Source organism: Thermobia domestica, unplaced genomic scaffold, assembly GCF_964235325.1.
Source record: "Thermobia domestica unplaced genomic scaffold, izTheDome1.hap1.1 HAP1_SCAFFOLD_882, whole genome shotgun sequence".
In the NCBI taxonomy this organism is placed as follows: Eukaryota; Metazoa; Arthropoda; class Insecta; order Zygentoma; family Lepismatidae; genus Thermobia; species Thermobia domestica.
The window spans coordinates 1208-73296 of record NW_027656592.1 but is presented as its reverse complement, the minus strand read 5'-3'; the positions used below and the strand labels follow the sequence as shown (position 1 = coordinate 73296).

The 72089-nt window shown below is 38.0% G+C and overlaps 1 pseudogene across 1 annotated transcript; it reads left to right on the top strand.

Moving 5' to 3' along the window:
* The first annotated feature begins 29536 nt into the window (after window positions 1–29536).
* On the top strand, window positions 29537–54776 carry LOC145677443 (solute carrier organic anion transporter family member 74D pseudogene; annotated as a pseudogene). Its single transcript, XR_014129839.1, has 3 exons — window positions 29537–29722; window positions 52529–52734; window positions 54523–54776. The product of XR_014129839.1 is annotated as a solute carrier organic anion transporter family member 74D pseudogene (transcript).
* Window positions 54777–72089: the final 17313 nt, after the last annotated feature.

Below are 72089 nucleotides of genomic sequence, written 5' to 3'. Positions count from 1 at the left end.
GAGGCTATATCATCGGAGCGCCTTAACGCCGAGAAAACACACTTCCACCATGTAATGAGGCTATATCATCGGAGCACCTTAACGCCGAGAAAACACACTTCCACCATGTAATGAGGCTATATCATCGGAGCGCCTTAACGCCGAGAAAACACACTTCCACCATGTAATGAGGCTATATCATCGGAGCGCCTTAACGCCGAGAAAACACACTTCCACCATGTAATGAGGCTATATCATCGGAGCGCCTTAACGCCGAGAAAACACACTTCCACCATGTAATGAGGCTATATCATCGGAGCGCCTTAACGCCGAGAAAACACACTTCCACCATGTAATGAGGCTATATCATCGGAGCGCCTTAACGCCGAGAAAACACACTTCCACCATGTAATGAGGCTATATCATCGGAGCACCTTAACGCCGAGAAAACACACTTCCACCATGTAATGAGGCTATATCATCGGAGCGCCTTAACGCCGAGAAAACACACTTCCACCATGTAATGAGGCTATATCATCGGAGCACCTTAACGCCGAGAAAACACACTTCCACCATGTAATGAGGCTATATCATCGGAGCGCCTTAACGCCGAGAAAACACACTTCCACCATGTAATGAGGCTATATCATCGGAGCGCCTTAACGCCGAGAAAACACACTTCAACCATGTAATGAGGCTATATCATCGGAGCGCCTTAACGCCGAGAAAACACAGTTCCACCATGTAATGAGGCTATGTCATCGGAGTGTCTTAACACCGAGAAACACACTTCCACCATGTAATGAGGCTATGTCATCTGAGTGCCGTAACACAGAGAAAACACACTTCCCCCATGTAATGAGGCTATATCATCGGAGCGCCTTAGCACCGAGAAAACACACTTCCACCATGTAATAAGGCTATATCATCGGAGCGCCTTAAAACCGAGAAACACACTTCAATCATGTAATGAGGCTATGTCATCGGAGTGTCTTAACACCGAGAAATACACTTCAACCATGTAATGAGGCTATATCATCGGAGCGCCTTACAACCGAGAAATACACTTCAATCATGTAATGAGGCTATGTCATCGGAGTGTCTTAACACCGAGAAACACACTTCAACCATGTAATGAGGCTATGTCATCTGAGTGCCGTAACACAGAGAAAACACACTTCAACCATGTAATGTGGCTATGTCATCGGAGCGCCTTAACGCCGAGAAAACATACTTCCACCACTGTTTCTGAGGCTTTTTGTTTGTTATTATTTCGTTTAATTTTGCCAGAAGGAGTCTAGTTCAGACGTCATTCTTCCTTTTCCGATTCTTAGTAGAAGAAAAGGCAACATACGGAGCAAATAGAACCATTTCGAACTTGTAAAAGCAGTGATACGAATGAGGTAAATAAGAACAAAAGAGGCCAGGGCGATCGTCTTGCAAGCACATACGTGAATTTCAATGGCAATGAGCACTCTGAAGTAACTTTTTGAAAAATTAGAAATAATTGCTCTGCAATCTCGTATAAAAATCAAGCCGATCAGATTTCTCCTTCCTGATGCGCAGCTTTCAACGTGAAATAAAAGCTGGGATAGGATTAGCGAACCAGAAAGTTAGAAAAAAAGCAAAATTTATTTTGTAAGTTTTTCAACGAAAAAGTTAAGAAAAAGGTCATAAAACATCGTGTGGAGTACTGAATTCTATTATTCACAAACACGGATACAAGGTAAAAACAACTGAGAAAGATTAAAAACTTCGAAATATTGGTACAAGGCAGAATGTAGGGATGCGCACGAGACAAGATTTGCGACTGTCTTGTCTCGAAAATGTGCTGTAAAAGTGATGTCTCGACTCGAAATTTTTCTATTGGAAGAGCCGTGTCTTGACTCGAATTTTGTCAGGAAAATTCTGTCTCGACTCGTCTCGTGCGCATCTCTAGCAGAATGGAGAAAATAAGGTGGAGCGTCAGGACGAAAGGGTTAATGCGGACTATACTGCATAAAATATTTCTAAGGTTGCAGGAAGTGAGCTGACAGTCATACTAGAACTGCTATAACGAGAGTTAATTGTTTATATTTGTACGTACACGTGAACCGTAAATCATATAGGCTATGTGACACACAGCGTGTCACTGTTGCGAAAATTGATAAGGAATTGAGTTCCGTAAAGGCTACTCCTGAAAAATTTATCTTTAAAAATATCTCTCAAAATTTATCTTACGTAACACATTACTTATCAACATTGAAAGCTGCGCACTTTAAGAAGTTTATTCCCCTCAAAGCATTCACAGAAGATAAGAAGCTATTATCTTGATTTCAGATATAGACAATCTATGTCATTTTTCTTAATAATTTTATCAAATTAATTGCAAATACAAACCAGTTATGGAAGAGATTTGTGTTATGGGAAAACTATAGATGTCGGCTACAATTCAAAATTACTTCAATCAAAGTTAACGTACGGTAAGTTCGATTCTTTATTTCTGGTTATTTCTTGTTTAAAGTTTCTTCACAATATTGTAATGGCTTTACTTTGAATATGTTATTAAGGACGTTCATAACAAGGGATTTTGTAAGTAAATTCAACACCTGTTTACTGTTTACACATCTGCCTGCAGTATTTAGGAAAGAGCAGATGTCTAATTAAGCCCAATGAAGTAAATTTGTCAGTTTCAGGACACAAGTTTGCACACAAGCAGTGTTGCTAATACCCACACCTAAAAATTGATATTTTTCATTTTAATTGCTATAAGATTGTTAGCGTTTAACAGGAAAATAAATAAATAAAAAAATGAAGTGTCTCAAGCTGAAACATATTCCTATAAATAGATCTTAGAGAAGGAAATAAAATGATCAGGGTGCGTAGTGATGAGTTCTGGAGCAAGGATGTTATAAAATAGAGGATCTGCCCATACGTATCTTCATCATATGAGCTCAATGAAGCCCAAAAACAACCGAGCATCGTCTGAACCGGCACGTTTGATTGCCTACTGTCGTTTCCGCCATGATTGTTGGCTCGGAAAATTGCGATCTTAGTGGTTCGGAGTGGGCAGAGTAGATGTGGCGAAGCTATAACGTATGGCTTCACGATTGTTATATGGGCAGATACTCTATTCTGTAACATCCTTGTTCAGGAGTGACCCGGGAGAAATTCTTCTCGGAGCCATTTTCTCCGATCGTGCTCACGTGGATTACGCATATTTCTTTCACGCTCCAGCCTAGCCGACTGTTTTTAAGTTGGTCCCAAAGAAGCGGGTGAGGTTAGATTTACATCGAAGTTGCACCATCCGAGTGTGATGTAATGTCAAGTGGTGTTATTATAGGGGATCAAGGTGGAACGAAACGAGCCTTGCGGGGCTTCTAACCCCCCTTCGCTCGCTGGCGCTCGCTCAACTATATTTCATAACGTAAGTAAATCACTTTTTGTGCATTATGTATTACGTACACTCGCAAATGGGTATTATTTTCATCTTATTTTAATTATAAAAGTGTTATGAAAATTAAAAAAAAAATAAAAACTTTCTTTGGGCCGGGTTTCAACCCCCGCCAAAATCGATTTTCAGGACCAGCCCGTACGCTAGCACACTCGGCCACGAGGATCGATAGCAGTTAGTGTTTGATTTTTGCTATATATATGCTACGTGGCGAGAAACGGATAACTTCATACCAATTAAAACAGTGTATTTAGCTCCTATGGCTAAGGTCGAACGTGATTAAAATGAAATGAAATCTTTAAGTTTTACGTCCCATGGTTATGCCGGTTAGGGTAAAGGAGACGGTGATGATGAGTGAAATGGTGGAACGAAGAAAGTGGGAGGAAACGGGAGAACCCCGAGAAAACCCACGCACACGGTGTTTGTCCACCACAAAGCCTACACGGCGCGAGCTGGAATCGAACCAGGGACCCCAAGCACCGAAGGTGAACGCTATAAGACTGAACCACCGCACCCGTGATTAAAATATATGCGTGGATTACTAGTATTGTTGGAGTATTTTCCCTCACTTCTCATATATTGAAAGTCTCTCTGGGCAGGCACGTAGCCAGGATTTCGTAACGGGGGGGGGGGGTCCGTGACATGAAATACTGTGGACATCACACCAGGGGCTCGATCATTCTAAACTATTTTACTGGAACATATATTGGTTCGTTTAGCCAGGATTTCGTAATGAGGGAATGGTGGCGTGACATGAAATACGGAAGGTCCAAGATCTCGATCAATCTCAACTACCTTACTGGCAACATATATTGGTTTGTTAGGACAATAAAACGAGGTATGTTAGTAAGTATTTTAATAAACTATGAAGAAATCTCGAGTAAAAAAATAAGAAAGTATTGAAAAACAGATTTTACAATATTTACGTTTCTTCCTCTGTTCATTCAAATAAAACAATTTTCCTTTCATTATGACCTCAACTATTATAAAAAGTGCATATTCAATAATATCTTGTAAAATATTTTACAATAATTGCGTTTCTTTCTCTGTTGAATCAAATGTTAACAGAACTTTCTTTCCACATAACTTTTTTTTTTTTCCATTATTGCGTCTACTACTGTTTGCTCGAAATGGCAGGTTAAAGGAGCACTAGAAAAGTTTTTCTAAAATAACATATTTGATACTGCAGAGAAGCGATGACGAAAAATTATAATAAAAAATGTCTACTATTACAGAACGGCACTATGCTTTCGCTATGTTTTCAAAAAGCTTGAAATTTTCTTGACTAGTAGCAGAAATTCTGAGAATTCCGTAACTTTGCTAGAAATTTCAAATTCCATCACTTTTTCAGGATATCACGCTCATTCGCCACCATGTATTGCAAGTAATACAAATCCCCTCATAAAAAAGAGCAGTGACGCCGATTTCCCTGTAACTTGGGGGGCATTCATAAAAAAATACATATAAGAATTTAAAAAATACATTTATAAAAATACATGGGGCCACATGAGCTTTGGGGAGACCCGGCGCCCTCGACCCCCCCCCTTTCCAAGATCGGCGCCCTTGAGAAGAGTAACCAAATGCTTGATGTAGCTTTTTATATTTAAGACTGATTCTTCTTTTTCCTCGTTTCATTTTGTTTCATCCTTCCTTATTTTTTTCATTTCTGGTTTCGAAGAAGGGGGGTCCGGACCCCCCTTTGGCTACGTCCCTGCTCGGGGAAAATCTGAAATCACCCCGTAGTTAGAGAGACGAGTTGTTTTCTGTTTTTGTAAACAATAGAATTGTTGCAGTACGATTACCACGCCACCTGTTAAGATGAAATTGAAATTGAACTTATACTGCCATCTAACTTTTTATTATGACACTCCTATGTCAAGTGTAGGCCTATACAATATCATTAATAACCATTAAATTATATTGCGTTAATTCATTAGTTCGTTCCATTTGGAACCAATGTATATAGTTCTTATTTAAAGGTTGAAGATGAAATTTTAAAAAAATGAAATCTTTTCGTTTAACGTCCTACGATTATCCCTTTTAGACTAACTAGGGATGATTCCATACTGGGACCGAGTACCTGGAGAAAACCTATATATTGTCTGAAAGCTCTGGCCATGAGAAGTACGAAACCGATTTCAAATCACGGGCAAACCCGCAGCCTGTGGTCCCGGATTCGATTCCCGATCGGTGCTGCCTAATTTTCAGCGTCCACCCGGAGTCCTGAACAGTGACGAAGTGTCCTATGAGACTCTGAGGCCGGGTCTACCATATTTTCTACTGTATATTTTCTTTATCTTTGGTTTCTTATAAAACAAAGTCAATACTTCAACATTTCGTTTTTTTTTTCGGTAACAAAATAGTAGGTTGGAAACACTCGGAGTCCCTTCCGTCTGAGCCTCATGAGCTCGCTAGACAGGTTTACGGGCTTTGCTGCTCAGGGAGCGAAGCTATTATCGCTGGGGATTGCATGCATTGTTGGGAAGGTGCGAAGGCTTGCCTCTGGGAATTTAGCTTTAGCGTTGAAGGCATCTTTCAATGCTAATATGTTACAAAATGATTTTCTTAATACAGAGTAAGAAGTTTCTGTGTACAATTATGTATTTCTATTAGTGATAACTTGTTTAATTTAGGTATAGCCTATACTCTCAGAAGTTATTCAGAGTAGCAGTTTTTTTCCCCTATATGGGGCCTGGTCTATAACCAAACGGCTAACCCGAGTATAAGAGCTTCGCTTCGCTCAGCTCAATAACTTATAGAATATATCTGATACATTAAACATATATATAAATTTATCAAACGCTATCCCACAGGATAAAATAATTATATTTGTGTGTATTTTGGTTGAGTTTTCCGTTTCATAGAATCAGTGGGGTGTTTATATTTTGTTTCGGGGGGGCTTGCTTGTGCGGGAGGGGCTTTGCTAACTTTATTCCTGTAAATGTGAAAATTCTGCAATACATATAAAACAAAAGATTGAGATAAAATTTCGGTGGTGCTTAAGACCGGAAGCTACCCCTTTAAATATGTCACTGCATAGAATACAATATTAAATATCTTGCGTTGATTCAAATGAAGTTCCTTCTGAGCATTAACATTTCTAGGGAAGTCATTATCACATGATATATTAATTAAATGCAGTATTGTACTTATTTCAAGTTGGAGATGCAAGTAACAAACGCTTATCCAAGAAATTTGGCAGCTAACTGTAGGAATGTCTTATATTTTTCTCTCTCTCCATTTTCAAATATGCAGGAAATGAAAACGGCAACTGAGGAGGAAATTTTCCTCATTCCCCCTTCAAATCCCAGACAAAACAAAATGTGAACTGCACTTCAAAATATTTGTAGTGGACCTAAATGGGAATATTCCATTAATACATTTTGCGTGTTTTCCTCATGTAAAGATTTGTTGAATAATAATAATAATAATAATAATAATAATAATAATAATAATAATAATAATAATAATAATAATAATAATAATAATAATAATAATAATAATAGACTACTTTCCGTCTACTTTTGCTTTTGTATATATATATATTCTTTCTTGTTCAATTAAACAACAACAACAACAAAACTACCACGTATACCTCTACATGCACATAAATTCAACTCTAAACAGTGTTACAAACACGAGGGTCACTATGAAAGTTTTGAGATGTGAAATATCTTACATACTTAAAATCAATTTAACACTTACATTTTCTCAAAGTATTCACCATTACACTGTACACACTTTTGCATCCTAGAAAACCACTTTTGGAAGCAGTGTTGCCAGTCTTTCTTTAAGTGTTGAGCTACTACAGCTTATTCAGGGCTGCAAAATCTCTTCCCACGCATGCGATCTTTGATCCTGGGGAACAGAAAAAATCACACGGGGCCAGGTCAGAGCTATACGGCCGATGAGTCATAACTTTGACCTCCGTAGATTCTAAAAACTGAATTGTGATGTTGGCCGTGTGTGCGGACGCGTTGTCATGATGAAGCAGGATTCACGCAATCCAGTTCTTGGACGCCATTCCCGAAGCTTCTGGAACACTTTTGTTAGGCAAACAGTGGTGTACCACTGAGCAGTAACAGTTCTTTGTTCTTCAAGTGGAACAGTTGCAACATGGCCAGATTTGAAGAAGAAAGTTGCGACCATGTTCATTCCCACACTTCGTGGTCCCTTCACTTTAGTGCGTGGATTTTCGTCTGGAAAGATCCAAACTGTAGACTGGCGTTTATTTTCAGGGTCAAATTGATAGATCCAAGTCTCAATGTCATAGACGCGTCAAGAATTGCCTCCATCAAATCTTGCAAGCATTTCTTCACACCATTCTGCACGCATGTGCTTCTGCTGTTCAGTCAAAGTATGATGCACCCAACGAGATGAAACCTTCCTGAGCCGAAGATGATCATGAATAATTTTTGTTACTGCTGGCGATCCAATGTTCACTGTAGATTTAATGTCCTTGAAAGTTGTTCGAGGATTTTCTCGAATCATTTGTTCCACAGCGGCAATGTTTTCATCTGACACATCTGTTGCCGAACGTCCAGCTCTCTCTTCATCTTTAAGAGATGTCCGGCCTCTTCTGAATTCACCAAACCACCGAACAATTGTAGCACGGGAAGGAGCAAGGTCCCCTGATGCCTCCTGCAAACGGTCAAGGCTTTGAGTCTCGTTCAAACCACTTTTGAAATCGTAAAGGATCATTGCCCGAAAATGTTCCCTTTCGAGCTTCATTGTAGACAGCCGAATACTGCTCACATCAAAAAACAAGTGAAGGCGATACGGCCATGCCAATAAGCGAGGCGAGTTGAAACTTGCTTCGCTTCTTCGCTCTGGATACCACTATGGAACGCACCTATTGGAATTCAAATATTGCGCCACAACAATGCGTATCTCAAAACTTTCGTAGTGACCCTCGTACAGCTAAGAACATTCTTTAAAGTAAATGGATTTGGTAGGTTTTTAGTATTGTTTTGTTTAACTCAATAAGGAATATAGAGTTCTGAGTAATTTTATACATTTTATAGTACATTAAATGTTATTTGTGTTATTAGTTTGTCGGGTCTACCCTACTTGTGGGATTACGCTTCATCCCTGGTCCTGAATAAAACACGTAATGGCCACTAAGTCTAGAACGCTCCTGACACACCTGTTAGAAACAGGACGACGCAGTGCGCTGATCACATGTTCGTCATTAGGATAAACGTAGTTCAGCTGATCGCTAACGTATTGCGTTGGAGCGGCTCAGGCCTGCAAAAAGAGCTGTTATGCCAAGTGGTTCGGTTTTTATATTATATGTATGCAGGATATGGACCTGTTTTTCGGTACAAATTTCTAAAACTTTTTTTTTTATCATTTTACAATATTTTTCAACATTCGTATTCGAAATAACATGTTCCGTTGTGGCTGTGAGTGTATTCCTTTCGTTCCATCTTGGTGCAGCAATCAAACAAGTGTACTGAGAAAAGAAAGTGAGAAAATTAATTTTCTCGAAAATTGTTTTCTGTTTCCAGCAACCATAAACTCCTCCTATCCCTAAGATACAAACTACCACAATTCAACACTGTTTCTATCAGAGGCGTGCGCAGAATTTCATCAAAGGGGGCCTAAACACTCAATGTCTTATCCTTTCAGGACACGTGTAATTTTTATGCATATATATTCCTCAACCCCGATCATTTCTTGCTCAAAGCGGGATTAGAACCTATAAACATCCCTTGCATACGCCCAGGCTCGTAGCTAGACCCAAAATGTAGGGGGGCGCCAAAGGCGCCGATCCTGGGGCGGCCGAGGGGGCCCGGGCTCCCCCAAAGCTCATGTGGGCCCCCACATTGTATTTATGAATATACAATATTTGGCATAATTTGAATGCAATTTGTCTTAAAATCCTCATATATATGCCTTCTGCATCTGAATGCCCCCCCCCCAAATTTACACAAAAATCGGCGCCCGGTAGAATTTTGGGGGTCGATCCTTCCATAAGGACTGTATCGAAAAGTAACTATCAACATTGGTGGCGCTGGGGGGAACGGGCCATGCATCTGAGAGTAAGTCCACGCAGTCCGCGTAGCAGTTGCCTACAGCGTGTTGAGTGACGTGTGGGGAGTTGCAGAGGCTATGGGACGAATTCCACAGAAAGTGAAGTGCAAAATTGTGCACATATGGTGTCCCCAAAAAGGAGTCACCTACAATGAGATAGCAAAACAGATGAAAGTGCATCATGCAAGTGTGAAAGGTATTATTGAAAAAATTGGTAATCATTATACTTTTACAGATTTTCGAGATCGGAGCGAAAAAGGGGTACACGTAATCCAAAACTGGACCGGAAGGTGGTGAGGTTAATCAAACAAAATCCATCATTATCTGTTCGCGATTTGGCGAGAAAAGCAGTACCATGGTTCAAATGGTTCCCAATGGTTCAAAGAATTAAAACAAGGAATAATTTGAAAATCTACAGAAAACAAAAAAAAAAAAAAAAAAAAGAAAAAAAAACAGTCATCAAATCAGAAATTGAGAACACAATCACTAGCTCGCAAATTCTATGAACGAATTGTGAGCAGGGAAGAACAATGTGTTTTGATGGTCGATGAACCTTGCGTGAAGAAGGACTTTATAACACTTTCTGGTCCTCAATATTATACATAGGTCAAAGACGAAGATGTGGATGACTCGATCAAATGTGTTTCAGTGAACAAAAATGAAATCTTAACTTTTACGTCCCACGGTTATGCCGGTTAGGCTAAAGGAGACGCTGATGATGAGAGATGAGTGAAATGGTGGAATGAAGAGTGGGAGGAAACGGGAGAACCTCGACTATGAAGTCCACACGGCGCAAGCTGGGATCGAAGCAGGGCCCCAAGCACCGGAGGTGAACGCTCTATCACTGAGCCACCGCGCCCACTTTCAGTGAACAAATTTGGACCAAAAGTGCTCGTGTGGCAAGCAATTTGTTCGTGCGGCCGTAGCCGGCGATGGTGCGGCTTACGATCTGGAATTTTCTATACACAGGGAATTTTTAATGCCAAAATATATGAAAAGGAATGTCTACAGAAAATATTGCTTCCTCTGTATAGAAAGCACAGTGTTCCCCCATCGTTTTTGGCCGGATTTGGCGATGGCCCACTACGCTAAATGTCCGGTAAACTGGTACATTAAACACAAAGTGGATTTTGTTGCAAAACATGTGAACCCACCCAACTGCCCTCAGCTCCGAGCTATTGAATGGTATTGGGCACTTGTGAAGAAAAATATCAAACAGGGTGGTAAAGCTGAAAGGAACATGACTGAATTCAGAAAATACTGGTCTGCTGCAACAAGAAAATGCAGAAGCTTATTGGTGGTGTTCGACGAAAGCTTCCTTTATTCAACAGACACGTACTGTAAATGTATACTTTTCTCTCTGTGTATTCAACAAATATTGTAGTGTAACAAATTGTATTTTTTTTTTCTGTACATCTTCTTCCATTTCTATACCTGTTCATCATACATGTTGATAGTTACTTTTCGATACAGTTCTTACTATAGTTCATCACCATATTATAGTTCATTTTGCAAACCTACCGTGAAAATTTTAGGGGGGAAATAAAAATTTGGGGGGTGGTTCCCTAAACCCCCATGGATACAGGCCTGCATACGCCACTAACTCCTTTTCAATGAACACTTCATTCTCAGTCTATACAACATTGAAGGAAGCAAAGGCAATGTTATAGCTGAAGGTTATTTATTAATAATTATGTAAATGACGCTTGATCTTCCATTCGACAATGGAAACCAATTTAGGTAAACAGAATAATAGGCATAATTTTAGTCTGTAAGAGTGAATGGTTCCAGCGCATTGTATTGTCACTATACTGATGACTTCCTTTAACACTATATACAGTAAAATCAATCTACAATGAAACTCATTAATAGAGAGAAAAGTTTCCTATCTTTCGAAAATGAAATTTTTGAGTTTTACGTACCACGGTTATGCCGGTTAGGCTAAAGGAATGGTGATGATGAGAAATGAATGAAATGGCGGAATGAAGAAAGTGGGAGGAAACAGGAGAACCCCGAGAAAACCCACGCACACGGTGTTTGTCCACCACAAAGCTCACTTGGTGCAAGCAGGGTTTGAACTCGGGACTCCATGCACCAGAGGTGAACGCTCTACCACTGAGCCACCACGGGCCATTTACTATCTTTCGAATTGTAGTTTCCAAGTAACTAAATCTTTAATATTAAGCATCCGCATCCTTAATGTTAGCACCACACACATCTTAAGTGTTGCAAACTACAGTTGTAAAGCTCCCTCGTGGCTAAGCAGTTAGCGTATGCGCCTTTGGCGTGGTAGATCTGGGTTCAATTCCCGACGAGAGCACATGTGATTCGCATCTCACGTTAAGTTTTAGGTCCACGTCTCATATAGCCTCGAGGCTGAACGGTGCGCTAAACTCAAAATCAAATCAAGCAAACTATAAATAATATGAAATGAAAGTTTTCAGCTATATGTTCCATGATTATACCTCTTAGGCTAAGGGAGACGATGATTTACCCTTTTAGGATTTTTAGTGACTTTTGTAGTATCGTCTTTGACCGCTTATTTCGGTTCTATAACAGGTATTTAAGCCGAGTTCTTTATTGGTAAAGTCAAGAATGGACCAAAGAACACCCTAGATGCGTTTTGGAACCGGATGGTCAACTTGGCGCCAAGTGGGGGCAGATGTAAAATTAAAAAAAGAAAAAATCACGCCTTTAGCTTTGAAGATACCAGATTGAAATTTTGATACAAATTGTGTGTACTTTTTTTTTTTTTTTTGAGATCCGAGAGGCGCATGTGTTCCGATGGGGTGATTTTTTCAGAAAAAATTCCGGTTCTTCCCGATTTTTCCGCTTCAAGTGTAAGATATGGACATGCGAGTAGTACCGTTAAAAAGTGCTTGTTATACTGAAAAAGTGCTTGTTTGAACCATGACCCTAGGCCAAGGCCAAATAGAAATGAAGCAGTAAAATTTTATATGTATATTTATGTGTATACAGCCTGAATTCAGATTTTCAACAATTTTTCCCACCCTTTGTTTTTAAGATACAAGATTGAAATTTTGCACACATATTATGTACATAACAAAATTCTTTTTAAAATAAAATTCAGATCCCCATGTTAACCCAGGCCCGGGTCAGAGGGGCAAAGTCTCCCGAGGGATTTTCAAAAAAACATTCCGGGCTTTTCCCGAATTTTCCGGTTCAGGTGCATGATACCTACACGTGAGTAAAACCGTTAAAAAGGGCTCTTTATGCTGAAGAAAATGGCAGTTGAATCATGACTCTAGGTCAAATAATAATGAGGCAGTACATTTTTTAAGTATTTTTATGTATATATATACATACATATGTATATTTATATATGAAAAAATGGGTAATCTTCAGACATTAAAAAAATTCTTTCGACGTCAGTTTTCAAGATACAAGATTGAAATTTTGCACACATATTATGTACATAACAAAATTCTTTTTAAAATAAAATTCAGATCCCCATGTTAACCCAGGCCCGGGTCAGAGGGGCAAAGTCTCCCGAGGGATTTTCAAAAAAACATTCCGGGCTTTTCCCGAATTTTCCGGTTCAGGTGCATGATACCTACACGTGAGTAAAACCGTTAAAAAGGGCTCTTTATGCTGAAGAAAATGGCAGTTGAATCATGACTCTAGGTCAAATAATAATGAGGCAGTACATTTTTTAAGTATTTTTATGTATATATATACATACATATGTATATTTATATATGAAAAAATGGGTAATCTTCAGACATTAAAAAAATTCTTTCGACCTCAGTTTTCAAGATACAAGATTGAAATTTTGCACACATATTATGTACATAACAAAATTCTTTTTAAAATAAAATTCAGATCCCCATGTTAACCCAGGCCCGGGTCAGAGGGGCAAAGTCTTCCGAGGGATTTTCAAAAAAACATTCCGGGCTTTTCCCGAATTTTCCGGTTCAGGTGCATGATACCTACACGTGAGTAAAACCGTTAAAAAGGGCTCTTTATGCTGAAGAAAATGGCAGTTGAATCATGACTCTAGGTCAAATAATAATGAGGCAGTACATTTTTTAAGTATTTTTATGTATATATATACATACATATGTATATTTATATATGAAAAAATGGGTAATCTTCAGACATTAAAAAAATTCTTTCGACCTCAGTTTTCAAGATACAAGATTGAAATTTTGCACACATATTATGTACATAACAAAATTCTTTTTAAAATAAAATTCAGATCCCCATGTTAACCCAGGCCCGGGTCAGAGGGGCAAAGTCTTCCGAGGGATTTTCAAAAAAACATTCCGGGCTTTTCCCGAATTTTCCGGTTCAGGTGCATGATACCTACACGTGAGTAAAACCGTTAAAAAGGGCTCTTTATGCTGAAGAAAATGGCAGTTGAATCATGACTCTAGGTCAAATAATAATGAGGCAGTACATTTTTTAAGTATTTTTATGTATATATATACATACATATGTATATTTATATATGAAAAAATGGGTAATCTTCAGACATTAAAAAAATTCTTTCGACCTCAGTTTTCAAGATACAAGATTGAAATTTTGCACACATATTATGTACATAACAAAATTCTTTTTAAAATAAAATTCAGATCCCCATGTTAACCCAGGCCCGGGTCAGAGGGGCAAAGTCTTCCGAGGGATTTTCAAAAAAACATTCCGGGCTTTTCCCGAATTTTCCGGTTCAGGTGCATGATACCTACACGTGAGTAAAACCGTTAAAAAGGGCTCTTTATGCTGAAGAAAATGGCAGTTGAATCATGACTCTAGGTCAAATAATAATGAGGCAGTACATTTTTTAAGTATTTTTATGTATATATATACATACATATGTATATTTATATATGAAAAAATGGGTAATCTTCAGACATTAAAAAAATTCTTTCGACGTCAGTTTTCAAGATACAAGATTGAAATTTTGCACACATATTATGTATGATCTGTCAGGAAAGTAAATGTACACCTATTTTTCGAGTCTGGCATTCCTGCGCTCCATCCGTGGAGAGTATGAGAATTAAATCAATCAAATGTTTACTGAGGGGCAAAAAGAAAAGCTTAATCTGAATAAGACATTGCAGAGGGGCACAAGCTGTGAAAACGAATAGTGCATAGTGTAAATAAAGGACGACACCGAAAGAGAAAGCCAGAAACAGCTGTTAAACTTACAAAAAAAGAGTAAAAATTGTCGAAGTGGGAACATAAAACACAAATACAACAAATACACCGACAACTAAACGATCACCATGCCATGATCTTGGTATAGTGGTTAAGGTGCTGGCTTACAAATGCAAAGGACGCAAGTTCGAATCCTCGGCAAGGACATTTTAAAAAATTTTTGTTAATAATACATACAACTCATGAGAGATGGTAAAAGAGGTCGTATTTAGTTTTTCGTAGCAATTATTATTGGTAATGTTTAGTACTGATAATACTTTTTGTCTTTGCGTATTGCTTTTGTTCTTGTCTTCATTTCGAAAGAGAAGAATACCCGAACAAATGCCACCAAAATTCCTCATATTTTGAATGTAAACGCCATTTGCAATTAGTAAAGAATAAAAATTGAACGTTCTGAAGTAGCTGCAAAAAGTAAAAGGAAAAACATGGAAGTCGACCATACTCATGGTTACTAAAAATACAATTTCTACATGCCTTACACCTCCCGACCACATTTCTACGTTAGCAAGTAAGAGGCTTGTGTTTAGGTTAGACTGGTCAATATGTTTTGCAAAGGGGCCCGGTTTAGCTCTGACGCACCACAGGTACGAGAAGGGAGAAAAACACTTTTTCTCTCTCCCTCTGTGTGTCTATTTATCTATCTATTTGTATATATATAACGCTATTTGTGAATGCCATAACCACCCTAATTTTCAGCGGATTGAGACGAAACTTGGCACAAACATTAATTGTTGAAATATCTTGATGAGTTCGTTAACCAGAATAATCAGATGAAAATGTTCAAAATGGTGGCCCTTCAAACTCTTAAAAAGTTCCAAGGGAACCAAATTTCACCCATAAATAGGTATTCAGAAAGTTTGAATAAATTTTTCTCTTTTACTGAAATATTTGTGTGCAGAAACTTATTGAAATATTGGACCCGATTAATCGCCTAAAGAAGGTTCACGCCCTTTTGCTACGGTCAGGGTTTTTTTTTTTTTTTTTTTTTGGCAGGAGGAGGTTATTTTCCTATCGGAACAAGATGATTGTTAGCGATGATATGAAATTACACATTGAAAGTGAAGTAACTTGTGTAACGTGTTATTTGAAAGAATAATATAATAAATGTGCATTCCTCTAACACAGAGAACTGTAAATTATGTATTTCGAGTTCGGGAGCCTGAATGGCGAGGAGTGTTATTTGATTTGCTTTTTAGTAACACATTGCATTGCAAATAAAGGTAGGCAACATTAGTGGTAAGTAAAATAATAATAATAATAATAATAATAATAATAATAATAATAATAATAATAATAATAATAATAATAATAATAATAATAATAATAATAATAATAGGTGTTGTTTGTGGCAAGGCAATATCTTCCTCAGTTCTTCTTCAAACGTAATGATTGTAACGCCATATCTCCCTTACAAACAAAATATTAGCAATTTATATCGAGAGAACGGGAAACTGTAGAGCGATGGGAGCAACGTTGGACAGTATGCACTCATAGTACTCAGAAAAGTAAGCAATTTCAATGCAAAAGGAACGAAGAGTCATTGTCATGGGTACTCATGGGGCCACGGCAGAGCCCTCTTTAGGCAAAATGTCGATAGCTTATATCGAGAAAACAGGAGTTGACAGTGGGATGGGACCAACGTTGGACACCGTGGACCCATAAAGCGCATCGAAAAAATTAGGGAGGCGGGCGCCAGCCAGCCTTACTTATTTCCACATAATAATATAAAATTATATTGTCGAAATACACACACGAGTTAGCTACTAATATTTCATATTATTATTATTATTATTATTATTATTATTATTATTATTATTATTATTATTATTATTATTATTATTATTATTATTATTATTATTATTATCTACAGCGTCTTTTCATTACGTGAGCATGTTTGACATGAAACCAAAGAGAAAATCCATCCTGTAGCGAAAAGAAACAATACTTTCTCTCAAATGGATAAAATATCAAGCCGAGATTGATTCGAACTCGCATGGACGGCGCGAAAAGCCAGTGCTTTGTCCACTATTTTTTTAACTGACTCACTGAACGCGTTTCAGTAACTTACTTATTGCTAATTTTACTTGCTTCACTCGTTTAACTTGCTTTTTCTAATAACTTATAACGACAGGGACACGAACACAGAAACATCGAGAACAGTTAAAAATGATAGATGCTCTCCCGCCGTGAATCGAACCCGAGACTCCATACACCCAAGGCTCACGTGCTAGCCTCTAGACCAGCGGCGATGGCAACGCTCACTTCCTGTGTCGTTAGGGATTACGACCACTGTCTTGCCAGCTATCACTTCTGTGGGTTGTATACTATGATCACATGTTTCTTCTTTGCTGGAAGAGTAAAACCTACATTATATGTAATACATGAGGTATTTAGACCTACATGCTCTTCATATAATGTAATAAAAGGGTCATGGTGTCGGATTTTAATACATGACGTATTGCAGGATACAACATGCTTTGCATTACTTGTTTGTTTGTAGACAGCTACTAGCTTAGTGTTCTGAAAGGTTGTGTATAAACTAGGGATAGCCCGTTCCGGAATTATTACTTTTCGGACTCTCGAAAGTAAAGCCGGACAAATTCCGGAATTCGGAAAATTCCAATTTTGTAATAATTTCGGAATTCGGAAAAATCCGGAATTTAGAAATTTCTGATTTCGTTAACATTCCGGAATTCGGAAAATCCGGATTTTTTCGAAAGTCGGAGTTTTCCTCAATTCCGGAATTTTCTAAATTCCGGATTCTTTCCGAGTTCCGAAATTCTTCTGAATTCCGGAGTATAACTGAATTCCATCATTTTGCGAAATCCGGAAAGTGAAAGTTCCGCTTCCGAAAAATGAATTTATTTTGGTTAATATGAATCGTGGCGGAAATAAGTCTTTGACCAGGTAATGGCGACTGCTTTGAAAGAAATGGGGAGTATGAGAATTCAATCTGTCATATTTGTAGTTTCGTGTGGAGAAAGAACGAACTTGTGAACCAGTGGTTTAAGAAAAACTCAAGTTATTAATGTAAACTTTGCCGACTTCATAAAAGAAATACGAAAGACATTTTGAATCGAAAAATATAACATACAAGTTTGCAAGCGGAGACAAAGAAACCTAACGTAACCAGACTAAAGACGGATCGTTTACCGCGTAGCGATCGCGGTTCAGTGGTCAAGGTGCTTCTGCGAATGCACGTTGCAATTTTTTTTCTTACTTTAGAATTTTTGATGGCGATTGATCAGCGATAACATACGTTTTATTATATTCAGATATTTGAATACTCGGATGTTTCAATACTTGAACTATCAAATCTTCAGGAATAATAATAGTAATAATAATTATTATTATTATCTCGTAGAAGATTAAAAGCTAGAAGCTAAATTATCGCTCAGGTCATACCATTACAAGTAGAAACGTGACATTTGGAAAGAATATTTCGGTTTGGTTTAATGTTGCTCACGAGAAGAGGAGTTTCTCATCTCGTTTCTAAAACAAATAAAATAACATGAGAATTAACATTTTACATTCGAGACGGGTCAGGGCTAAATCAAAATTTTCGTCTCTCTTTGGAGATGAGAATCGAGACGAGACGAAAAGTATCGTAAACATTTCCCGTCTTGTCTCGATTCTCGAAATAGTGTATGTCCATTCTTTAAGTAACAATTGCTCTGTAGACTGAATCTCATAGGCTATTTCGTTACACTATATTTCAGAGCTCATTGAATTATGCTCTGTGTAGGTATTTTGTAGCAAAGCTTTTATATTTACCTCTGCATATCCTAAAAATTAGTTTATTATATGCCTTGCTGTTGCGTGATATTCAGTTATATTTATTACAGTTATTTTCCTCAAAACATACAGTAGAATACTTTCTACATGAAACTTCAATGAAAGGTTCTAGTTTAAAATGTTGGTAGTTGCAGAGGTGTGTCTTGAAGGTACGGAACCCTTTCCCCGAAATCTCTACTTTTAAGTAAGTTTTGCCAAATTTCAGGACAAGTTTTAAACTATTATTATTATTATTATTATTATTATTATTATTATTATTATTATTATTATTATTATTATTATTATTATTATTATTATTATTATATCAACTCCATGTATAATCTTTAAAAGATATACGGTTTGTATCTGAATAGTAAAAGCTAATTGACTGTCGATCTCGGTCGTCTGGAAGTCTTCAGGAGGCAAGGACATCGGTCACGTTCTGGGTTTGAGTTCCGAAGGGGCAAGTATTCGGGCTCGAGCAAAAACTTGTTAAAAGTTATAGGCTTCATCCAAACATATTCAAAACAGCTGGGACCGGGTTTGGACTTCTCAACGGCTCGAGCGGCTCGGCTTCCAGCTCATTCAATATCGAACCGAATCGAGAAGTGAGCCGAGCCAACAGCTCACCACACCGAGCCGATTTGAGCCATCTGCTTAGTTGAGCTGAGTCGAAACGTGCTGATGAACTAGTTTCAACTTAGCTGGCTCGAAACGGTTCACATGAGCCGAGTAGGTGACCCATCCCAACCGAGAAACCTCGAGCCATCGGCTCAATTGAGCTGAGTCGATGGCTTGTTCCAACTAAGCCGGCTCGGGTCATCGGCTCATCCCAACCGAGCCGACTCGAGCTGTTCGCTCAGTTGATACGAGCCGAGCCGGTTGATATCACTACCCGAGTTGGTCTTCTGCTTGGGCTCACGAATTCGACCGTGCAGACCTCAGCCTTGATTTTAAGAACTACAGTATATACTTATATTGGTGATTACGACATTTGAGGCTGTCTCGTAATAATAATATTAATAATAAACTCTTGTCTTGTCGTTATCTAGACGAAACGAGATACACTAAAATTGCCCTACGAGATGCACTAAAATTACGAGATGAGACGCACCTCTGTCGTGAGCAACACTAAAAGTATTCCACATTACTGCTTACATTTCTCATGGCTTTTGCTTTCCAGTCTGATCAGGCCAATATTTCAAAACGAGTTAAAACGAGCTGAACGAGCGAGCGAGCTATTATCAAACTCAACTCAACTCGAAACTCGACCTCGAAAACAGCGACTTGGCTCGGAACTCAATTCAAGAAAATTACCTTTGACTCGACTCAAATTGTACTCGAGTCGAATTGAATTTTGGCTCGACTTGTGCTCATCCCTATTCGTGTTTGTATTTTATGTTTCCACTTCAACAATGTCTACTCTTTTTTCTCCTTTTACCTGCTGTTTCTGGATTTCTCTTTCGGTGTCGTCCTTTATTAACACCCTGCACTATTCTTATTCCCAGCTTGTGACCCGCTTCAATGTCTTATTCAGTTTAGGCTTTTCTCCTTACATTGACTTCACATGTGATTGATTTAATTCTCACTTTCCGCGCACGACCGATGAAAATGTATTATTATTATTATTATTATTATTATTATTATTATTATTATTATTATTATTATTATTATTATTATTATTAATATTATTATTATTATACTATTGAACTTGCACGGCGAAATTACTGTATAATACGATACTATTTCTGTAATTTTACTCCATTGTATGTTATTTAGTTTATTAATGGGCACTAAATTGTCTCCAGATCAACGAAAAATTAACTACGGCATGCACTTTGGTGGAAATATCAATACAATAAGATTATTGGTTCGTTCCAAACATGTTCATGTAATGATATTTCCACCAAAGTGCATGCCGTAGTTAATTTATTCGTTGATCTGGAGACAATTTAGTGCCCATTAATAAATTAAATAACATACAATGGAATAAAATTACTGAAATGATATCGTATTATACAGTAATTTCGCCGTGCAAGTTCAATAGTATAATAATAATAATAATAATAATAATAATAATAATAATAATAATAATAATAATAATAATAATAATAATAATAATAATAATAATAATAATAATAATAAAACATTTTCATCGGTCGTGCGCGGAAAGTGAGAATTAAATCAATCACATGTCAAGTCAATGTAAGGAGAAAAGCCTAAACTGAATAAAACATTGAAGCGGGTCACAAGCTGGGAATAATAATAGTGTATGGTGTTAATAAAGGACGACACCGACAGAGAAATCCAGAAACAATAGGTAAACGAAGAAAAAAAAGAGTAGAAATTGTTGAAGTGGAAACAAAATACAAATACGAATAGGGATGAGAAGCAGTCGAGCCAACATTCGACTCGACTCGAGTTCAATCCGAGTCGAGTCAAAGGTATTTTTCTTGAGTTGAGTTCCAAGCCAAGGCGCTGTTTTCGAGGTCGAGTTTCGAGTTGAGTCGAGTTTTATAATGGTTCTCTCGCTCGTTCAGCTCGTTTTAACTCGTTTTAAAATAATGGCCTGATTAGACTGGAAACCGAAAGCCATGAGAAATGTAGGCAGTAATGTGGGATACTTTTAGTGTTGCTCACGGCAAGGGTGCGTCTCCTCTCGTAATTTTAGTGCATCTCGTGGGGCAATTTTAGTGTATCTCGTCTCGTCTAGATAACGAGAAGACAAGAGTTTTTTTTATTATTATTACGAGACAGCCTCAAATGTCGTAATCACAAATATAAGTATATACTGTAGTTCTTAAAATTAAGGCTGAGACCTGCACGGTCGAATTCTTGAGCCCAAGCAGAAGACCAACTCGGGTAGTGATATCAACCGGCTCGGCTCGTATCAACTGAGCGAAGTTGTTGTATTACTATACATCTGCTTCCGCCCCTGTCAAATCTGGTCGATCTCGTTGACGCGACATATTTGCTTTTTTATACCCCTTTCTTCGTTTACTGAACAAAACAGTAACTATTCTGAAATATACTACTGCGCATGCCTCGTAGATAAATATTTCTGATGCCAACAGTTTCCGTTTTGTCCAAGGAATGTTCTTTTTCTTATTCCCAGCATGACCCTTTTATTACATTATATGAAGAGCATGTAGGTCTAAATACCTCATGTATTACATATAATGTAGGTTTTACTCTTCCAGCAGAGAAGAAACATGTGATCATAATATACAACCCACAGAAGTGATAGCTGGCAAGACAGTGGTCGTAATCCCTAACGACACAGGGAGAGAGTGGTGCCCTTCCCGCTGGTCTAGTCGTTAGCACGTGCGCCTTTGGTGTATGGAGTTCCGGTTTCGATTCCCGGCGGGAGAGCATCCATGATTTTTAACTGTTCTCGATGTTTTTGTTTTCGTGTCCCTGTCGTTATAAGTTATTAGAAAAAGCAAGTTAAACGAGTGAAGCAAGTAAAATTAGCAATAAGTAAGTTACTGAAACACTATCAGTGAGTCAGTTTTTTTTAAAAAAAAGGTGGACAAAGCACTGGCTTTTCGCGCCGTCCATGCGAGTTCGAATCAATCTCGGCTTGATTTTTTATCGATTTGAGAGAAAATATTGCTTCTTTACGCTACAGGTAGCCCACTCTTTTCGTATTTCTCGCTGTCGTTCACAGTTAAAGTAACTGACTATTATTCTTTCTACGAATGATGGATCTTCTCTTTGGCTTCATGTCAAACACGCACACGTAATGAAAAGACGCTGTCGATAATAATAATAATAATAATAATAATAATAATAATAATAATAATAATAATAATAATAATAATAATAATAATAATAATAATAATATGAAATATTAGTAGCTAACTCGTGTGCGTATTTCGACAACATAATTTTATATTATTATGTGGAAATAAGTAAGGCTGGCTGGCGCCCCCCCCCTATTTTTTTCGATGCGCTTTATGGGTCCACGGTGTCTAAAGTTGGTCCCATCCCAGTATTACCTCTCGATATAAGTTATTGACACTTTGCCTAAAGAGGGCTCTGCCGTGACCCCATGAGTATCCATGACAATGACTCGTCGTTCCTTTTGCATTGAAATCGCTTACTTTTCTGAGTACTATGAGTGCACACTGTCCAACGTTGCTCCCATCGCTCTACAGTTTCTCATTCTCTCGATATAAATTGCTAATATTTTGTTTGTAAGGGAGATATGGCGTTACAATCATTACGTTTGAAGAAGAATTGATTAAGATATTACCTTGCCACAAACAACACCTATTATTATTATTATTATTATTATTATTATTATTATTATTATTATTATTATTATTATTATTATTATTTTACTTACCACTAATGTTGCCTACCGTTATTTGCAATGCAATGTGTTACTAAAAAGCAAATCAAATAACACTCCTCGCCATTCAGGCTCCCGAACTCGAAATACATGATTTACAGTTCTCTGTGTTAGAGGAATGCACATTTATTATATTATTCTTTCAAATAACACGTTTCACAAGTTACTTCACTTTCAATGTGTAATTTCATATCATCGCTAACAATCATCTTGTTCCGATAGGAAAATAACCCCCTCCTGCAAAAAAAAAAAAAAAAAAACTGACCGTAGCGAAAGGGCGTGAACCTTCTTTAGGCGATTAATCGGGTCCAATATTTCAATAAGTTTCTGCACACAAATATTTCAGTAAAAGGAAAATTTATTCAAACTTTCTGAATACCTATTTATGGGTGAAATTTGGTTCCCTTGGAACTTTTTAAGAGTTTGAAGGGCCACCATTTTGAACATTTTCATCTGATTATTCTGGTTAACGAACTCATCAAGATATTTCAACAATTAATGTTTGTGCCAAGTTTCGTCTCAATCCGCTGAAAATTAGGGTGGTTATGGCATTCACAAATAGCGTTATATATATACAAATAGATAGATAAATAGACACACAGAGGGAGAGAGAAAAAGTGTTTTTCTCCCTTCTCGCACCTGTGGTGCGTCAGAGCTAAACCGGGCCCCTTTGCAAAACGTATTGACCACCCTAACCTAAACACAAGCCTCTTACTTGCTAACGTAGAAACGTGGTCCAGAGGTGTAAGGCATGTAGAAATTGTATTTTTAATAACCATGAGTATGGTCCACTTCCATGTTTTTCCTTTTACTTTTTGCAGCTACATCGGAACGTTCAATTTTTGTTCTTCACTAATTGCAAAAGGCGTTTACATTCAAAATATGAGGAATTTTGGTGGCATTTGTTCGGATATTCTTCTCTTTGGAAATGAAGAAAAGAATAAAAGCAATACGCAAAGACAAAAAGTATTATCAGTACTAAACATTACCAATAATAATTGCTACGAAAAACTAAATACGACCTCTTTTACCATCTCTCATGAGTTGTATGTATTATTAACAAAAATTTTTAAAATGTCCTCGCTTAAGATTCGAACTGGCGACCTTTGCGTTCGTAAGCCAGCACCTTAACCACTATACCAAGATCATGGCATGGTGATCGTTTAGTTGTCGGTGTGCTTGTTATATTTGTGTTTTATGTTCCCACTTCGACAATTTTTACTCTTTTTTTGTAAGTTTAACAGCTGTTTCTGGCTTTCTCTTTCGGTGTCGTCCTTTATTTACACTATGCACTATTCGTTTTCACAGCTTGTGCCCCTCTGCAATGTCTTATTCAGATTAAGCTTTTCTTTTTGCCCCTCAGTAAACATTTGATTGATTTAATTCTCATACTCTCCACGGATGGAGCGCAGGAATGCCAGACTCGAAAAATAGGTGTACATTTACTTTCCTGACAGATCATACATAACAAAATTCTTTTTAAAATAAAATTCAGATCCCCATGTTAACCCAGGCCCGGGTCAGAGGGGCAAAGTCTTCCGAGGGATTTTCAAAAAAACATTCCGGGCTTTTCCCGAATTTTCCGGTTCAGGTGCATGATACCTACACGTGAGTAAAACCGTTAAAAAGGGCTCTTTATGCTGAAGAAAATGGCAGTTGAATCATGACTCTAGGTCAAATAATAATGAGGCAGTACATTTTTTAAGTATTTTTATGTATATATATACATACATATGTATATTTATATATGAAAAAATGGGTAATCTTCAGACATTAAAAAAATTCTTTCGACCTCAGTTTTCAAGATACAAGATTGAAATTTTGCACACATATTATGTACATAACAAAATTCTTTTTAAAATAAAATTCAGATCCCCATGTTAACCCAGGCCCGGGTCAGAGGGGCAAAGTCTCCCGAGGGATTTTCAAAAAAACATTCCGGGCTTTTCCCGAATTTTCCGGTTCAGGTGCATGATACCTACACGTGAGTAAAACCGTTAAAAAGGGCTCTTTATGCTGAAGAAAATGGCAGTTGAATCATGACTCTAGGTCAAATAATAATGAGGCAGTACATTTTTTAAGTATTTTTATGTATATATATACATACATATGTATATTTATATATGAAAAAATGGGTAATCTTCAGACATTAAAAAAATTCTTTCGACCTCAGTTTTCAAGATACAAGATTGAAATTTTGCACACATATTATGTACATAACAAAATTCTTTTTAAAATAAAATTCAGATCCCCATGTTAACCCAGGCCCGGGTCAGAGGGGCAAAGTCTTCCGAGGGATTTTCAAAAAAACATTCCGGGCTTTTCCCGAATTTTCCGGTTCAGGTGCATGATACCTACACGTGAGTAAAACCGTTAAAAAGGGCTCTTTATGCTGAAGAAAATGGCAGTTGAATCATGACTCTAGGTCAAATAATAATGAGGCAGTACATTTTTTAAGTATTTTTATGTATATATATACATACATATGTATATTTATATATGAAAAAATGGGTAATCTTCAGACATTAAAAAAATTCTTTCGACCTCAGTTTTCAAGATACAAGATTGAAATTTTGCACACATATTATGTACATAACAAAATTCTTTTTAAAATAAAATTCAGATCCCCATGTTAACCCAGGCCCGGGTCAGAGGGGCAAAGTCTTCCGAGGGATTTTCAAAAAAACATTCCGGGCATTTCCCGAATTTTCCGGTTCAGGTGCATGATACCTACACGTGAGTAAAACCGTTAAAAAGGGCTCTTTATGCTGAAGAAAATGGCAGTTGAATCATGACTCTAGGTCAAATAATAATGAGGCAGTACATTTTTTAAGTATTTTTATGTATATATATACATACATATGTATATTTATATATGAAAAAATGGGTAATCTTCAGACATTAAAAAAATTCTTTCGACCTCAGTTTTCAAGATACAAGATTGAAATTTTGCACACATATTATGCAGGTAACAACGTATTGTTTTTTAAAAAATCAGATCCCTACGTGAACCCAGGCCCTCGCCAGAGGGGCGTAAAATGTTCAAACAATTTTTTTTCGAAAAATCTTCCGGTTTTTCCCGATTCCCTGTTTTTGGTGTATAATACAGACAAGCGAGTGGTACCGTTAAAAAGTACGCTTTATCCTGAAATAAACAAGGACCATGATGCTATGTTAAATAGTAAGGAAGTAGTAGCTGTTTGAGTGAAAGTCTAAAATTTACATCAAAAAGTGGAAATCCTATAAGGATTAAGGCAAGTCAATGATGATGGAATGAGAATGTAGGAGGAAAGAGGAGGAACGCCAGAAAACCCTACGACACGATGTTGACCACCATAAACTTACTTGGCCTGGGATCGAATCCGGTACCCCGTGCTCTGCCACTGAGTCACCGTGCCCCCTCAAGCAAACTACAGTTGTTTCAGTTTTTGATAATTATCTGTATGTTAAATACTAAAATAAACAATGCTGGCACATGCACACCACGTGATGGAGTTTAGCTTCTATAGCATATTTTCTTACTTAATATAGAAACCGGAACTGGTACTAGATTTCTACTACTTCCGGTTTCAGACGTTTAATTGATTTCAGAAAACCTCTTCTCGTTGAGTATGTAGCGATCAGTGTTAAAATAGGAAGTGGTTGATTTCCGTCACTTCCGGTTTTAATAAAGGGTTAAGGAATAGGACGGTGTCTATTCTTAGAATGCTAATTGATTCCAAGCCTCTCCTCAGTATTTTTATACCTAGGTACAGGGGTGTGATTCGGGAGGCAAGGGGGCAGTTGCTGCCCCTTTTTTTTGAAGTGACCCCTTAATGTATATAGTTTTATTTGGAAATCAAAGTTTTTGTATGTATTGCTTGTTCATAGAAAAAAAATGGTGCCATACAATATTTGCCGTTGCGTGAGTACGTATTGGTTCTTTGTTTTGCTGTAGAGATAAGGAACCTACAGAAATTGCATTTTAATTGCGATTCAAGACAATTAATTCAATTGCGTATTTCTTTAAATGTCGTAGCATATGCTTGTAGTATTTACTGTCTTTCATTTTCTAAGAGTAATAACATACATTTAATAGCATGTGTGGAATTAAAAATGTAAGTTGTTCATTAATCCCTAGTTTCAATAGAACTTTTGCAGAACAAGCCTCATTATTCATTACTATGATTAATATTATCCTTTCTATTTATTTGTTTTGCAAATTTGTTATTAAATAATCTGATCACACAAGTTTTTCAGACAGAATTTTAAGATGTTCATGAGCAAGGAATCAAATCTCTTCTTACACTTTCGTTGTTTAAGAGTACAAAGGGCTAGTACCTACTTGCGTTGCTCTTGTCAATTTACTTAATAAAATATGAAATACGATATACGGTATTTTAACTGAAAAGATGCATCCTATTAGTTATACAATCTTTCGTCAAACAAAACACCCAGGAAAGCTGTTGATATAGAAATATTCAGATCATGTCTTGCTCCCCCCCCCCCCTCTCAACAGTTATAACGTGCAATCGCCGCTACTGCTCTTATAGTTTCTGCTCTATGTAGATCGATATTGGAACCAGAAGTTGTAGTGAATTTCTATGACTTCCGGTTTTAGTAGAGAATTTATCAGGATAGAGATTATGTATTCTTCAGACACTTAATGGATATTACCATTTTTGCTCTATCCGAATCAGTATTGAAAACCGGTACTTATAGTAGATTCCTTTCATTTCTAGTTTGAAGAGAGGGTTAAAGGAAATCAAACCTCTTATTGAAACACTGAACCCATATCTAAAGTAGGGATGGCCAGAACCGGTTCCTGGTGGAACCGGTTTTCGGGTCTGAACGGATCCGGTTCTAGAAGATCCGGTTCCGGAACCGGTTCTTCGGATCCAGGTCTGAAACCGGTTCTGTTTTCAGAACCGGTTCCTCGCGGAACCGGTTCAGCCGGAACCGGAACTTTGTGGCCGTCCGTAATCTAAAGCCGTCCTTACTTGCCATTAGGTCTGTAGATAGGGTTACCAACCGTCCGCTATTTTACCGGACATTTTGGTGTTCGGCCTGCTTGTGTGCTGTCCGGTATGACCTCAAAACTACATGTTAAATGACTGGTAATTTTTCATATTATTGGTTCTATTGTCTGATCTATTAAGATTATTTTGGAGTGATGAAAGGAATCGTTTATCGATTAACATGGTTAAAGAGGAGCTTATAATTCGCTTTGATGTTGACTGTCGTGCGCGGAATTTGCTGAAGAATTGAAGACAGGGAAATCTTACTGATGTCATCAAAACTGCTGAACAGTAGCGTACGCAGAAATTTATTTCGGGGGGGTCCAAACTCAATATGAGGGTATTTTATATTAAAAATTGCCCCTAAAATTAAGCTAAATTTACACAAAAGTAGAAATTTCAAGGGGGGTCCGGACCCCCAGGACCCACCCCCTGCATACGTCCCTGCTGCTGAAGGTCATCAAAGGTACATTTTCAAGAGCGCAGTTAGCATTACTTCATCCTCAGCTACATCTTCCAATTAAATAATTCATCCAGAACCAGTAAAAGTATGTAAACATTATAAGATGGTACCATCCCTAGCGAAGCAGGTAAAACTTATTTTTCAAGTAGGCTATATTTTGTGCATCCCATAATTATGTTTGCCAATTATATTTGTGAGCTCCCTCGTGGCTAAGCGGTTAGCGTACGCGCCTTTGGCGTGGGAGACCCGGGTTCGATTCCCGGCGGGAGCTCATGTGGTTCGGATTCCACGTTAATCAGTAGGTCCACGTCTCATATAGCCTCGCTGCTGAAAAGGGACGCTAAACTAAAATCACCTCACCAATTATATTTGCTTTTCTGTTTTAAAAACGATACATATGCCGGTTCAACCAAAACTGGAATAAGTACGTTTACTAAATGCTTCAAAAGTAACTAAAGTTATTAAATTCGAAGTCTTAATCGCTCAATTTTATGTGAAGTAACCACTTTCAGGAGCGATGGTGTCACAAACCTAAGATTATACGTACCTACTCCAGAAGGGTGTCCACTATTTCCATTTCCATTTCCAGAAGTTGCCAACCCTATCTGTGGGCCCAAGTTTGAGAACTGGTATGAAACAATATGCTTTTGGATGAAACAATATGCACTAAGAGTCCCTATCACTGCGCAATTAAAATACCGCTAATTTTACAGTAATTATGTGATATCTTCAAATAGATAAAAAATAATCGAAAAGTGGATCAAGACCTCCCTAGACGACGTTATTTTGCATGAGGTAGCCTTATCACGAGTCACCTAGTAGCTTTGCGTTTGCAGTTATTTAGAAACGCAAAAATAAATGCCGATTTTCTAAATGGCTGGAAATCGAAAGCAGATAAGTGAGTCTTGATAACGGTATCTCACGAAAAATAATATTGTCTAGGGAGGTCTTGTTTCACTTTTCTATTATCTTTTTTTTCTATTTTAAGATATCACATAATTACTGTAAAATTAGCGGTATTTTAATTTCGCAGTGATGAGGCCTCTTAAGCGTTAACATATCCACGCCAGAAATAAAGTATGCAGGCGTAGAATTTCGTTAAACACTGGTTTCGCTGTATGCGATAGAGCCGCAATTCATCGAACAAGTTATGACGGAATTTCATGATACATCTATCTTCTGGTGGTTGACCTCAAAATTCCTGAAACATCAATATTTCTCAAAGAAAAATAAACATTAGATAAGTTTTAGAGTCGGCTAGGCTTTTGCTTGCTTCTAAGCAAGGGAAATTGAGATTAGAGTTAGCCTTGTGACGTTTCTTGCCGCTATTACGTCTTCAATGTGTCAGACACAAATACATTTAGATTGAATTCATTGAACAGTGAGCCATGATTCTCTTTGTCTCTTCAAGGAGACCGAATCATCTAAAGTTACATACATATTTATTCTGTGGGACTTGAACCAAGGTTATTTCTATCGTACAAACTATTTACCAACATGGAAAGGTAAGCTTTTCGCACTGCTTTATTCTATTTGTTTCTCATATTAGTTTGTTTGTTAGAGCAAATTCCACTTCTTTTTTTTCTTCTTTCGTAGTCTTTTTTTTAAGTTTAGTCTTTTATTTGATTTTTCTGAGGGGGCAGGGCTCAGTCCTGCCTACTAGTATAGCTACTAGCGCTTTTTGTGTACGTGGTCACGGGTTCGATTCCCGGTGGGATAGCCTTTAGAATTCTAACTTTCCTGGAGATATTTGTATTCGTGTTTTTGTCCAATTTGGTAAAAGTAATAAAGAATGCTGTACGAGAAAAAAACAGGCCCTCAGGAAACTAACTAGGGACCATTTCGATTTGTTGAATTCAATTGCTGAAAATGATTGGCACCATTGGATTCATCAGCAAAAGAAACAGAGTAAACGAGGGTGTTTAGTATCAGACCGTATACAGGGTGGGAGATAAATGAGCACAAAGTGCGAAAATAGGACGTAGAAAATGTCTAGAAATGCCATGTTAATTTTGAAACGAGTAGAGGGATTGAGGTCAAATGTTGGAAAATGAGGAATGCAGGTAAAGCTTCACTGAATAGGCGTAATGTGAACAGTGTTTTAACTGCCAATTGTATGTAAGTGGTTGTGAGAACATTCACCAGTGTTAAAAACTGCATATTTTGTTGGAAGAAGTCATTTTCAAAACCCTGAATGGGACAGATGTCTTTATGCAAGGTACCACGCCAGCATTCATCCAGTGCAACTACTTCTCATTCCATTACACGCTGCACATATTCTTCTTGATGTTCCACGATATGATTCTATCTCTTTCTACCCTTGTGCATACAATGTGCTCATGGACCGTACTACAGGGTCTCTAGTTTCTCATTCACGTGACCTTTACGACAGTATTGATACATTGCCATACGTGGAACGCCTCCTGTTAAAGAGGTCTCAAACTGCATTGGCCACTTGATTTCAGTAAATGGTGTGCGTCAAGAGCCGTATGTCACATGACCCCTTTCCCGTATATTCTTCTTGCGCTACGTCCAACATGGTGGGTTTTCAGATGTCCTCCATGATTTACATTACGCGTATTTAGTGGGCCTCTACATACATTTCTCATATCCAACAATTGACCTCAATCACTCTATTTGTTTCAAAATTAACATGGCATTTCTAGACATTTTCTACGTCCTATTTTCACACTTTGTCCTCATTTATCACGCAATCTGTATACGGTCTGATACTAAGACACCCTCTTTTTCTCTGTTTCTTTTGGTGCTGAATCCAATGCTGCCAATCATTTTCAGCACTTGAATTCACCAAATGAGAATGGTCCCTTGTGAGGAATGATCGGTTAAACTTTCTTCTTAAAATATAGTGGCTCAATTGTAGAGTGCTTACCTTTGGTGTGTGGTGTCCTAGTTCTATCCCTGGCCAAGTAATTTTGTGGAGGACCACATCGTGTTCGTGGGTATTCTCGGGGTATTTCCGTCTCCTCCGACATTCTCATTCCGTCATCATTCACTTGCCTTATCATTCGTCTTCCTTAGTCTAAAAGACATAATCATGCCATGTTAAACTAAAAGATTTCATTTGGTGTTTCTAAAGAAAAAATAATCAATCATTAGGACATTATAGACAACGGTTTCAACGTTGATGACTAAAAAGTAATAACAGTAACAGGTAACGAAAAGCGATTCATTACATTTAATTAAGCGCACCAAGAACATAATCTGAAAATGAAATGAAATTTTGAGTTTTACGTCCCACGGTTATGCCGGTTAGGCTAAAGGAGACGGTGATAATGAGTAATGAATGAAATGGTGGAATGAAGAAAGTGGGAGGAAACGGGAGAACCCCGAGAAAACCCACGCACACGGTGTTTGTCCACCACAAAGTTCACTTGGCGGGAGCAGGGTTTGAACCCGAGACCCCTAGCACCAGAGGTGAACGCTCTACCACTGAGCCACCGCGGCCCAAGAATATAATCCGTCTTCGCTGTAGTTCATCTACACTTAGAAAAAAAAATGTAGGTGGCGTACTTAAAAAGATAGGTTACATGAGTAATTCTTGTTTTGGACATAACGTACAGCAGACGTACGGTGTATAACTGAAAACGCATGTTTTATAATACTTTCTGTATAAGTGTTCCATCTATACGTACTTTCCGTATGAAACAATATAAGCAGTCAGGGTCTCACATACAAACGGACGTATACAAGGGCGGATCCAAGTGGGGCTATAGGGGCTATAGCCCCCCTCTTGAAGCTCAGATATACACGGGATAAAATGAGCTTGAATCCTGCTTTACACTGGATAAAACGGCAAAATATGGTTTAGCCCCTCCCTTGATCATATCTGGATCCGCCACTGGACTTATATAGCATATACCTGACGAAGGTAACACAAGTATATGCATGTGATATACGGAAAACTGTTAGATGTAACGGCATAATGTAACATCTCAGGGCAGTGCTTATGTAGCATACGGATAACATATGTTCCGTACTGATTTCTATAGTAAGCAAGAGGATACCCTATATTTGTATATACAATATACCGCTGTCCGGAGAACGGATTTTTCTCTGTGTATCTAAACCTGAAATAGTAGAAACCTCCTACTGCCCGCGGTGGCTCAGTGGTAGAGCGTTCACCTCTGGGCTTGGGGTCCCGGGTTCAATCCCAGCTCCCGCCAAGTGAACTTTGTGGTGGACAAACACCATGTGCGTGTGTTTTCTCTTGGTTCTCCCGTTTCCTCCCACTTTCTTTATTCCACCATTTCATTCATTACTCACCATCACTGTCTCCTTTAGCCTAACCGGCATACCCGTGGGACGTAAAACTCACAGATTTCATTTCATTTCATCTCCTACTGCTTCTGGTTTTAACATTAAATGAGAAAATAGCATTCCATACAAATCAGTCTCGTTTAGATTATGTATGATCTGTCAGGAAAGTAAATGTACACCTGTTTTTCGAGTCTGGCATTCCTGCTCTCCATCCGTGGAGAGTATGAGAATTAAATCAATCAAATGTTTACTGAGGGGCAAAAAGAAAAGTTTAATCTGAATAAGACAATGCAAAGGGACACAAGCTGTGAATACGAATAGGGCATAATGTAAATAAAGGACGGCACCGAAAGAGAAAGCCAGAAACAGCTGTTAAATTTAGAAAAAAGAGTAAAAATTGTTGAAGTGGGAACATAAAACACAAATACAACAAATACGCCGAAAACTAAACATTAACCATGCTATGACGTTGGTGTAGTGGCTAAGGTGCTGGCTTACAAATGCAAAGGTCGCCAGTTCGAATCTTCGGTGAGGACATTTTTAAAAATTTTTGTTTATAATACATGCAGCTCATGAGAGATGGTAAAAGAGATCGTATTTAGTCTTTCGTAGCAATTATTATTGGTAAGGTTTAGTACTGATAATACTTTTTGTCTTTGCGTATTGCTTTTATTCTTTTCTTCATTTCAAAAGAGAAAAATATCCGAACAAATGCCACCAAAATTCCTCATATTTTGAATGTAAACGCTATTTGCAATTAGTAAAGAATAAAAATTGAACGTTCCGATGTAGCTGCAAAAAGTAAAAAGAAAAACATGGAAGTAAACCATACTCATGGTTATTAAAAATACAATTTCTACATGCCTTACACCTCCCGACCACGTTTCTACGTTAGCAAGTAAGAGGTTTGTGTTTAGGTCAGACTGGTCAATACGTTTTGCAAAGGGGCCCGGTTTAGCTCTGACGCACCACAGGTGCGAGAAGGGAGCAAAACACTTTTTCTCTCTCCCTCTGTGTGTGTGTTTATCTATCTATCTGTATATATATAACGCTATTTGTGAATGCCGTAACCACCCTAATTTTCAGCGGATTGAGATGAAACTTGGCACAAACATTAATTGTTGAAATATCTTCAGTTCGTTAACCAGAATAATCAGACGAAAATGTTCAAAATGGCGGCCCTTTAAACTCTTAAAAACTTCGAAGGGAACCAAATTTCCCCCATAAATGGGTATTCAGAAAGTTTGAATAACTTTTCCTCTTTTACTGAAATATTTGTGTGCAGAGACTTATTGAAATATTGGACCCGATTAATCGCATAAAGAATGTTCACGCCCTTTCGCTACGGTCAGGCTTTTTTTTTTTTTTTTTTTTTTTTTGCAGGAGGGGGTTATTTTCGTATCGGAACAAGATGATTGCTAGTGATGATATGAAATTACACATTGAAAGTGAAGTAACTTGTGAAACGTGTTATTTGAAAGAATAATATAATAAATGTGCTTTCCTCTAACACAGAGAGAGCGTGAATGGCGAGGAGTGTTATTTGGTTTGCATTTTAGTAACACATTGCATTGCAAATAAAGGTAGGCAACATTAGTGGTAAGTAAAACAATAATAATAATAATAATAATAATAATAATAATAATAATAATAATAATAATAATAATAATAATAAGAAGAAGAAGAAGAAGAATAGGTGTTTGTGGCAAGGCAATATCTTCCTCAATTCTTCTTCAAACGTAATGATTGTAACGCCATATCTCCCTTACAAACAAAATATTAGCAATTTATATCGAGAGTACGGGAAACTGTTGAGTGATGGGAGCAACGTTGGACAGTATGCACTCATAGTACTCAGAAAAATAAGCGACTTCAACGAAAAATGAACGAAGAGTCATTGCCGTGGGTAGTCATGGAGCCAAGCAGAGCCCTCTTTAGGCAAAATGACGATAACTTATATCGAGAGAACAGGAGGTGATAGTGAGATGGGACCAACGTTGGACACCGTGGACCCATAAGACGCATCGAAAAAATTAGGGGGGCGGGCGCCAACCAGCCTTACTTATTTCCACATAATAATATAAAATTATATTGTCGAAATACACACACGAGTTAGCTAGTAATATTTTATATTATTATTATTATTATTATTATTATTATTATTATTATTATTATTATTATTATTATTATCATCATCATCATCGACAGCGTCTTTTCATTACGTGTGCATGTTTGACATGAAGCCAAAGAGAAGATCCATCATTCGTAGAAAGAATAAGAATAGCCAGTTACTTTAATTGTGAACGACGGCGAAAAATACGAAAAGAGACAACCTTAGCGAAAAGAAACAATACTTTCTCTCAAATGGATAAAAAAATCAAGCCGAGATAGATTCGAACTTGCATGGACGGCGCGAACAGCCAGTTCATTGTCCATTTTTTTTAACTGACTCACCGAATGTGTTTTAGTAACTTACTTATTGCTAGTTTTACTTGCTTCACTCGTTTAACTTGCTTTTTCTAATAACTTATAACGACAGGGACACGAACACAGAAACATCGAGGACAGTTAAAAATCATAATTGCTCTCCCGCCGGGAATCGAACCCGGGCCATCATGCACCAAAGGCGCACGTGCTAGCCACTAGACCAGCGGGCAGGGCAATGCTTACTCTCTGTGTTGTTAGGGATTACGACCACTGTATTGCCAGCTATCACTTCTGTGGGTTGTATACTATGATCACATGTTTCTTCTTTGCTGGAAGAGTTAAACCTACATTCTATGTAATACATGAGGTATTTAGACCTACATGCTCTTCATATAATGTAATAAAAGTGTCATGCTGGGAATAAGAAAAAGAACATTCCTTGGACAAAACGGAAACTATTGGCATCAGAAATATTTATCTACGAGGCATGCGCAGTAGTATATTTCAGAATAGTTACTGTTTAGTTCAGTAAACGAAGAAAGGGGTATAAAAAAGCAAATATGTCGAGTCAACGAGATCGACCAGAGTTGACAGAGGCGGAGTAGTAATACAACAACTTCGTTAAATTGATAATTGGTTCTTTATTCTGTAGTAGATCGTATCACAACTTTACGGGAGAGCAGAGAAAGACTTACTAACGCTGTCCTATAGTATGCATTAGTAACACGATCATACAGACACAAATAGATGTAACTGTGAGTACTACAACTTGGATTTAACGAAAGCCGTTAAGATATTCAGTGGTTTGCAGGGTTGTATAAGACACAAAAAGTTAAGACACAATACAATTCTTCATACCTCAGCTTCCAGTAACTAGATACATGCAATTTCAGGATAGATACTGAAACTGCCGTCGTATTTTAATACATGACGTATTGCAGGATACGAAATGATTTGCATTACTTGTTTGTTTGTAGACAGCTACTACCTTAGTGTTCTGAAAGGTTGTGTATAAATTAGAGATAGCTAATTCCGGAATATTACTTTCCGGACTCCCGAAAGTAAAACCGGACAAATTCCGGAATTCGGAAAATTCCGATTTTGGAATAATTCCGGAATTCGGAAAATTCCGATTTTGGAAAAATTCCGGAATTCGGAAAAATCCCGAATTTAGAAATTTCTGATTTCGTTTACATTCCGGAATTCGGAACTATCCGGATTTTTTTCGAAATCCGGAATTTTTCTCAATTCCGGAAATATCTAAATTCCGGATTCTTCCCAAGTTCCGGAATGCTTCTGAATTATGGCGTTTAACTGAATTCCATAATTTTCCGAAACCCGGAAAGTGAAATTTCCGCTTCCAAAAAATGAATTTATTTTGGTTAATATGAATCATGGTGGAAATAAGTCTTTGACCAGGTAATGGCGACTGCTTTGAAAGAAATAGAGAGTATGAGAATTCAATCTGTTATATTTGTAGTTTCGTGTGGAGAAAATACAAACTTGTGAACCAACGGTTTAAGGAAAACTCAAGTTATTAATGTAAACTTTTCGGACATCATAAAAGAAATACGAAAGACATTTTGAATCGAAGAAATATAACATACAAGTTTGCAAGCGGAGACAAAGAAACCTAACGTAACCAGACTAAAGACGAATCGTTTACCGCGTAGCGATCAAGGTCTAGCTGTTTTCCAGGGCGAGTTTCGAGTTGCGTGGAGTTTGATAATGGCTCGCTCGCTCGTTCAGCTCGTTTTAGCTTTTTTAAATAATGGCTTGATTAGACTGGAAAGCGAAAGCCATGAGAAATGTAAGCACTAATATGGAATACTTTTTAGTGCTGCTCACGACAGGGGTGCGTCTCGTCTCGTAATTTTAGTGCATCTCGTGGGGCAATTTTTGTGTATCTCGTCTCGTCTAGATAACGAGAAGACAAGGTTTTTTTTTTATTATTACGAGACAGCCTCAAATGTCGTAATCACCAATATAAGTATATACTGTTGTTCTTAAAATCAAGGCTGAGACCTGCACGGTCGAATTTTTGAGCCCAAGCAGAAGACCAACTCGGGTAGCGATATCAACCGGCTCTGCTCGTATCAACTGAGCGAACATCTCGAGTCGGCTCGGTTGGGATGAGCCGATGACCCGATCCGGCTCAGTTGGAACGAGCCATCGACTCAGCTCAATTGAGCCGATGGCTCGAGCTTTCTCGGTTGGGATGGGTACCCTACTCGGCTCATGTGAACCGGTTCAAGCCAGCTAAGTTGAAATTAGTCCATCGGCACGTTTCGATTCAGCTCAACTAAGCCGATGGCTGAAATCGGCTCGGTTGGGTGAGCTGTTGGCTCGGCTCACTTCTTGGTTCGGTTCGATAGTGAATGAGCTGTAAGCCAAGCCGCTCGAGCCGTTGAGAAGCCTAAACCCGGTCCCAGCTGTTTTGAACATGTTTGGCTGAAGCCTATAACTCTTAACAATTTTTGGCTCGAGCCCGAAAACTTGCCCCTTCGGAACTCAAACCCAGAACGTGACCGATGTCCTTCCCTCCTGAAGACTTCTCGACGACCGAGATCGACAATCAATTAGCTTTTACTATTCAGATACAAACCGTATATCTTTTATAGATTATACACGGTGTTGATATAATAATAATAATAATAATAATAATAATAATAATAATAATAATAATAATAATAATAATAATAATAATAATAATAATAATAATAATAATAATAAAAGTTTTAAACTTGCCGTTGAAATTTGGCAAAACTTACTTAAAAGTAGAGATTTCGGGGAAAGGGTTCAGTACCTTCAAGACAGTGGCGTAGGGAAGGGAGCCCGGAGGGGCCGGCCCCCCAAAGAGGTCCGATAATGTACTTTGGTACTTTGATGATTGTATTTTTTTATATATTTTTATGTTTATACATTTTTTGTTTGTAATTTTTCTATATGTGCCTGTAACAGCACTTCCCCCCCCCCAAACACACATCCTGGCTACGCTACTGCTTCAAGACACACCTCTGCAACTACCAACATTTTAAACTACAGCGTTCCATTGAAGTTTCATGTAGAAAGTATTCTACTGTATGTTTTAAGGAAAATAACTGTAATAAATATAACTGAATATCACGCAACAGTAAGGCATATAATAAACTAATTTTTAAGATATGCAGAGGTAAATATAAAAGCTTTGCTACAAAATACCTACACATAGCATAATTCAATGAGCTCTGAAATATTATGTAACGAAATAGCCTATGAGATTCAGTCTACAGAGCAATTGTTACTTAAAGAATGGACATACACTATTTCGAGAATCGAGACAAGACGGGAAATGTTTACGATACTTTTCGTCTCGTCTCGATTCTCATCTCCAAAGATAGACGAAAATTTTGAGTTGGTCTTGACCCGTCTCGAATGTAAAATGTTAATTCTCATGTTATTTTATTTGTTTTAGAAACGAGATGAGAAAGTCCTCTTCTCGTGAGCAACATTAAACCAAACCGAAATATTCTTTCCAAATGTCACGCTTCTGCTTGTAATGGTATGACCTGAGCGATAATTAGCTCCTAGCTTTTAATCTTCTACGAGATAATAATAATAATAATAATAATAATAATAATAATAATAATAATTATTATTATTATTATTATTATTATTATTATTATTATTATTATTATTATTATTATTATTATTATTATTACTCCTGAAGATTTGGTAGTTCAAATATTGCATCCGAGTATTCCAATATCTGAATATAATAAAACATATGTTATCGGTGATCAATCGCCATCAAAATCCTAAAGTAAAAAAAAAAAACATTACAATGTGCATTCGCAAAACACCTTGACCACTCAACCGCGATCGCTATGCGGTAAAAGATTCGTTTTTAGTTTGATTACGTAAGGTTTCTTTGTCTCCGCTTGCAAACTTGTATGTTATATTTCTTCGATTCAAAATTTCTTTCGTATTTCTTTTATGAAGTCGGAAAAGTTTACATTAATAACTTGAGTTGTTCTTAAACCGCTGGTTCACAAGTTTGTTTTTTCTCCACACGAAACTATAAATATGACAGATTGAATTCTCATACACCCCATTTCTTTCAAAGAAGTCGCCATTACCTGGTCAAAGACTTATTTCCGCCACGATTCATATTAACCAAAATAATTTCATTTTTCGGAAGCGGAACTTTCACTTTTCGGATTTCGGAAAATTATGAAATTCAGTTAAACATCGGAATTCAGAATAATTTCGGAACTCGGAAACAATCCGGAATTCAGAAAATTCCGGAATTGAGAAAGACTCCGGATTTCGAAAAAAATCGGATGTTTCCGAATTCCGGAATATTAAAGAAATCAGAAATTTTTTAAATTCCGGATTTTTCCGAATTCCGGAATTATTCCAAAATCGGAATTTTCCGAATTCCGGAATTTTTCCGGTTTTACTTTCGGGAGTCCGGAAAGTAATAATTCTGGAATTGACTATCCCTAGTTTATACACAACCTTTCGGAACACTAAGCTAGTAGCTCTCTACAAACAAACAAGTAATGCAAAGCATTTTGTATCCTGCAATACGTCATGTATTAAAATCCGACAGCAGTTTCAGTATCTATCCTGAAATTGCATGTATCTAGTTACTGGAAGCTGAGGTATGAAGAATTGTATTGTGTCTTAACTTTTTGTGTCTTATACAACCCTGCAAACCACTGAATATCTAAACGGCTTTCGTTAAATCCAAGTTGTAGTACTCACAGTTACATCCATTTGTGTCTGTATGATCGTGTTACTAATGCATACTATAGGACAGCGTTAGTAAGTCTTTCTCTGCTCTCCCGTAAAGTTGTGATACGATCTACTACAGAATAAAGAACCAATTATCAATTTAACGAAGTTGTTGTATTACTACTCCGCCTCTGTCAACTCTGGTCGATCTCGTTGACTCGACATATTTGCTTTTTTATACCCCTTTCTTCGTTTACTGAACTAAACAGTAACTATTCTGAAATATACTACTGCGCATGCCTCGTAGATAAATATTTCTGATGCCAATAGTTTCCGTTTTGTCCAAGGAATGTTCTTTTTCTTATTCCCAGCATGACACTTTTATTACATTATATAAAGAGCATGTAGGTCTAAATACCTCATGTATTACATAGAATGTAGGTTTAACTCTTCCAGCAAAGAAGAAACATGTGATCATAGTATACAACCCACAGAAGTGATAGCTTGCAATACAGTGGTCGTAATCCCTAACAACACAGACAGTGAGCATTGCCCTGCTAGCTGGTCTAGTGGCTAGCGCGTGCGCCTTTGGTGCATGGTGTCTCGGGTTCGATTCCCGGCGGGAGAGCATTTATAATTTTTAACTGTCCTCGATGTTTCTGTGTTCGTGTCCCTGTCGTTATAAGTTATTAGAAAAAGCAAGTTAAACGAGTGAAGCAAGTAAAATTAGCAATAAGTAAGTTACTAAAGCACATTCGGTGAGTCAGTTAAAAAAAAAAGTGGACACTGAACTGGCTGTTCGCGCCGTCCATGCAAGTTCGAATCTATCTCGGCTTGATTTTTTTATCCATTTGAGAGAAAGTATTGTTTCTTTTCGCTAAGGTTGTCTCTTTTCGTATTTTTCGCCGTCGTTCACAATTAAAGTAACTGGCTATTCTTATTCTTTCTACGAATGATGGATCTTCTCTTTGGCTTCATGTCAAACATGCACACGTAATGAAAAGACGCTGTCGATGATAATAATAATAATAATAATAATAATAATAATAATAATAATAATAATAATAATAATAATAATAATAATATGAAATATTACTAGCTAGCTCGTGTGTGTATTTCGACAATATAATTTTATATTATTATGTGGAAATAAGTAAGGCTGGCTGGCGCCCGCCCCCCTAATTTTTTCGATGCGCCTTATGGGTCCACGGTGTCTAACATTGGTCCCATCTCACTATCACCTCCTGTTCTCTCGATATAAGTTATCGTCATTTTGCCTAAAGAGGGCTCTGCTTGGCTCCATGACTACCCACGGCAATGACTCTTCGTTCATTTTTCGTTGAAGTCGCTTATTTTTCTGAGTACTATGAGTGCATACTGTCCAACGTTGCTCCCATCACTCAACAGTTTCCCGTTCTCTCGATATAAATTGCTAATATTTTGTTTGTAAGGGAGATATGGCGTTACAATCATTACGTTTGAAGAAGAATTGAGGAAGATATTGCCTTGCCACAAACACCTATTCTTCTTCTTCTTCTTCTTCTTCTTCTTATTATTATTATTATTATTATTATTATTATTATTATTATTATTATTATTATTATTATTATTATTATTGTTTTACTTACCACTAATGTTGCCTACCTTTATTTGCAATGCAATGTGTTACTAAAATGCAAACCAAATAACACTCCTCGCCATTCACGCTCTCTCTGTGTTAGAGGAAAGCACATTTATTATATTATTCTTTCAAATAACACGTTTCACAAGTTACTTCACTTTCAATGTGTAATTTCATATCATCACTAGCAATCATCTTGTTCCGATACGAAAATAACCCCCTCCTGCAAAAAAAAAAAAAAAAAAAAAAAAAAGCCTGACCGTAGCGAAAGGGCGTGAACATTCTTTATGCGATTAATCGGGTCCAATATTTCAATAAGTCTCTGCACACAAATATTTCAGTAAAAGAGGAAAAGTTATTCAAACTTTCTGAATACCCATTTATGGGGGAAATTTGGTTCCCTTCGAAGTTTTTAAGAGTTTAAAGGGCCGCCATTTTGAACATTTTCGTCTGATTATTCTGGTTAACGAACTGAAGATATTTCAACAATTAATGTTTGTGCCAAGTTTCATCTCAATCCGCTGAAAATTAGGGTGGTTACGGCATTCACAAATAGCGTTATATATATACAGATAGATAGATAAACACACACACAGAGGGAGAGAGAAAAAGTGTTTTGCTCCCTTCTCGCACCTGTGGTGCGTCAGAGCTAAACCGGGCCCCTTTGCAAAACGTATTGACCAGTCTGACCTAAACACAAACCTCTTACTTGCTAACGTAGAAACGTGGTCGGGAGGTGTAAGGCATGTAGAAATTGTATTTTTAATAACCATGAGTATGGTTTACTTCCATGTTTTTCTTTTTACTTTCTGCAGCTACATCGGAACGTTCAATTTTTATTCTTTACTAATTGCAAATAGCGTTTACATTCAAAATATGAGGAATTTTGGTGGCATTTGTTCGGATATTTTTCTCTTTTGAAATGAAGAAAAGAATAAAAGCAATACGCAAAGACAAAAAGTATTATCAGTACTAAACCTTACCAATAATAATTGCTACGAAAGACTAAATACGATCTCTTTTACCATCTCTCATGAGCTGCATGTATTATAAACAAAAATTTTTAAAAATGTCCTCACCGAAGATTCGAACTGGCGACCTTTGCATTTGTAAGCCAGCTCCTTAGCCATTACACCAACATCATAGCATGGTTAACGTTTAGTTTTCGGCGTATTTGTTGTATTTGTGTTTTATGTTCCCACTTCAACAATTTTTACTCTTTTTTCTAAATTTAACAGCAGTTTCTGGCTTTCTCTTTCGGTGTCGTCCTTTATTTACATTATGCCCTATTCGTATTCACAGCTTGTGTCCCTCTGAAATGTCTTATTCAGATTAAACTTTTTTTTTTGCCCCTCAGTAAACATTTGATTGATTTAATTCTCATACTCTCCACGGATGGAGAGCAGGAATGCCAGACTCGTAAAACAGGTGTACATTTACTTTCCTGACAGATCATACATGTGACACTGTTACTTGTAATTTTCACAAAAAAAAAAGAAAAAGTGAAAGAATCCAAAAAATTGTTTTCAATACCAACACCATTCTGTTAATTAATGATATGATTCATATAAAGTATAAAAATACCTTTTCAAAACATTCTTCTGTGAAGTTTCCTCATCCCTTCAGGCCCGTAGCCAGCCCGAAAATGTAGGGGGGCCCGGTGGAAGTTAGAGGGACCCGATCCAAAAATATTAGTTCATCCCATATTATAGTTCATTTGCAAGCCTACCGTGAAAATTTTAGAAGGGGCCAATAAAAATTTAGAAGGAGCGGCCTCCCCTAGACCCGCCTGGATACGGGCCTGCATCACTTTCAAGTCAAACCGAGACAAACAACATCATGTTGTGATTTAACTCTCTTCGAGGCGAAATACTGTGGTGGGAAAGGGCCTATACTATGAGGATTGACCTTGCATCGAAATTGACTAGGTGGGGCTATAGGGGATGGATTGACCAATCGTGGGTCCAGGTGTCATGATAATAGTATGTCCTCGTTGTTGACATGAATGTGTAACGCGAAAGCTTCACACTACACTGCTGATTATTTAGCCGGGGTCCATGGCTAGTCCTGTGTCTATTAGGATGAGATAATATAGTGGAAAACAGCCTATACTCTGAGGGTTGCTATTTCATGATTGGCGTTGGTCATGTGACGAGACAAAACAGACTGAGTTCTCCCAACAGAAACTAATATAATTTTCGAATCAAGAGTGCACTTTCATGGCACCTTTTTTGGAAGGAGACAGCCCCAAATCCCGTTTTGTTGGAAAACTAGTGTAATGTATGATAGAGAAGCGGTACACGGGTTTTCTTTTTCCTCACCTGTACTACAAATAAGTAGACGTCTTTAATAACGTCTTTTCTCTATCAGTTTGGACCTTTTGCCCAGAGCAGCGGGGAGGTCTTGTGGTTGACAGTTAGGGGTCTCTTCCCCAGTCCAACACGGAGATTGGTAAGGTTAGTGAGTCTTTCCCTCCCAGAGGAGCCTGGAAAGAAAGATAGAAATTGACAATCTGGAACTGGTGTTTTTTGTCCCTTGACGTGCTCTTTTTTTCAGCCAATTTTGGAGGAGAAGCCTGTGGAAGAGTTGTAGGGGTCTCTTCGTGACCCTTCGTGTCCTCCTCGTAATTCTTCGTAGACTTACTGTCGGTTGCTTGTGGTCTTTATGAGGAAGTATGTGCAGTTCATTTCGTGACTGTCTGTGCACCCGCCAACAACACGAAATTGACTTCTTAGTCGTTAGTCGCAGCTCATGTTAAATAGTGATTCTTGTCCCTCATAACCCTGTTGTTGCATAAGAACATGGATAAAACACGCCACTTTAAGACTTACTAGATAGTTCCGATATCCCAACTGTGTTTCCTCATCGTGATTGTTCCGCGTTTCCATTGACCTGTGACCGTCAGTTCTTGTATTCACATTGCTTCCCGGTTGTCATCATCACGCTGAATAAATGCCGTACTGCCAACATCATATAGGTTTTTCTCAATAGTCATTTATGTAATTACCAGCGTGACTTTGGATTCCATAACTGTGTTGCTCTCACAGGAAACACTTTACAGGGGTTCTCCTTCAGGGCTTGTTGGTAACCCCACAAATTTTCCATTCTCCCTCTTCAAATGTATCATTTTCTTCCATACTTACTATCTTCCCCACATTTATCATTCCTCCTAAATGTACAACCAAAAAGTTCTTGCCATTCTAGAGCAGTGATAATCAAGAAGGAACACAATGGACTGCCGGTATCCTTAGGTGTCAAAGTAATCTTCATCATCAGGATTGGTAACTCCTGATCCTGTCGAAGATCAGGAGTTTACTACCAACTGCAAAAGACTCACTGGGATTAAAGACACCGGGCATCTATAGGATCACCTGTGAATGTAACGTCACTTAGATAGGTGAAACGGGTAGGAACATTGAAGACAGAATGAAAGAACACCAGCGACAGACCAGACTTAAACAACCTGAAAAATCTGCAATAGCTGAACACTGCATACAATACAATCATACGGCCATGTGGGACCAAAAGCAAACAGTTCTGGGACAGGAAAATACATGAATCTGAATTCATCCGTACATACAAGCCATCCATGAACAGAGACGAAGGTTATCATCTACCTGACATCTGGATCCAGCTTCTCAGTACGAAAAGAACCATCAGCCAATCAGAGAACAGTTTCTACCAGCAAAATCAGAGCACGCCATTGGCCAACAAAAACAACCAATAGAAATACAGCAATTCCTAAAAACTACAATATAAATTGTACGACCAGCACATTCCAACACATAGCTCTGAAGATGTTGCCGCTGTATGGTAACGAAAGCTCAGCACAGCAACACTCAGTCTGGCAGCAATCCCAAGAACATTGGATTAATAGTAGACGCCAGCAAAGCTTCAAGATTATATTAATCTTCATCATCACCCAACACCTTTTGCCAACATTTCTGCAATTGCACAATACCCTGGTGATAAAAATCGGCAGTCGTGGATGCAAAGAAGTCCGTGAATGCGTTCCACAAGTCTGCATTTGCAAAGGATCCCTGACGGAGGCGATTGTCGAGGGAACGAAACTGGTGGTAATCTGTTGGCGCAAGGTCCGGTAAATATGGTGCATGGCACAATGTCTCCCAGTTAAGCTGCTGAAGAGTATCCCGGGTCCTCTTTGCCATGTGTGGCTTATCATTGCCGTGCAAGAACAGCACACCCTTGCGAATCACCAGGAACAGCACACCCTTGACTTTCTGCCGCAATGCACGGTGCACCTTTTACAATTGTTGAGAGTTTAGGTCTGCATTGATGGTTTGACCAGGTGGAAGAGCTGGTAATTCCATCATACAGAGAGCTGGCATTTGGCGACAATTCCACCATACAGAGAGCATGATCTTTGGTGGGTGCAGGGATGGTCTGGAGGTGTTAGGAACAGAGTCGCGTGGCGACAACTAATGTCTAGTACGCTTGAGAGTGTCATAGAGGACACACTTTTCGTCACCAGTGAGCAAGCGATCACAGTTGGGTGTATTCAGGTGTCGAATGAGAAAGAACAGGCTCTCACTCGTTGATCCTTATTGGTTGCGACAATGTTTGGGATATCCACTTGCTTAACTTGAATGACTTTCCTATTCCATGTAGGTGCAGGCCGAGTGTTTCAGCGGAAACATGGAATCTCTTTGCAACTTCATAATACGTTAGGTTACTGTCACCCCTCGATGAATGCTTTCAGGGCCTCGTCATGTGTTCGTCCACTGCGAAGTTCATCCAAAAGGCTAACATTTCCCGAAAAGAATTTCTGGATCTAATGCCTGGAGGGCGGCAGCTGACAGACCCACTTTAAAGTCATACAACAACCACACGCGAACAAGCTGCTTCGATACCTCCATTTCTCTTCGACACTGGACGAGCTATGACTGTTGTATGTGCGCAACGTGTCTGTATTTCTGAAGATCGATGCTCAAACTAACTCTCGATTACATAGCAAGTACAGGCATCATTTTGTTTCCTCTCTGTGAGCGCATGGTTAATGGGACGTCAAAAACAGCGAGAACATTTTAGTTATCTTTTATCATTCTCTCCCCCACATTTATCATTCTTCTTCCACAAATTGTCCATTCTCTCCTCCAAATTTAGCATTCCCTTCCGCACATTTCCCATCCTCTCTCCAAATTTATCTTCCCCTTAACATTTACCTTTCTACACCCTAAAGTTAACATTTTGCCCACAAATGTACCTTCCTCCGCGACCATTGATTATACGATTTCCAACAACAAATTATATCATGAATGCAATTTGCGCCCTACAATCCACATGTGATCAACTCTGCCATTAGACAAGTGCGGCTAGAACTTTGGCAGCAAGCTAGTGTTCTGTACTTACGAGAAACGCGGACGTTATGGAACTCAACTCTGGTATGAGGAGTCCGTGGTTGTAACTCGGCTATGTGAATTGGTGTTGGACAACACCGTGTTCATGAGTATTCTCGAGTTCTCCTGTCTCCTCCCACATCCTCATTCTAGCAACTGTATCATAACTTTTAACTTTCATTGCTTAATCGTCTCCTTTAGTCTGAAGGAGGCAAGCGTTAGATGTTTAATGAAATATTTCACTTTATTTCATTGATACTACAGAGAAAGGAGAAGTAAAAATGAAATGAAATCTTTAAGTTTTACGTCCCACGGTTATGCCGCTTAGGCTAAACGAGACGGTGATGATGAGAGATGAGTGAAATAGTGGAATGAAGAAAGTGGGAGGAAACGGGAGAACCCCGAGAAAATCCACAAGCGCGGTGTTTGTCCACCGCAAAGTCCAGAGAAAGGAGAAATATGATTGATATTCGCCAGTTGGTTACTTGGTTAAAGTTTAGTGTCACTTTACATTATCAAAGTTGTATGAGATGTACATCTACAGTTTAAGGAAAATTTCGAACCACCTGTATGCGTTCAAATCTTAAGAGTGTCTCACCGAACCCAGGACCCTATGCAGCAAACACGCGCGAACTAGTTATTAGAGTACTAAGGAGAGCTTCCTTTGTAACAAAGAGGGGATATATATATATATATAGGGTGAGACCTAGCTTTAAAGTGGGATCTGAAACACTGTAGTACATTTGATGTTTTATCAAAGAGAAGAAAACCCAGGACCTCATTTCCCAAAAGCACATACGCTACCCACTAGACCAGTGAAACGGGAGGAAAGGGAACAAGGAACGAGTGGTAGAATTCGTAATGTAAGTATAAAGAATAACTGATAATATTAACTCGTTATGGCGAAAAACAAATAGGTCACACGAAACTTTGAAAGAATGAAATGAAATCAGTTTTTTGAGTTTAAGAGTCCCTATCACTCCGAAATTAAAATACCGCTAATTTTACAGTAATTATGTGATATCTTCAAATAGATAAAAGATAATCGAAAAGTGGATCAAGACCTCTCTAGACGACGTTATTTTGCATGAAGTAGCGTTATCACGAGTCACCTAGTAGCTTTGCGTTTGCAGTTATTTAGAAACGCGAAAATAAATGCCGATTTTCTAAATGGCTGGAAATCGAAAGCAGATAAGTTAGTCTTGATAACGGTACTCACGAAAAATAATATTGTCTAGGGAGGTCTTGTTTCACTTTTCGATTATCTTTTTTTTTCTATTTGAAGATATCACATAATTACTGTAAAATTAGCGGTATTTTAATTTCGCAGTGATGAGGCCTCTTAACATCCTACTATCATGCTCGTTAAGGCAAGGAAAACGAATGATTAAGGTAAGTGAATGATAGTAAAAGGATTGGTGGTAATAAAATGTAGGAGGAAACTGAAATACCCCGAGAATATCTACAAACACGACATTGTCCACCATAAACTTATTTGGCTAGGAATCGAACCCATGACCCCATGAACCAGAGGTAAGTGCTCTACCACTAAGCCATCCTGCCCTCTAAAGTTTGGAAAAAAATTTGAAGAAGGAAATCGTACTGATTAACAAATTATTCGAGAACAAATTGTCTTATTACCGATATGATAGAAGAATGACATTTGGGGATGACCTTTAAAGATTATAATTTTTTACACCAAAACGAAGAGGTTAAAAGAAAACCACAGCACACGAAATTTTTGACAAAATACGAAAAGCAATTTATCAGTGGTGGTAGAATATGAGAGTGATATGGGAAGTTCTCGGAATCTGAAGCAGATGGCAGCACTACGCAAACCATGTATGTTATTCCGGATCATCTCTCGTAATGATAACCTTGCATTTTTATATTAATCAGAAAAAAATTAAGGTATGGTTAATTAGTTGGGTCGAGCGGAAAACGAATGAGAGAGTGTTAGAAATGGTGGGTGAGAAAAGAACACTTTTAGACATTATTAGGAAGAGGAAGAGAAACTGGTTGGGACATTGCCTAAGAAGAGATTGTATCGTGAGGGACGTCCGGGAAAGAGAGGGAGGGGGCGAAGGAGACTACAATTAATGGATGATATTAAAACAGAAAGATCATACGCGAAGACGAAGAGGTTAGCGGAGGACCGTGGAGCATGGAAGCTTCTCAGCTGCGGCAAGTGACCTGCCAATAAAGGCAGAATACCTATGATAATGATGATGAATCCTTCTCGTGCAATTGCTGCGTACGCGTGCTTATGCTTGAGAAATGAATAAGTAAAAATGGAAAGAAATGTTAAGTTTATCAAAAAAGAATCTAATCTTGCACCACGAAAATGCTTGTCTCCATACAGGCATGTTGGCAAAAACCAAGATCAATGAGTTGGAATGTAATTTGAAGCCATATTCACTTTATTGACCAGATTTGGGTACCTTTTGCAGAAAATTAAAGAAAAACCTCATAGCCTTCTATTTTCTTCAGACGAATCAACAATCAGTATTTTGCAGGATTGGAGATATTATCCTTCCGCGATGGCATAAAGCGCTTCGCTCAATTGTACTGGCGTTAAGGAAGATAAGCTGAAAAATATCTAAATTTCCAAGAGGTGAAAAACAGGTTTTGGGTGTTGTTTCGAGCACGTTTCAAGTGACCCTCGTATTTCTTACGGTAATGATGCTGGTTGAGGACGAAGCACGAGCAACCCATAACTATTAAAAGGTCTCTTAGTTCATGGAGATGAACTTCTGCCCTAGAGAATAGCGCTTTCATATTGGAATTTGACATGTAGAGCTAATCTTATGTCTTGTGTGAAACATCTGGCAACGCTGATTGTGTTTATGTCAAAATATTTATATTTACTTCGCTACTGATATTGCGCAATGAGATGCTATTAAGTGTATATTTTTACCACGTGATGTAAGAGTAATAATCTAAAATGTAATTAGCTTCTTGAATAACTTCTTACTGCATATGGAAGTTGACCAATATCACAGTGGCGGATCTAGAAAATAAAAACTAGGGGGTAGCCAGAATTCAAACTATGATAGGTATATCAAGAGTTTACACAAATAAAACTATATCCCCTTCATGTATATCTAGCAACTTAGCTATTGTTTGAACGGTTGAATAATGTCACCAAGTGAAACTAGTGAAAGAGTAGCTACTCAGCTGTATGAATGTATCTCAAATAATATTTTTAAAGAAGATTTGCCTGGATTTTTGAATCAGCCCTGCAGTTCAAAAGGTTTCTTTTCAGGTGAAAATTTTGACAGGAAACACGCAAAGAAATGGCGATTTTGTGCATATGGGGAACATGGACATTAATTTTATATGAATACTCTTTTTTTTTCTAATTACGATTAAAATGTATGATTCAGCAGAACTTGGAAAGGAATAGCAAGAAATTGTAAGAATCAGGGGCGGATCCAGGACGGACTTTGTGGGGCGGTGGGTTGTAATACTGCTACTTACAGTTAGAGCTACTTTTAAGAGCTCCAAACTCTGGGATGAGTTTTATTTATATATATAAACTAAAAGTGTTCTCTTCTGCGCACTGTTACCAACTCGCCAGTGTGAAATGTCGCTAGTTTAGTACTCTAAAGTCGCTAGAAGTCGCTAAACGCCTCCTGCCAAGTCGCTAAACAAAGTCGCTATATAATTTTACAAAGGAATTAAAATAATTTAAATTTTTTCATGTACAATGGAAGACTCGAGTAGTTTTTATTTAAAAAAAAATTACCATCTTGACAAAACCACTGCACTATGCGCTTTCAAGAATACAAAATTAATAAATATAGCATTAAAAGTTTGCAAATACTTAAAATTTTGGATCACTTTTTCGCATTCCTTCTTATAGAGTACGATTATATTTTTTGGAGGGGTTGGAAAATTCATGTTGCTTTCGTATTGGAACAATTCACCGAACTCACCCCACGAAATTTCTGTATATTTATATTAAGAACAACCGCAGTTAAATTAATATATAAATCACACGCACTACACTGAACCAGAAAAGAACTACGTTCTCCAACGTCACTGTCACTGTACGCACTGTGCAATGCAAGAGGTTACCAGCTATTACGCAACTAGTTAGATACGGAAAATTCCCGGATTTCCGAACCGCAGTGAAGAAGGGCATAATCCTCATAGCAGCGATGAATCCAACGAAGTAAGTCGCTCATAGAGTAGTGCAACCGAATGTGTAAAAGTAATTATTAGTATCACAAACTGCAAAATTTTGGAAACTTTAATATAAATATAGAACAAAATATTTGAATTCTTAAATGTCGCCAGATTGTCGCTAGGCGCTAAATAAAAATTTTTGTCGTTAGACACTTCCAAAAGTCGTTAGTTCTAGCGACAAAGTCGCTAAATTGGCAACACTGCTTCTGCGGGGGGCGATGGCCCCGATCGCCCCCTGGATCCACCACTGGTAAGAATTAATCTTTCCTTCTCGTGCAAAATGAGAGAAAACACAAATCTTTGTTGCTTTTTGTTTTCATTTTCTTATATTTTACAAATAGCACACACTGACACAACACATAATCGTGATCCATTCAAGAGCTATTTCGTCAATTTGGCCCGTGTTTACAAATAGATGCAAAATGATTTTTCATGGGTCCTGCGCAAGTTTCCAGCTTAACTCTCTTCCGGTGTATATTATGGCTAGGTTGAACGTTGACATTTTGGACCTTAAGTATTATTGTAGAAAATACACATTGCATAACAGAAAAACTGCAACGGAAACTATATCTAATGTTTCAAAAATTATGCAATAAAGAATAAAGGTAACGCTTAATATAAACCTTCAAATATATATTAAAAATAGCTTCTATTATTTTTGTCACTAAAAAAAAAAAAAAATCACTTATTGGCAGGGGCGCACCAACGGGGGTCCACTAGGTCTGAACCCCCCCCCCCCAAAAAAAATAAGTTCCTAATTTGATGCAACATCAAAATTTGATCTACCACTTCATCTGTATTCTTTTTCTTATAAAAACAATTTAGTTCTATCATTTTTTCACTGAAAATATAGGTTACCATTTCTTTTCGTCTTGTATGGTGCACAATAATACCCGTTCAATATTATATAGACGCAGTGGCACAAAGTTTCGACCACTCCCAACAAAAACTTCTGGGTGCATGCCTGCTTCTCGGTGTATATTATCGTTTTCTTCCGTACTGATCAATGTTAAAACCGTAAATAGTTGATTTATGCTATCTCCAGTTTTAATATAATCCCAACCAATGAACTCATTTCTAACGTTCAACCGTCTATTTCTTTGCCAAGTTTCATAGCGATCCATTAAATAGCTTTTGAGACTTTTTGTCTCCACACGGACAGACACAGAAAGGCGAAAGGAGCTTTGAGTTCTTGTGTATCCGTCACGAACAGTCAGGGAAAGGATTTTTGAGTTCATCAGATTTTGTGTCTCCCACATGGACAGGCCCAAAGAGGAGTTTTGAGTTCTTGAGTTTTTCTATCTCCCACCTGACAGACACGGAAAGGAGTTTTGAGTTCTTGTAATGTTTGTCTTTCACACGTACGAACGCACGGACAGACAGGGATAGGAGTTTTGGTTGGTAAACCAAACACCTTAAAAATAGGCACAAACAATGGCGGCTCTTATGGGGAGCCACATCGGTTAAAAAAAAAAACTTTTACCGCTTCACAGTAGTGGAAGAACACTTAAATTATGTACTTATTCCTGTATAGACACGAATTTTAGACAGAAAAAATCTTCCATTGTTACAGATCACAAACTATGTCTTGATAAATATACAATAGACAAATATGCACTAGACAAATATGCACTAGATAACTATGCCTTTAGATAATTCTTGTCTTTTGGGATCTAACAAAAAAATCAAATCAGATTTTTTTAAAAATTGTCTTACAGATCACAAAGATAGATCATTATGTCTTCAGATTATTCTTGTGGTTTGGGATCTTGTCGACCTCCATGGCTACAACGGTTTGCTACAACCAAATGGTTCCTCATAGTCTATGGACTATTGGGGACAATCCAAACGACATGCTTTATTTATTTTATCGCTACTTTGACAACGTTGGAGAGGAGGTTTCGCATTCCAAGTACTTCATCAGGTAAGTAAACTAAAAACTCATTAGTTCTTTATACTTTAATCTTAATTTTAAACTAAAATTTACTGGGAAAACTAGTTATAAACTGTTCAACACTTTATGCTATAATCTGTCCGTTTTATGCAGATTCGCATAGATTCAGGAGATGAGAATAGACCCAAAGATCTTTAACGGAATCCTCTTCAGTAGCGCACGGTGACCCGAGAAGTGACTAGAACACTGTCGGGACCGTCGATCGGTTTTTCGACTCCTATTCGAACACACCTCACTTTGCGACATCGAGATCAACGTATTCGTGACCTACAGGACCTGCTGGTTCTCTACATATGCACATCAAACCGGACAAGAAAGTAGAGAGTCACTGGAAATGCCCATTGCTTTTTATCATAGGTGACCATAACTCTCCCCGCTGGTTTCGTCCCGGGATCGATTCCCGATGGAAAATCATTGAAATTTGAACGATTAAGGTAATTCAGATTCCACTTTAAACAGTAGATTCCCGACTCATATAGCCAAGGTTCCGAAACTGGACGCTGGACTTCCGATAAACAAACAACAACAGAGATTACCATTTTATAATTAGGTCTCAGTCAGGCTTCGGATTTCTGTTCTCAGTAAAACTCGAGTTCATTACCTTCATACATGATTGCTCAGGCTCTGGTGAACAAGAGCTCTTGATCCTAAACAAGCCTCGCACTCTCTTGGTTTCGTGCTAACTAACCTCTTCAGACTCGTGCTTGCTAAGGGATCGAGATCGCAACCTTCAATAGGGCTCATACTCCCTCGTGCTGGCTCTCATTAAGTGCATTGACGTTTGAGCTCACCACAATTCGATCTCTGATTCGCTATTCACTTTTAGGGTTCAGTTACTGAGTTGGAACCCTATTGAATCCGACAGCCATATTTGGGAATTGGGGAATCTCTGCTTTGTGACTACGGAAAAATTTCCGGAAGGTAGTGATAGAAGGTGTATTTGGAAATTAGAAATTTCACACGTAATGGCTGCTATCTAGCAAAAGAAGCAAACAATTATACTGTACACAAATGAAAATTTATTCGAGCAAAATAAAGGCTGCTCCTGTTGATAAGTAGCTACGGTGCATATGATGGATAGATTGTGGTAGGCAGCGCCACCATATCGTCTCGTCACTTCTACAATATCTTTGGATAGTTCCTCAGCTTTCCCGGCAGGTGGCAGCACAGGAACCGGCCGAGGCGCTTTATACTTTCACGAGAAACGGGTAGCTTCTTTTTTTTACGTTGAAGTCACGAAGACAGCAGAAGAGCTGCAGCGGCAGAACCGGCACCGGAGTCCAGGCAAGGATAAGTAGAGGCAACGCTTGGAAGAGGGTGCAAACAACGAGTGCTCCAAGAATACTTAATTCAGTGTTTGATGAAGAGCCAGCCATATGTGTTAAGTGCTAACGGTGGATGGACCTTTCGTTAAGTACCCAACCTTCCTCTTGTTACTTGTATAATCTGGCTCCGTGTCATCTGTATATAATTGTTGTAAAATACATGAAACATTTAAAAATCTTGATTATCATTTCTGAAAATCGAAACCACTTTATCACTCCACGCGCCATCTGCGTAAAAATTGTAAAATGCACCCTCACATTTGTTCAAGCGCAAATGCGAAGGTAATATATGAAAATTCGTTTGGTCGTTATAATGATCATATCTGACAGTATCATTTTAGTAATGTTAATACCACTTGATTCTATTAACAATCTCACATCTCATATGTTCACTTTACTGTAATCTTCTAAGTTTCATTCCTTTTAATTTCAGGTATTATGATGAGCGGTAACGAAATAAGTCAGATTCTTTTGTCGCTAATTCTGACCTATTATGGTGGCCGAGGAAACCGTCCAATATGGATCGCCTGTGGAGTGACCGCTGCTTCTATCTCGTGTTTCATTTTGGCGTTACCTCACTTCATCTATGGACCAGGGCAAGATGCTCTCGAACTTACAAAAGAAAGAGGAAATTTTGCAGTTATCAACTCTACGTTAGAAAATGCCTGTAAGTACTTCTTAGTTTGATACCCAAAATCACTTAGATAAATGTTTTTTAAATGTATTACTCAACACCACAGAAAGAACCTACTAGTAAGTTTTCAATTCTTAATTTGAAGATAATTGGCGCTTTCAGGTGCACAAGGGAATCATTTCGTCATTTTTGACTTATTTTATCTGTAAGATCTCTACCTGAAGCTCCTTTCAGAAGTTAAAAGATTCATGTCTAGATATTGTAAATAACTCTTTTAATGCAGAAAAGGAGGTAAACTTTTCCATGTACTTAAGTGTACCTACAAACTTCATGTTCCTTTTTCTCTCAACTTTGGTAATTGGATTGATTCCCTTGTGCTCTTCACCAAGTTTGTGGCGTATTCTACGAATGTTCAATGTGTGCGCCCTTGGTCACCCGCCACACAACCAAGTTGAATCCAGTTCCGTCCATTCGTTTACTAGCATGTTTTCGTCAATATCCGTTACATGAGCAGTTATACGTTGCAATGTTGCAACGTTGTTGGCACAGAGGGTACATAAACTTTGTCCTTAACATAACCCCACAGGAAGAAATCACATAGCGTGAGATTAGTGTTGCCACGAGAGGAGACATTTCTCGTGTTCCGTATCGTGAAATGTCTCGTCTCGTCTCGTGTCTCTAAAATCAAAACGCTGGCGGGAATGGCCAAGATTGAAATTGCCAGTGGTCATATAGATTGCATAAGGAAAATTCCATTTGTGAGAAAACATGTTGAAAAGCCTTCATAGAAAAGTGTCCTCTGTCTATTGAATGAAACAATCGTGCTACGTGAGCTTCCAGGAATATCATCCTTAATGTCTTGTCTCCAATTCCCCTTGCTGTAAACTGAGGAATTCTCATTTTTTCATTTCTGGCTGGAATGATGACAAACAAAATCAAAGAGAGGGAAGATTTTTACAAGGTCAAGAAACCGAACTACCACCACCATCTATTCAATTTGAAAACTGGGTAAGGTCTACACTCATTGCAGGCTGTAGTTGAAAGTTCTGGCTGAGATGGCGGAAGAGAACAGAACAGATTACACTTGTCTTTATTCTCTGGTGGCGGTATTCTTTTTGCTATATGAACCGAAAACGGCGATTGAAGTATGTCACCTTGCAACTAAAATTTTGTCTTCTCTCCCTCTCTCTCTCTCTCTCTCTCTCTCTCTCTCACACACACACACACACACACACACATATATATATATATATATATATATATATATATATATATATATATATATATATATATATATATATATATATATAAACACACTTTTACCATTTTACCAATCGCTCGCTTATTATACAGCAGTCATGTTGTAAAATTCACCTCTTCGTTTGGAAGGCGGGCGAAGAACAAAGAAAGCAAAGATATTATCGACGAACCCTTCAAATTGTTTGCTTTCAGCAAATTTATGATACTAATAATGACACTTTAGGTGAAGAGGTTTTACAGGGGGACCTTCGTTTTGTTACGCGGAAATGTTTGATCTGACCAGAGTGCGAAATTGCCCTCTGCTTCCATGTTGAGAGGAGGGGAATACTTCCCTTTCCTAATGAATAATATTCATTAGGACCTGAATTATCTTCAGAAATGGTTTCTTGCAGAGTGTAAAGAACATTTGGAATAATATTCATGGAACTCCGTTGAAAGCAGAAAATATCATGAGAATGATCAAAATTCGAACATTGAAGAACATGAACAGAAAAGAAATAGGATACCCAAACCATATTTTTAAACCTGCTATGAAATGTATATCCTATATTTTTACTAATTCCTTACTCCCATGAAAGTATCCTGGGGAGGATATTCTCTCCAATTTTTCAGACTGAAATCCTTTTATCCCGTACTATTCCCCCCCTGACGCAATACAAAAAAAGGGGCCGCGGTGGCTCAGTGGTAGAGCGTTCACCTCCGGTGCTTGGGATCCCTGGTTCGATCCCAACCCGCGCCGTGTGGAGTTTGTAGTGGAAAACCCCGTGCTCGTGGGTTTTCTCGGGGTTCTCCCGTTTCCTCCCACTTTCTTCATTCTACGATTTCACTCATTTCTCATTATCACCTTCTCCTTTAGCCTCACCGGCATAAACGTGGGACGTTAAACTTAAAGATTTCATTTTATTTCATTTATAATACGAAAAAACAAATGCTGTTAAAATCCATACATATGACTCTTCCGGGACTCAACCCGGGGCCTCCAAGCCGATGGTCTATCGCCGCGGACCGCTCGGCTTGGTATGAAGATGTACGTTGTATGATTGCGAATAGATCACGCCAATATAAGAAACTTTAATCTAAAATGGCCACCTAAAAATCAACTTTTTTAGTCCTCTAGCTAATCTGGGTGTACTGTCATGAGTTTGTTACACAAACGGGACAACCACCACATAGTAGCACACACCCCGCGGTTATGGGAACAGATTTGAACCATGGAGGTGAAGACTGGCCCAAAGCATTCTTTCGTCCGATGTGTCGTTCAGCTCCCATTACTATGGCACTTTATGTAGAGCTTACTGTGCAGTAACATATAAAATTTCAATCAAATACTTTCCATTACTCAATAAAATTATTTGGTTTCGAGCTTTTTTTTAAAAAAAAAAAAAAGTAATTGCAACAAATCTAAACATGCTAAAATGAAAAGTATTTTTTGGATTGGTATGGGTTAACACTGTGAAACCTAAAGGCTGGAATATATGAAATCAAAGTGTACACACATATCTATCTCTCTATTTATCTATATATCTTTCCATCTCTCTCTCTCTATATATATATATATATATATATATATATATATATATATATATATATATATATATATATATATATATATACAGACACTATAAAGCAAGTGGGCTGATGTATACGATAGTGTCGGGGATGGTAACACCTTTACATCGAACTTTCCTTGTCGTGTAAACATTATTTGACATTAGTGTCTTCATCTTCGACGTACCTATGAGCAATTTACTGTATATTCGTGTATTGAAATTGGTGAAACAAATTTCAATGTTTCAGAATGTTAAAAAAAAAAAAAAAGCCAGGGTCGAGAAACCTCAGACAAATAACAGCAGAGATATATTATCTTGTAAACTATTTGTCCTTGCCTTGTGAGCTTATTTGAATTTATTTTTAAGACCTTTAGGCAACTTTGGCCGAATGGATTATAATGGGAAAATTAGTGGAATGAAGAAAGTGGTAGGATACTAGACAACTTCGAGAAAACACACACATTCGAAAAATGAAATGAAATGAAATGAAATCTTTGAGTTTTACGTCCCACGTTTATGCCGGTTAGGCTAAAGGAGACAGTGATGATGAGTAATGAATGAAATGGTGGAATGAAGAAAGTGGGAGGAAACGGGAGTACCCCGAGAAAACCCACGCACACGGTGTTTGTCCACCACAAAGTTCACTTGGCAGGGGCTGGGATCAAACCCGAGACCCCAAGCACCAGAGGTGAACGCTCTACCACTGAGCCACCGCGGTCCCCACATACATTCAATGTTTGTCCACCACAAAGCTCACATGCCACTAACCGAGATCTAACCGAGTACCACATACAGCAGAGATGAAGGCTTCACGGTGTAGCTACCGTGACATTTCTTGTCTTGTGTTCTGGGTAATACTTCTAACTTAGTTGTATCTTGATTAGCATGGTGCAGCCTGCTACATTTTACTTTCGTTCCCATGGTATGCTGCTATATTTTTTACGAGACAAACGAGACGAGACGGGACACAACCTCTCGAGACGAGACACGAGACGAGACATACTTTGCACGAGACGAGGCAAGACAGCCTGAAGTCTCGTCTCGTCTCGTCTCGTGGTAACACTACGTGAGATCTGGTGACCTAGGGGTCATGGCTCCATAACATAACCCCACAGGAAGAAATCACATAGCGTGAGATCTGGCGACCTAGGGGTCATGGCTCCTTAACATAAAACAACAGGAAGAAATCACATAGCGTGAGATCTGGCGATCTAGGGGTCATGGCCCCTTAATATAACCCCACAGGAAGAAATCACATAGCGTGAGATCTGGCGACCTAGAGGTCATGGCTCCTTAACATAACCTCACAGGAAGAAATCACATAGCGTGAGATCTGGCGATCTAGGGGTCATGACTCCTTAACATAACCCCACAGGAAGAAATCACATAGAGTGAGATCTGGCGACCTAGGGGTCATGGCTCCTTAACGTAACCCCACAAGAAGAAATCACATAGCATGAGATCTGGCGACCTAGGGGTCATGGCCCCTTAATATAACCCCACAGGAAGAAATCACATAGCGTGAGATCTGGCGACCTAGGGGTCATGGCTCCTTAACATAACCCCACAGGAAGAAATCACATAGCGTGAGATCTGGCGACCTAGGGGTCATGGCTCCTTAACATAACCTCACAGGAAGAAATCACATAGCGTGAGGTGTGGCGATCTAGGGGTCACGGCTCCTTAACATAACCCCACAGGAAGAAATCACATAGAGCAAGATCTGGCGACCTAGGGGTCATGGCTCCTTAACATAACCCCACAGGAAGAAATCACATAGCGTGAGATCTGGCGACCTAGGGGTCATGGCTCCTTAACATAAAACAACAGGAAGAAATCACATAGCGTGAGATCTGGCGACCTAGGGGTCATGGCCCCTTAACATAACCTCACAGGAAGAAATCACATAGCGTGAGGTGTGGCGATCTAGGGGTCACGGCTCCTTAACATAACCCCACAGGAAGAAATCACATAGAGCAAGATCTGGCGACCTAGGGGTCATGGCTCCTTAACATAACCCCACAGGAAGAAATCACATAGCGTGAGATCTGGCGACCTAGGGGTCATGGCTCCTTAACGTAACCCCACAGGAAGAAATCACATAACGTGAGATCTGGCGATCTAGGGGTCATAGCTCCTTAACATAAAACAACAGGAAGAAATCACATAGCGCGAGATCTGGCGACGTAGAGGTCATGGCAACAGAGGAATATCTCCCAGACCAGCAAACCCTTTCTAGCGATGTTGCAGTTCTCTGTTAAGAATGGTACGAAACTAGCGAAAAGAACGTAAAATACTCTGGTGACAAGGTGCACCTTTTCTGCATTTGCTACGAATGCACGCTGAACGCTCGTAACCGACGAACACTTCGCATATTCTAACACAAAAAAAAAAAAAATAACAACTTTTCTCTTACAATCCAGCCATCTTCTAGAACACCGTCGCAGACCTGCCATCTAGCGTGCACGCAAGCCACGAGATGGGTTTTTACACTTGAATCTAACTTTTTATGTATCAAACATCTTTGTACGCAGTAGAATGGTTCCCTTATCTGACCTCCCTGAGGCGATATTATATTAATTGAGGCCTTTTACGCTGTATTACGGGCTTTTTAGCGTTGCGGTGTTGCCAAATTATGCCCTAAAGGGTTGAAATTCCCTATATTTTGTATATTTATAGTGTAAAACATGCAACATTGTAAGATATAATTTAATTAAATTTTGATATCAATTTAATTAACCCTTTAATCAAACTCATATCAAAATGATTAACCCTTTAATCAAACTCCTATCAAAATGATTACCCCTTTAATCAAATTGCTATTAATTTATTCAATTAAAGATGATTTCGTAGAATTAATGTAATCGCGTATGATGATATACGTACCGTTATTACCTTATAGTACTATTTAATTATATCAAATTAACCCTTTAATTATTTTATTGACTGAAATAAATAATATAATATTTACTTACCGCTGACATCACTACATCCATTGGAGATTTGCGATTACAGCGCCATGAAATTAGTAGCGGGAAAATTGGGCAGCATTTCCTGCATGCTGTTTTGAAAATGAAGGAATGAATGACGGGCATTCCTGGATCTTTTTTTTTTTTTTTTTTTTTTTTTTTTTTTAATGCTAGTCGTAGTGACTAGCTACCTATAAGAGGGTTACGCCCTCTTTGAGGTGCGTGGTGGGAAGGAAGAAAGGAGAGCTATGGGAAAGAGATTGGTGAGCTAAGAGATTTTATTTTATTCCATTATCATATTGCTTTCATAATCGTATAAAAGGTCGGCCTTAAGGAACTTCGTTCCTTAACATGAGGTGTGGAAGGAAAGGAGAAGAAACATATATATCATTACACATAAAACATATTCATATTTATACACAGTAAAACAATGTAACATATTTATATAGTAATACAACTTAATGATCGCGAAAATAATGAAATAACAAATGATGTTGGAACATGGAGAAAACGGCAGCCACTATGATGAGAGAGTTAAGGCATGGTGATTGTTAAAATGTAACATATAAAATGGAGATGAGGTATGAAGCGAGGTGCATTACACAAGACAACACATAGGTTCTGTTAGTGAGACAAATGAAGTCATCTTCTGCCTAGGGGCAGCTCTAGGCGATAATGAGAGACGAAGGGAGCCCAAGTTAGACACAAAAGGAATTACTGTGCAGGAAAAGATGGATGGATGAACGGAAGATGTTCATGAAGAATGTAATCTCCAATGACTAATAATAAGGGGTCTTCTGGCGGTAAAGTATAATGGTATAGGGTGAACAGTAGCGATAATGGAGGATGAAGATGTCGGTGTGGTGTAGGATGGAGTGCGAGATGATGCAGTGCGTCTTGAAGTAAGGGATGCTGACTGTGTAGGCGTTTACTGATATATGTAAGGCGAAGTTTCTCGATGTGATATTGTAAAGTTGGGAATGAAATAAGGCGGTATAAATCCTGAGTTGGGCTAGGTAATCGGATGCGGAAGGCGATACGAAAAGCGTGACGTTCAAGGATTTGCAGCTTATTATAGAATTTAGGTGGAGCGGCTACCCATGCAGTAAAGCCATATGTTAATATTGGACGGAGGAACACTTTATAAGTATTTAGAATGGTTTGCGGTCGAAGGCCCCAGGTAGTACCTGTCAAGCGCTTTAACAAGTTCAGCCGATTGTAAGCTTTAAGTGTGACATGTTCCAGGTGTTTAGTCCAAGTTAGGTGTCTGTCGTATGTTATACCTAGATAGGTAACTGTGCGACGTGGTTGGATAGGAACGTGATCAACGTGTAACGTGAGCAGTCGTTGATTTCGATGAACTCTAGAGTAGCGTCCACGTGGTAAAAACACTATGGCTTGGGTTTTGGCCGCATTAATTGTAAGTCTCCATCTAGTACACCAGGATGTAAAGCGATCTATTGCGGTTTGGAGGAGAAGGTTGATCTGTTGGATAGTGGGAGCAAGAGTGAGGAATGCCGTATCGTCGGCGTACTGAAATAAATGAGTACGTTCGGGTAGTCGAGGCATATCTGAGACATATAGAAGGTACAATAATGGTGACAAAGCTGAGCCCTGTGGTACACCGGAAAGAAGAAAAATGGGATGAGACAAACAGTCATGAATTGAGATGTATGCCAGTCGATTAGTAATGAAATTATAGATGAGTCGAATGTATACAATGGGCAATCGAAGTTGTAGTAGCTTATAGATAAGTCCAGTATGCCACACTTTATCAAAAGCTTTTTCTAAATCAAACAGAATTAAACAAGAAGGTTGGTTTGAATTGTAGTGTTCTGTAATAAGAGTTGTGAGTCGGAGAAGTTGATCGTTTATGGAGTAGGATGGTCTAAAGCCAGCTTGTGTGAAAGGAATGAGATTGTGATCGTTCAGATAAGCATGTAAGCGTTTGACTAGAATACGTTCAAAGATCTTACTGAGTGCAGAGGTCAATTGTATAGGTCGATATGATGTAATATCCTGAGGAGACTTGTTAGGCTTTGGAAACATTAACGTTTTGGATGTTTTCCAGGGCAAAGGATAGTATCCAGTGCGTAGGATAAAGGTATAAATAGCAGCCAGTAATACTAGTAATGGTATAGGACATTCTTTAATATGGCGGTAAGTGATAGTGTCAAAGCCGGGAGCTGTGTTGCGTTTATTTTGAGTGACGGAAGTTATGTCCTGTACGGTGATAGGGGCCTGGATAGGTGCATTTTGGGTTAAGACATGGTGAATGTTCGGTTGAAGGAGAGGTGATGATAGGTTGAGAGTATCTGCAGCGTGTGGGGCGTGACCTAGCGTAGTTGGAGTGAAAATCTGTTGTAAGTGGTTGGCAAAGGCGTCAGCTTTGTCTTTGTCTGTCGAGAGAGCATTGTTGGCGGTTAAGACTGGATACGGCGTTTTGGAGAATTTGCCACATAACGCATTGAAGCGAGTCCAATATTTACTAGGGTGTGATACGTCGGAAAGAGAGTTACATGTTTTCACCCAACATCGTAGTTTATAGGCTTTGATATAATTTTTCACCGTGCGTTGGAGTTGCCTGTGGTGTCTCAGTGCGTCTGGATTTCGGGTGCGTAGAAATTCTCTATAAAATTGGCGTGAACGACGAATCAACGTAAGGTATTGGGGTGGTAGGGTAGGATGATATGGCTTAGCTGTAGTAGTGGGTATATATAACGAGCTGGCTTCTTGAATGGTAGTTGTAATAGTGTCAATAGTGGTGGATAAGGTCTCGTCAGAGGTGGGCTCGGTGAGATGAATGGTGCATTGAGTAATGTGATTACGGTACTCTTCCCAGTTAGCTTTGTCGTACCTAAAGCTAGTACGAGGCGGTACAAGAGAGTGAGAGTTACGGACTGCGAATGGGTTGTAAATGACTTTAATTGGAGCATGATCACTGCCTAGAGTATCTAGAATTTCAACTGTACAATGTGTGATGATATTAGAAGATGCAATGACAATGTCCGGTGTTGTATTCGAAATTGGGCGAGTGGCTTTCGGCAGATCTAATACGATACCTGTAGTGTGGGTCGTGATGAAATTGTGAAAGGTAGTTTTGTCGTAAAGTGGGCGGCTGTGCATATTGAAGTCTGCCATGATAAGGTATGTTTTGTAAGTATTTGATATATGTTGTATAAATTGATACGGAAGTGGATGACCTGGTCGTATATAGATAGTGGCTAGGGTAATGATCACGTTTTTAAAGTAAATTGTGGTAAGCAAATACTCCGGCAAAGGTGCAGTCAGATAGTGATGTTGACGATATGGTAAGTTGGGAGAAAATCCAATGGCAACACCCCCGTTGGCACGAAGAGCCGGCGAGGGATTTTCGGCATGAAGCATCGTATAGCGCGGGATGCGACAACATCGAGACTGTGTTAAAAAGGTTTCATTTAGCAAGAAAGCCGTTACGTGTTCTTCAAGAAGAAGTTGTTCAAAGAGAAGTTTGTTTTTCGGCAAAGAACGAATGTTTAGAAACAGAAAAACCAAAGCCATGATGAGGTTATGGGTTCGATAGATTTTGTGATTTATGAAAGTGAACGGTGTTGCCAGAGTACGTAGCAGTGAAGGTGATATGAAACGTCGTTTTGGCTGCATGGATGATTTGTTGTAGTATGTGTGGTCGGATGAATGGATGTATGTTCTGTAGCGAAAGTGTTATGAAAGTGAGAAGTTGATCGAGGGTAACTGGTGATTCAAGCGGATGAGGTGTGTCAGTGGCCTGTGCCGGAGGTCGCAAAGGAACTATGAGTTCAGGATGTTCTTGAGCTGGTTCCGGTTTTGCCTTGCACTTATAGCTATACGTCGGGTGTTGTTCGTTACAGGTGGCGCATTGCGGTGGCTGTTGGAGATTGGTGCAAGTGCGAGTGTTATGATGACCAGCACAGTAACCACATTTAATTGGATTCTTACAATCACTGGTGAGATGAGAATTATAGGTCTGGCAACGTTCGCATCGAATCGGCATAGGAGCCGAAGATCTAGAAGGCTCTACTCGATGGATGTGATTGTAGATAGAGGCACCGTGTCCTAACAGCTCATCGATGGTGGCTTGATGTGGAGAAAGTACTCGAACCATATATGTAGGACCTCGATCGTTTCGAATCCTTAGCACCTTGTGGATGGTGTGTCCTTCATACTTAAGCTCGTCTTCAATTTCTGCATCTGTGTAGGAAGGATCAACCCCACGGATGACGACGGAGAGCATCGGTGGACGTCTTGGTGGTGGAGGTTGCTTGCGCCTTGAAGAGGTAAGAGACTGAAGCTGTGCGTTCTTCCCAAAGATGTCAATTGGCACTTTGTTCTTGATAGTGCTGAGGAGTGTAGAATCAGTAGTCTTCAGGATTATCCCATTTCTGGTGTGCACTATTTGAGAGATCGTAGCACGTGGCAGATATTTGCGTAACTGGATCGCTACCATCTTAGCATTGCTGAACTTAGGATCGTAGTTGGTAAGCAGCATGGAGTGAATTGGAGGTGAGCCGTCATCAGTGTTGGAGGTTCCGACGTCCATCTGGTCAGATTCGGAAGCCGTAGTAGAATCCAGGTGATGCTTCTTGGACGGTGGAGAGTGCTGTACTCTGTCGGCATAGGTGTTATGTTTGTCGGACGCTGGAGGCGATCTGGAGCGGATGGAAGCGTTGGAAACGGCTGAGGCGATAGACTCTGCAGAATCATGGCGTTTTTGACCCTTCGCTTTGCTGGAGCTGGCCGATGATTGGTCCTTCCGTGGTCGCACTTTCGTGTTATTCCCCGATGGGCCGGTTACCAGTGGAGGAAGACCTGCATGTGTACCTTTTCCTTTGTAGCCAGAGACTGTGCGCGGGTCCGCCATGGTAAATCTGTCCGTGGGCTACTGCCCAAAGTGTGTATGCGTCAATGTCTGCTAATGACTTGATGAAATGTGATGTTTAATGAAAGGTAGGACTACCCGTTTGGATAGTAGTCCAGGTGCAGCTAGCTTCCAGTCAGACCTGTAGTACCGTTCGCCCTTGGCTGGATGAGTCTGACGAACGGAACTCGACAGAATGACGAGGAAAGAAAGCCGAGGATAAGGAGCAGGAAGGAATTTCCAAAAAGCAGCTGTTCTGACGTCTGGTACGTCACAGCTGATTGATCGATTAAGCAATCGATCGGAAGATGTTTCCTGGATCCTTGAAGCTTCTATTACTAGGCTATTGCCAAATATAAAAACTCTGAGAAATTGATTTTAGTGTTTGTTTTTGTGTAAAGTATATATGCTTTATATATACCCTTTGACGCTTGTGATTGTATTATTATTATATGCTTATGAATAACAGAAAATTATATAGAATTGATAAAGAACTTGATTTCTTCTGTGCAGAATATAAGTGATTGGTGCTGCCATCTGTTGTACATTTTTACATTTGAGGAGGATAAGAGAAATTTGTGTATGAAGCGGGTGAGATTTGATATGATTGGAATGAAATGCGCTAAGAAAGAAAATGAAGAGACATATTTACAGTTATGTTAAATCTTATTGATTCAAAATTGTGCAGGAGATGTAATATTCATTTTTTATCTTTGATTGTTGAATTATATAGAAAGGCATGTGTGACTGTGCTATTGCACATTTTGGCATTTTAAATTTTGATATTATTTAATACTGGTCCAAGGAGATTGATATTTGCGATTTAATGAGTAGAAGTATTTACATATTATTTAGATATAGACATACCGGTAACTTTTTACTTTTTGTTTTAACTTGTTGGATTGTAAGAGGAATACACAGCGCGGATTATCTTACTTACGAGACTTAATGTTGACGGTATTGGCATTATTGTGAAGACAAGAAATGATTGAGGAAATGTATATTTGGGAGTAAGCTAGTTGTTATTTTGTTTTATTGTGAAATATTATGGAAAACCTACCTTATGTGCACACAAATTTTTACAAAGTTGGATTTAGCTTTTCGGTGATACATACTGTTAACGCATACCGGAAATGGAATACGGATTAAGATTGATTTTAAGATAGAGTGTACTGATGACAGAATTGTTTGCAGAATGAACATTTTATGCTTGGAACAGAATGTGCTGTACGTTATATATTTGATTAAACTTAGTATTTTAGGAATAATATTACCTTTAGGAATACGTTACTAACCATATTTAAGAAAAGTGCCATGATACATTATTGATCTTGTGAATTAGCTTTTACTTTGTATGATGCATTGAGTTACTGAACGCTAGGCATTTGATTTAGTTTTTGTTGATGCTGTTGGCATTGAATAATACTATAGGAATATCATTTTTGACTCGCTTTGCTATGTTATTTTAATATGCATGTATAATTGTTTATTTTTATAACTACATCTTAGAAATTTTGTTGTACTTATGTAAGAAAATTGCGTTGTATTTTTATGTACGAGGTTTACATTTAGTTACACGAATAAAATAGATGATACGATTAATAATTTAAAATGATTTGTTTGAAATACTATTTGGGTTTGGACATTTATGCCCATGTTATTTTGTGACGTATGAGGGATGACCTCCCTTCCCTTTTGCTGAACAGATTATTTGATGAAAGAAGGGGAAAGGATAGGAGATGGAAGGAACTTGCTTGGAATTTGAATATTAGGTATTATTTTGGCATTTACGTGGTATGAATGAGGAAACTCCAGGAAAAATTACACAGGCAGGTTGTTAGATTTTTTTTTTTTTTTGAGAGGCAATGAACATGGGACCATTTGTATTGAAGTTGAGAGCGCTTGTGACATTGCTATGTGTGGACACAATTTTTTATTTGTGAACGTATTTTTTATAACTTATATGCATTTGTTTGGATAGCTTGTATTGTATGAGATGACGCTCCTGGTGAGCAGAATATTTGATGAAAGGGAAGGGAAAAGAAAAAGATAGGAGAACGAAGGAAGTGGCTTGAAATTTGTATATTAGGTATTATTTTGGCATTTACTCAGTGTGAATGAGGAAACTCCAGGGAAAAATTACTTAGGCAGGTTGTTAGACTTTTGAGCGGCAACGAACATGGGACCATTTGTACTGAAGGTGAGAGCGCTTGCGAGAATGATTTTGGGGACACATTTTTTATTTGTGAAGCTATGTGTTTATGATTTTATGTATTTGTTTGAATAGTTTGTAGTGTATGAAGGATGACGACCCTTGCCGAGCAGATTATTTGATGAAAGGAAGGAAAAGGATAGGAGAAGGAAGGAAGTAACGCGGAACTTGTATACTATATATTATTTAGGCATTTATTCGGTATGAATGAGGAAACCGCAGGAAAAAATTACTTAGGATGGCTGTTTGACTTTTGAGCGGCAACGAACACGGGACTACTTGCACTGAAGGCGAGAGCGTTTGCGACAATGCTACACGAGGAACAAAATTGATTTGTGAACGTACGTGATTATAATTTTATGTATTTGTTTAGAATGTGAGGAGAGGAACTTTTATTTTTACTATTAATATATAAGATTTGTAGAAATTATGGATGAAGGATGTAGTGTGTATTGTGAAATATTTGAAACTATTGAAGCGAATGTTAGGGGGGATATGAAAAGTCGATATAGTGACTTTAATATTTTGACTATAATTATTTAGGAATATATGTAGGAAGATGAAATATTTTAGTTTTATATTTGGAGGTGAGCAGAACAGAGACCAGAGCATAGCGTTTGGTGCCGTGATTTTTTTTACTGAATTAACTATTTGTCAGTTTAGTGCCATTGATTTTGTTTGTTATGCTTTGTCTTGGCTTTGTAATGAATTTGTGGTAGGAGTAGATATAACTGGTTGCAGAGCGACGATACAGAAAACATATAGAAATGAAATTATGTGCGTATATTTGTAGGATTTGATTTTGGCATATAGCAGGCATAAAACTTAGCCGTTTAAAATTTACAGTTGTAAGGATCTTTTTATTCACTTTATGAGCTACAGCATAAACAGTATTATTGCTTGAAATAAAGACAGTTACACTGACATTTGATGGTAGAAAAACATAATACATGATATAAAAATGTAGAAATACTTATTTGATATTATTATTATTTTCATGTAAAATAAGGCTATGCGTTTTGGAGAACAAGGAACAAATTTGATTATGAAATTATATTTTAATTAATGAACGTGCACACGAACTATAGGCATTGGAAAACATAATTTAACCTATTTAAATAAAGTGAGATCTGTTGTGGAAAGAACACTTTGTAACCAAATTTGTATAATATTTATAATTTTGTTTACTGTATATGGTTTGTCATGGAAATATATTTATGTAGACTTTGTATGATAGGTTTAATTATTGTGGATGCGGGAGGAAACGGAAGAATTCCTTGAAATTTATATGTCTATTGTTATATATCGTAAGTTTAAAGCTTCCCTGAACTAAGTCAGTTTGCTTTAGAATTGAGACATAGAGAATGATTTGATTGATAAATATTGGTAGATACGTAACGACTAGCTTTTAGTGTCACGCTTGGACGTGATTTTTTTAGTTTAGCTTTTATTATTTATATCTTTAAGTATTGAACAACAGTATTTTATATTATTTATTATATTTAAAGAAGGAAACATGAGCAGAAGAATGAAAAAGTTATGAATATATGGATTAACGACGTTATTAAATGACGAAAGTTGATTGTATACTTGGTGAAACCCACATTGGATACTATTCAATGAAGATTAAGTTAGGACTGTAATATACATGATTTACTAGTTTTTATTTTAGGTATTATTTTATGCAGTTCTGAAAGAAATTTACTATAAATCTGACTTGCTTTATGTTTGAGAATAGAATTTTGATCAGAGAAATAATATAGATATTTATATAAACCCTAGGGATTTGATTTTCCGGTGGGAACTCATGTGGTTTGAATTTCACGTTAATTAGTAGGTCCACGTTTCGTATAGCCTTGCTGCTGAACGGGACGCTACCCCAAAATCAACTCAACTTAACCTTTGGATTTGACCAGTTAAAATTTGGAATATTACAACCTATATATATTTTAATATAGTGTTTCTCAACATGTGGAATTCTAGTTTATATTTATGACACTTAAAATATGAGAGTATATATATGAGAACGTATATGCGAAAAATTTTTGTAGACAGAACTTTTTTACTTATTTAAGAATGCTGTGTAGTTACAATAGAGAATTTTGAACCCGATTTTTAATTTATTTAGGAACTACCATATACAATATTATAATTATTTACGGTGAATGCGGTAGCAATAACAGATTGCGTGAAAATATGTGGAGCCATCTATTGCATAATATGGAAAACACGATTATGGGTGTATTTGATAGAACTACCCGGTGATGAATTACACACTTGTAACATGTGTGATAACTACATAAAATGTTATGAGAACGAGATGATACCACACGAATGTTAGACTTGCATTATATACTAACTAGATTTGTTTTATTAAGATATAGGTGTACATATTATGCGTTAATACAGACACACAATGAATTATTTATTACGGCATGAAAGAGAGATACCACATATATGTGGTGGTTGTGAAAATGCAGAAGGATGTGAACATTGCAACCTAGCATTGTTATGTGAACAAATACACAAAATATAAACTTTTATTGGAACTTATACGTTTGTTGTTCGTTTGTTTGTTTATAGCTAGTTATATTGACTTGTACCATTTTAGAGGGTTACGCAATTTTTAGGGAAGAGTGATGTATAATTGGACGATTTAAGGATTGTGTGATGTTTCATAGAAGTTTTTATTACATTATAATAATTGCTAAGGTCTTAAGGATATTTCCAATCCTTAACATTTGCTAGGAAATTAACGAGGAAATTGCAGTTAGTGTAGTATTGTATAGAACTGGAAGAGTAGAAATATGGAAAGAATAATGAATATGTACTGATAAAGTATATTATACCTGTATATTGTGAATGATGAGCATGAGGGATGAGGCGAGCTGTGCTAGTATATCACAGCACAGAAGTGTTAGGCAGATGAAGTTTTTTTTTTTTTTTTTGCCTAGAGGCTGCTTAAGCTTTAATGTAGACAATGGGAACCCTGGTAGTGGTAGATGGATTTAGTGTACAAATAATGGAAATATGAGAGGCAGATGATCATGAACTTGATAATTTGCGAGGCACTACTGATTAAAGGGAGTCAGGAGGTAGATTGTAACAATAGAGAGTATAGACCAATGATAGCGTTGGAGGATAATATTAACATGGAGAAGGATGGAGAGCTAAAAGGTACGTAGTATTTTAAAGTAAGGGGTTATGGGTTATAACGAGAGCATATGTATGCGAGACGCAAAGTTTTAAGATGAAAATGGAGTGTAGGAAACTAAATTTGGTTGCACAACTTTACTGTAGGACTAATCAGTTTGACTTGATATGCAATGCGGAAAGCACATTGTTTTAACATTAATAAGTTTTTGTAAACTGTGTGGATGGTTTTAATCCATGCAGCATTTTTGTAAGTTAGCACAGGCCGTAAAAGACGCCTTGTATGTATTTAGAATTGTGTTTGCTTTCAGTATCCAGGACGTTTGCCGACATTTTTTTTTTTTTAAATAAGTTAACTCTATTGTATGCTTTTTTTTTGCGATTGTTTGAAGATATTTTTAACTGAGATGTTTAGTGAATGTAAGCATTAACTAAGTTACACTTGAATGTGCTTGGATGAGAGCTTGATTTAGTTTTAGGGAAAGGTAGTTAGGATTTTTTATGGATTTTTGATGTTTTACGGAGGAATGAAGATGATAATTTGTGTTTTTGTGGCATTGATTGTTAGTTTCCATTTGCTGCACCACTGAAGAAAACTGTTAATTATTATTTGTAGAGCAGTGTTGATGGATTGGATACTAGATTCTAACGCAAGAAAAGACAGTGTTGGTGGTATATTGAAAGACCTGAAGTTATCAGGAAGTGGATACATATTGGGAACATAGAGAAGATAGAGATCTGGTGACAGAGCAGATTTTTTGAGGTACTCAATAGTGAAGGAAAATAGGATGGGAGAAGCAGTTATATATTGAAATATATGACAGGCGGTTGATTTAAAATCTTGTATATCAGTTTTATATACGAGATAGGAAATTGAAGATGAATTAATGTGTATGCAATTGTGCGGTGTTTTATTCTGTTAAATATTTTTGAGTTAAATAATACAACACATGTTGGTTTGATCTAATTATAATGTTGTGTAACCATGGTAGTTAAGACCGGTAGTTGATTGTTGATTGAATATCTTGGGCGAAATTTTGCTTGATGTATGGGAAGTATTTTGTGTTGTTATGTATGCATGCAGACGTCTTACTATAATACGTTATACGGTTTTACTAAAAGCAAACGTTAATTGAATTGTGCAGTAGGATGATAAGATGGTATGAGTTTTTTTGGTTTGGAAACATTATCGTCTTAGAGGTTTTCCAGCTAACAGGAAAATATACAGTGTGCAGAATGAAAGTAAAAATTGTGGGTAACAAAGTAAGTAATATAAGAGGTTATAGTTTCATATGCCGATAGTTTATTGAATTAAAGACAGGTGCACTATTCCTTTTGTTACGAAC